General features: G+C 52.0%; 2 protein-coding genes across 5 annotated transcripts in view; both read left to right on the plus strand.

Annotated features, from left to right (window-relative positions):
- Window positions 1-9,603, plus strand: part of MAVS (mitochondrial antiviral signaling protein) — a 9,616-nt gene extending 13 nt beyond the window's left edge. Inside the window, exons 1-7 of the mRNA XM_055131451.1 lie at window positions 1-57; window positions 3,957-4,127; window positions 4,706-4,880; window positions 6,263-6,384; window positions 6,727-6,883; window positions 7,285-7,727; window positions 8,356-9,603. The exon at window positions 1-57 is cut by the window's left edge and continues 13 nt beyond it. Coding sequence (XP_054987426.1) covers window positions 4,011-4,127; window positions 4,706-4,880; window positions 6,263-6,384; window positions 6,727-6,883; window positions 7,285-7,727; window positions 8,356-8,757 — 1,416 coding nt within the window. The 5' untranslated portion in view covers window positions 1-57; window positions 3,957-4,010 and the 3' untranslated portion in view covers window positions 8,758-9,603. The remainder of the gene's footprint in view (window positions 58-3,956; window positions 4,128-4,705; window positions 4,881-6,262; window positions 6,385-6,726; window positions 6,884-7,284; window positions 7,728-8,355) is intronic.
- A 17,289-nt stretch (window positions 9,604-26,892) lies between these two features.
- On the plus strand, window positions 26,893-60,478 carry PANK2 (pantothenate kinase 2). 4 transcript variants are annotated; one of them, XM_055130948.1, is made up of 8 exons: window positions 27,191-27,567; window positions 27,965-28,169; window positions 42,902-43,254; window positions 46,993-47,246; window positions 49,184-49,360; window positions 50,467-50,590; window positions 51,944-52,069; window positions 55,726-60,478. In XM_055130948.1, exons 3-8 carry the CDS (start codon window positions 43,147-43,149, stop codon window positions 55,774-55,776), a joined length of 840 nt encoding a protein of 279 aa, XP_054986923.1. In that variant the 5' UTR covers window positions 27,191-27,567; window positions 27,965-28,169; window positions 42,902-43,146; the 3' UTR covers window positions 55,777-60,478. The 4 variants fall into 4 exon arrangements, 3 of the variants coding, with proteins under 3 accessions (XP_054986924.1, XP_054986923.1, XP_054986922.1); XM_055130949.1 differs by lacking the exons at window positions 27,191-27,567; window positions 27,965-28,169 and adding an exon at window positions 26,893-26,910; XR_008629172.1 differs by lacking the exons at window positions 27,965-28,169; window positions 55,726-60,478 and adding an exon at window positions 51,449-51,587 and having other exon boundaries at window positions 51,944-52,070.
- The last annotated feature ends 470 nt before the right edge of the window (window positions 60,479-60,948 follow it).

The raw sequence follows: 60,948 nt of genomic DNA on the forward strand, positions 1-60,948 counted from the left end.
CCCGCCGCTCCGAGTGCCGCTCGCTGTCCGCAGGTCGCGGGGTCGTGTCCACTGGAGGTAAGATCCCCTTCGCCGGCGCCGGGTCTTCTCGGCTCAGGGGCGCCCGGACTCGTTCCGCCAGGTGAACTCTGCAGGCTGGAGCCGGGGGTGGGGCTCCGAGTCTTGGGGGCGCACGGGGTCTGGGGCGCGCTGGGACGCTCTGGGGGGAACGCGGTGCACGGAGTTCGGAACTCCGAGGGCGCCCCCCTCTGGGTCCAGCCGCCCGAGTTCTGGGCTTAGTGGGGTTGGTTGCAGGGCGTGTCCTCGCGGGTGTGTGTGTGTGAGGGGGGCGCGGAGAGGGGCCGGAAAGAGACGGGGCGCAGGCCTCGCCACCTGCAGGCCCAGGGTGACCCCCGAGCCAGGCTTGGCCAACTTGTTGCAGAGGGGTCGGTGTGACACCTGCTCCCCCTCCGCCGGAACCCGAGCCACGGCTGCAAGTGAGGCCTTGCCCCGCAGGGCAGGTGCCGATTGCTTTCTGGAACCGACGCCGTCTCGGGGGCAGTCGGGTCGGAAACTCCGCGCCAGGCGCGGAACACGCAGCCGCCAACGCCGGAGATGAGAAGGAGGTGCCAGGAAAACACTGGGGGAGGGGTGAAGGAAGGATAAATGATGGTCTACGCTGGGAAGATGCTGGGAAACCTTAGAAACAATCGGGGGCGGGGGGCACTACCTTGCCCTGGAGCCCCCCGGCAGCACCCGGGCAGGCTTATTGCGTCCTGTCCTCAGCCCTGCTCAAAGGATTGCAGTCCCCTCCCCCGGAGGCCAGCGACTGAACGTGGCTGCCTCCCTGGCCGCCTCACCTGCCACCTCCCTCAGCCTGGACCTCTCTAGGATGTGAGTCACGCGCACTTCGGTGCAGTCTGGGCCCTGCGGGGTGACCGCGGAGTTGCAAGCAGGGAATCAGAGTGTGGGGGCTGCTGTCCATGGTGCACTTGGACATCTGCTGTCAGGGACAGTGGAGAGGAGTGGCATAGGGCCCCTCAGGACCTGCAGTGGACCCTCAATAAATTGAACAAACAGGGGCTTGCCCTCTGGAGACATAGCACAGTGCCTTACACGCAGCTGACTCCAGTTTGATCCTCAGCACCCCACATGGTCCCCCAAGCCCCACCAGTGATCCTTGAACATAGAGCCAGGACTAGGCCCCGAGTGCCATGAGGGTGTGGCCCCCAAACCCAAACAACAACAACAACAACAAAAATAGGGTATTGCCACGTTTGGGGCTGAGCCCCCAGAGTTTAGCCTGGAAGGGTGAGGTTGGGATGCAGGGGATCCCCTGGCCTTTGGGTGCTGTGGCAGGAAGAACTTGTGGCAGAGCACTGGCCTCACATGTGGGGGCCCTGGGCCCAGTCCCCTGACGCAGTCAACGAGTACAAATCAATACACTCAATAAAGTGTCAGGCTCCAAAATGAATATATAAAAGTCTGTTGCATTCTTACAATGGGTTACAAGAAAAATGAAAACAATCACATACAGAAGGGTTTAGCTTTTGTGTTCGGGCCATACCTGGCTGTGCCCAGTGACCATTCCGGGCAGGGCTTGGAGGACCATATGTGGTGTCGGGGATTGAACCTGGGCCAGCTGTATGCAAGGCAAGCACCACCCCTGCTCTGTTATTTCACCGACCCTAATGTACCACATTTTTGACATCCAGTCATCTGTTCTTGGTCACTTGGATTGTTTCAGATTTTGGCTATTGTAAACAGTGCTGCAGTGAACATAGGAGTACAAATGTATTTTCCGAATAGACTTTTGGGGTTGTGGAAGTAGGTACGAAGGAGTAAAATTACTGGGTGATGTGGGAGCTTAATTTCTAGACTTTTTGTTTTTTTTTTCTTTTTTTTGAGGTGTGTTCATTTTGTTTTGCAAAAGGGCTGGACCAATGGACATCTCCACCAGGAGTGAATGAGGGGGTTCTTGTCTATGTTTATTTGTTTTATGGAGAGGGTGGCTTGGGCTGTACCTGGCAGTACTCAGGGACTACTCCTGGCTCTGTGCTCAGGGGACCAGGTGGTGCCAGGGATCAGAGTACGCCCTTCATCTCTCTGTGCTGTCTCCCCAGCCCAGGCTTGTAACTTCCATTACAATCTGGAATTCTTGGTTCTGTATCTGGTTCTGAGTGGTTATTTGTCCCACCCCATTAGAATATCAGTAGAATATACACTGGGTGATGACAGAGATACTCCATCTCCTCTCCCCATGAAAGAGTTAAACAAATACACAGACACAGCTTTCAGTGCATACCCGGGGGAGGGCCACGGAAGCCTGTTGTCATTGGACTGGACATACTTTAAAATTTCAGGTGGCAGGAGCACATAATATGCTTTCAGGGGATCCAGGCTTGATCCCCCGCATCGTGTGGTTCCCTGCGCACCCATGGGAGCGACCCCCCCAAACATTGAGCCAGGAGTAGCCCCAGAGCATCCCAGGTGCAGCCTCAAAACCCCAAATAATGTCAAGCTTCTGAGACAGGTGTGGCTCAGCAGTGGAATACTTATCTTGTTTGTGAGAGGTCCTGGGTTTGAAGTTTGATTCCTGGTTTTGCAAAAAAAAAACCAAAAAAAACAAAAACAAAAAACCCAAAACCCAAAATTCTTTTTTTTTGGGGGGGGGCGGGTGTTGGGCCACATCCAACGATACTCAGGAGTTACTTCTGGCTCTTCACTCAAAAATTACTCGTGGCAGTGCTCAGGGGACCCTGTGAGCTGCTGAGGGTCAAACCTGGGTTGGTTATCTTTAAGACAAATTGCCCTCCCCACTGTACTATTGCTCTGGCCCCCCAAATCCCATTTTTTTAAGGAAAAAAAGTAGGCTTCTAAGGCCAAACTGCTGAGTTTTTTTGTTTGTCTGTTTGTTTTTTTTTTTTCTTTTTGGGTCACACCTGGCAATATACAGGGGTTACTCCTGGCTCTGCACTCAGGAATTACTCCTGGTGGTGCTCAGGGGGACCATATGGGATGCTGGGAATTGAACCCGGGTCAGCCGCATGCAAGGCAAACGCCCTACCCACTATGCTATAGCTCCAGCCCCAACTGGTGCATTTTAAAAGAAGCTCTCTGAGCCATTTTAAGATGGACGCCAGACCTAGAGAATGCTGGCAAGTCGCCTGGCCCACAGGAGCCTCCTACCCTAGGAACGTGCTTGCGCCCCTTTCTCGCCAGCAGGGGTGGGGGTGGGGGGTGCACTGCTGCTCTAGAAAGGGCCTGTTCCTGGAGTTGAAGACCTCACTCTTTGCTCTTGCACTAACTAGCACTGTCGCCTTAACTCAGTGTATTTCATTTTCTTTCACCGTGAACTTGGAAGATCCTGTTGTTACCATCAAGTTGAATTTCTTTTCCTTTGCCTCAGTATCCCCAAAAGGAGTGCTTCTTTTCTATGGAGGGGGAAGTGTGGCCATGCGCAGGGGCTTCTCCTAGCTCAGTGCATGGGGGTCGTTCCCAGTGGCAGCCCGGGGGTCCGGACTGTGCCAGAGTGTGTGCTCCATGTGGAAAGAGAGCAAAGCTGTCACTGCGGTCCATCCACCTAGGGTTTTCTTTCTTCCTTCTTTTTTTGATGGGGAGGGGTTTGGTCACACTTGACAGTGCTCAGGGTTGACTCCTGGCTCTGTGCTCAGGGATCACTCAGTAGGTGCTTAGGGGGCCTTATATGGTGCCAGAATTGAATCTGGATTAGCCGCGGGCAAGGCAAGAGCCTTAACCCCTGTATCACTCCTCTGGCCCATATCTGTTCATTCCTATTCACATTTCGTGAGGGCCTCTGGTACTCAACAGAAATAAAATAAGGGAGAAGAAAAAATAAAAAGTCACGATCAAAGAAAACGACCGGAATGCCGAAGCGCTGAGTCTTTTGCCTAACTCTGCACCAGCACCTGCGGCCGTGTGCAATGCGTTTGCTTCGGGTCTTTTTCCCCTCTCAGTCCATCTACCCTGCATGGGCCACGGCTGCCTGACACCTCCGAATCTAGACAGTGATGACATTTGCTGAGGACAAGACTTATGACTATATCCGCCACCATCACAGAAAATTCCTCCACATTCGTGCTCGGGAGATACTGCCTTACCTGGGCTGCCTTACGACCAGTGACCAGGTGAGCCTAGGGCGCACCCGCCGCCTGCTTTCCGAGCTGCACTCCTCTCTTCCCCCACCCCCCACCTCTCTTTTCCTGGATCAGTCTTGCTGATCTGCAGAACTTTTCTAACTTGGGGAATGAGGGCGGGTCCCTGGAGCCTTTTCAGCGTCCCCGAGCGCCCCCTTGTGTCATGTTTGTGTAGTGCTCCAAAACAAGGGCGCTGGCTGCCAGAGATTTAGGGGGCTGGTGGGCCTCTTTTTCTTCACTTTTTTTTTTCTTTTTGGGTCACACCCGGCGATGCACAGGGGTTACTCCTGGCTCAGCACTCAGGAATTACTCCTGGCAGTGCTCGGGGGACCATATGGGATGCTGGGAATCGAACCCAGATCGGCCGCATGCATGGCAAACGCCGTACCCACTGTGCTATCGCTCCAGCCCCATTTGCTGCCTTTAAACCTGGACTCCCCCAGCCCCATCCTGTGCTCCTGCCCACTCTCCCAGGGCTGCCCCCTCCCTGGCTCCCTCCTGCTCGTTCCCCAGCTCGTGCCGCCCCGTGTGATGGTGCCAGAGCAGAGCAGGGTGGCTCTGTCTTCCAGGACCGACTGCGCGCCGAGCTTGATCGCTGGGGAAACGCTGACTCGCTCTGGAAACTCTTCGACAGCCTTCGGCGGCGGAAACACTGGGTGGAGTCCTTCATCCAGGCACTGAGGGACTGTGAGCACAGCGACCTGGCAGAGGAGGTGGCCCGTGTCTACCAGAGCTACCAGCCCAGTGAGCCTCCAGCCCACCGGGCCTCCTGGCCCCCGCTGCCCTGTCCCGCTCCCCCTCCTCTGCCTTTCTGAGGTCTCAGTTTAGCCGTGTAGTAACTGTGTCCTTTCATCTCCCTGAGCCTCGGTCTTCTCTTCTGTAGAATGGGTGGATAGTGGGCTGGCGACTGCTTTGTGCTCAGGGGAGCAGCGGTGCTGGGGTGGCCCAAGCCTCCTGCATGCAAAGCTGTGCTGCAGTCCGTTGAGCATCTCTTGGGCTCCGTTAATGTTAGTGGCTGTAACATTGCCCCTTCCTCTCTCCGCCCTCTCCTCCCACTCTCTTTCCTGCCCACTCTTGTCTTCTGGGCTCCCTTCTTTTTCCCTCATCTCTTCCCCTTTCTCCTAGAACCTTCTAGTCTCCCTCATTACTTCCCCGCAACACAAACACACACGCACATGCACACAAACACACAGACTCACGCACTCGTACACATACATGTGTACGCGTGCACACACACACACACACACACACACACACACACACATGCAGCTCAGTTACTCCTTAGCAGATCTCAGTGCTCCCTGCTGGTCCTCAGAGGTCAGTGTGGGGGCAGAGACGGGAAGATAAAGCCAGCCCTGTTCACAGTCCAGACCAGAGATGATCCAACACTCTGCTCAGATTTAGTCTTAGAGTCTTAGGGTGGCCTCAGTTTACCTCCCTGCTCTCACCACTTTCTCTCTCCCTCCCTCTCACTCCCTTGATCTCTTCCTCCTTTACTTCTCTTCCTCTTTCCTTCCTCCTTCTCTCCTCCCTCCGTCCCTCCCTCCCCCCTCCCCTCCCTTCCTCCCTCCTTCCCTCCCTCCCTCCCTCCCTCCCTCCCTCCCTCCCTCCCTCCCTTCTTTCCTTCCTTCCTTCCTTCCTTCCTTCCTTCCTTCCTTCCTTCCTTCCTTCCTTCCTACCTTCCTTCCTTCCTTCCTTCTTTCCTTCCCTATTCCCTCCACTTGCTGTCCTTCCCCTCCCATGCCCTCCCCTCCCTTCCCTCCCCTCCTTTTCCTTTTCCTCCTCTCTCCTCCCCTCCCCTCCCTTTCCTGTCCCTCCTCTCCTCTCCCCTTCCTCCCGTGAACAGTCCCCTGTGTGGGGACATGATCAGGGACCCTTGCCTGAGGAGGCAGCAGAGGTCAGAGGTCAGCCAGTGGTGGCAGTGCCCACAGGAAGGAGGGGGAGCCTCTAGGGATGCCCGGGGACGGAGGAGCAGAGATGGCTGAGCAGTCAGGTGGCGGGGGGCGGGGGGCACTTCCCTCTGAGCTCTCTCTGAGATGCCCCTCCAAGAAGTCCCTTGGGAGGGGTGGGCGGTGCCAACCGCAGTCCCCCCCCATGTCTGCTTGACTCATGGCCTTTGTCCTCAGACACCCAGGAACCCTCCTCACCTGCTGGGGCCTGTGGAGGCCTCCCCAACGGCTTCCGGGAGGAGGAGGCGAGTTACTCTGCCCCTGTCCAGGACACCCAGACCCCGCAGACCCAGGGACAGGTATGTCCCTGCCATCTCATCGGGACTCGAGCCTCAGGCCTCCACCCGCATGGAGCTGCCGCCCTGTCACAGGCAGTGTGCGGGGAGGTGACCGATACTGGCCCATATGCTGAGTTTACAAGGGTTCCCACCGCCCAGCGGGGAGGGGGGTGGGTGGCTCTTCGGGGGCCGCAGAGCTGGGGATCTTTCTCCAGGGCAGGGACACTGGAGACAAAACCCGGGGCAATGCCCACAGGCCAAAGAAAGGGACACGCTGGTCCCGGGTCCACTTGTGGGCGGAGCCTGTCTGCTGCCGCTGGCCGGCTCCTGGGGAAGTGACGGGCACCTGCTTCTCTGTTGCAGAGTTCAAAGACAGCCACACAGACGCACAGCTCTGGCACTGGCCAGCCAGGGACGGGTGACCAGGAGCCCCCTGCGGCCATGGCGGGCCGCCAGCCTCCCACTACCAGGGGGCAGCCTCGAGAGCAGGACAAACAGCTGGACGGCGCGCACTCAGCCGGTAGGTGTGTGCTCAGGCCCGGGCCTGGCTGGCATCTCAGCGGGCTTAATCCTCAGAGTCACCCCATGGCCGGCGGGGAGGGCTCAGGGGCTGGGGAACACGCTTTGTGGGCAGGAGGCCCAGGTTCAAAGCCTAGCATCTCCAGAATTGACCCCCAAGCACTGCTGTGTGCCCCCCCATCCCCCATAAAGCAAGGGAGAGAGGGCCTGGGTACAGAGACCCTCCCCCTTCTCCAGCCCGCCTATCCCTGGGCGACTGGCACCCCCTGCAGTCAGGGGACCCTGTGGGGACCGGGCACTGCGCCTGGGCCGGCTGTGTACAGGGCCAGCATCCTAGCCCTGTCCAGGCTCCAGCCCCCGGGTTTTGGGCCTTACGGGTTCGCTTCCCCTCTCAATTTGCAGGAGGCAACCCCACACCTCTCCGGGGGCCGGTGTCTCCTACCGTCTCCTTCCAGCCCCTGAGCCGATCTCCCTCCAGGGCCAGCCGCTTGCCTGCACCCCTCTCCCCTGCGTCTCCGGGCCTGACCCCCACGGGGGTTCCTGGGGACCAGGCTGAGTCGACCATCTGGTCAGGGGGCATAGGGTTGCCCTCCAACCCCCTGCCCCCCAGTCCAGTGCCTTCCAAGCTGCCCATCAATCCAAAGTCCCTGGGCACAGTGCCCACCGCGGTGCCCGCTGGCCCAACACCATCCAAGCTGCCGGTCAACTCAGCACGGGCGGGAGCAGGAGCGCCCAGAGTGCCCCCGGGCTCGGCGCCTGACCACCGGATGCCCACCAACGCCTCGCCCAGTAGGGGGCCTGCTGTCACAGTGCCCCGTAGCACTGGTGGCAATAGAGCAGCCGAGGTGAGTGGTCGCCCCTCCCCCAGTGCTGTCTGGCGGGGACAGGGACAGCCTGCCCCGGGTTCCTCTGGGGTCCTCACCAGCCGTCAGAGCCCTCAGTGGGCAGGCCCGGGTGTGGAGGGCTGCCCTGGCACCCTGGGAAGCTCAGCAAATTCTGTTGTCAGAGGAGGGAGCAGTCAGGGGCAGAGCGCATGCGGGGTGGGTGGGGTCGTGCCCATGTGCCAGTCAGCATGCGCGGCCCATTCTCCGAGGCGTGGACTTTACAGATAGCCGCCCCAGCCTGCCCAGTGGCGCTCCCAGCCCCGGCCCCTGGGCACCTTTCACCCTCTGCTGTGGGCAGGCGGGAGCCCCATCCGCGGGGTGGGGTGGGGAAGGCGGGGATATACCGGTAGGCTGCTCTGTGGCCCTCGGACCCAGGCAGAGTGTAAGTGCTGGACGGGGCCGCATGGCACCCCGGATTCCCCGGGAACTGGGCACGTGCGCTCACGTCCATGAGGGAGGACCAAGTCCGCCGGTAGTGCCCCTGGGGCCCCTCCGCGTGCTGAGCCCCCAGCGGGGGTATCCGGGCCCTGAGGGCGGGGAGCGGGGCTGGGCATGCGCAGTTCCCCCCAGGCCCTCTTTCCTTTGCCAGGTGCCTCCGACCCGCGCCGGCGCCCACTGGAACCCCGAGGCGGAGCTGAGCAAGCCGGGGACGCTGGTCTCGCACATCGACAGCCCGTTCTCGGGCTGCCCCGAGGACCTGGCCATCAGCCGCAGCGACTGCCCGGGCACCGTGGGGACCGGGCGTCAGAGTCCCGAGGAGAACGAGTACCCGTCAGGCTCCATCAGGGTGCACGTGGCCGAGAACCCCAGCGTCGACCTCCTGGCCGGCAACCCGGGGCGCAGCGCCTCCGGGCTGCCCCGGGAGGAGGAGCTGCCCGAGAAGCCGCAAAAACCCCAGGGCTCCTGGGCCCCGTGGCTCGTGGTGGCTGTGGCCGGGGGGCTCCTGGCCGTGCTCCTGGGCGTGCTGCGCCAGCGGCACCTGCTGCAGTGACCCCTCCTGGGCCGCCCGCTGCCCACCGGCTCCAGCCTTCTGCCTGGCACGAGGCTCTGACCGGGTGGAGGGGATCCAGGTGTGCCGGCCTCAAGGGAGGCTCCGGTGTGTGTGTGTGGGCGGGGTGGGGGGGCAGCTGCACCAGGAGGCAGCCTTCCTGTCCCAGCCTTGCCCTCCGTGGTGCCCTGCGCTCCCGAGCTGACCCTCGCTACCCTCCGTGCTGGTGGACATGCCCAGTTCCGGGGACTGACAGTGAGTCCCCACACCTGCAGCTGGGAACCCCCCGGAGGCCGACTGCCCCCCACCAAGCCTCCATCCCACCTGGGCCTGGCAGTTTCCCCGGGGACTGCCCATCTCCAGGGCCCCCTGCCCGTGGGTTCGCACAGTGCTCGCCCCCCCCCCCAGCCTGAAACCCCTCCCCAGCCCCACTCCCGCCCCTTTACCTGCTTCTCTTACGTGGCCTGGGGTGGGGAGGGGCCCCAGGCAGGGGCAAGCTTGGGCGAGGTGGCCGTGAGGCCTGGCAGGCCGTTGGTGGTCTCTGGCCTGACGTCCTCACATTGGCCGTCGTGGCCCACCCTTCAGGGACACTGAAGCCCGCAGCTGCTCGGTCAAGCGCCCGGCTCAGCTGATGTTTGCAAAGGGCTTCTCCCGCCTCTGCCCTTTCCCAAGTGAGGGAAGGGGGCAGCTCTGCGGGGGTCGGGGGTCCGCGCCTCCTCCCACGCTGCCTCTCACTGACTCTGCTCTGGAGCACTGCCTTCACCGCCGTGCCTGCGCCGCACCCGTGTGCTGGGGATGCTCCGTGCGCGGACGGGCGCCCCCTAGAGGTGTGAGGATTAAACGCATTGATGCTCCTCCTGGCTGGTTGACTCGGGGGCTGCCTGCCCTTCGCGTGGGGCCCGCCGCTCGCCGATGCTGGTGGGGAGCGTGGGGGAGCCCGCCAGGGTCAGGGTACAGGGGCAGGGCCTGGGGTTCCAGTCTCGTGGGTTCTGCAGGTGACGAGGGACGGTGGGGGCAGGCGGCAGGCCTGGGCTCCACCAAGGGCTGAGACTCACAGTCCAGGGAGGCCTCAGGACTGGGGTGCTGCCCCAGCTGCCCTGCACTGACCACCTGTCAAGTGTCTTCCCTGCCTGCTTTGGATGTTACAGATTTTCTCTCTTATTGGGGGGTGGTTAAGGGTGTTGGGGCCACACCAGGCCGTTCGCAGGGTTTACCCTGATGGGGCTCAGGGGACCATATGTGGTGTCGTGGGTCAAACTGGGGTCAGCCGCACGCAAGTAAGTGCCTTAAGCCGGGTATCCCTCTGGCCCTGCCTCGGACTCTCTTTGCACGACTCTTGGAGATATCCGTGACCTAATGACCCCTGCCTCTGATCTCATCTGCCCTCCCTGTGAGCCCGGCGGGCCGGACCCTGAAGCCCTCCCCTAGCTACCTGCAGCTTCCCCGTCACCGTCCCTTCAGCCGCCCTCTGGGCTTCCTCTGCTTCCCAGGTGCTGGTCCGAATTTGTTACTCTCTCGGGAGAGTTTTGGGGAACCAAGAAACCCAGCTGAAGAGAGCAAGGTCCAGCCACCAGAAGGCTCTGGCCACGGTGGAGCTCCCGGCACTGCGCCCCGCCGCTGTCGGAGGTGCCCGCCCGGAGGTGCACGTGACTGGCACCTTTTTTGCATCGTGCTGCCCGGAAGCCCCGACTTGGCCTGAATCAGCACGAGCCCAGCTGCTGCTGAGGTTTCTGGCGTATCAGTGCAGTCAGGGCGAGGCGCCCGCCAGGGCCTGGAGGCCTGAGCTGGGACGTGGCAGGTCTCGGGAGTCCTGGCCGGGGAGTGAGGGTGAGTGGATTTCAGCCTGAGGGGGTGTGGAGGAGGAGGACTGGGCGGCTGCCCCTGCAGCCCCAGCGGGACCACCGTGACAAAGGGAGGGAGGACCGCTACCCCCACCTGCACCCCACCGTCTATGCTTGCAGACCTGGGAGAGGCTCCCCTCCTTGGAGTAAAGGCTGGGCTGGGGGAGAGAGCGCCGAGGGGAGGGAAGGCGCTTGCCTTCGCGTGGCCCAGCCTGCTCCCATCCCCATGCACCACCAGGGGGCACTCCTGAGCACAGAGGCAGAAACAGCCCCTGAGCACTGGTATGGCCACCCTCAAGGTGGACGTGGGGCCCGGAGGGCCCAGTGGCGTTGGAAGCACCTGAGACAAACTCCTCAGGAGCCTTGGGACCTGCATGTGACACTTTTTCCACCCTCCGTCTCTGCTGCTTCTGCCCCAGGGAGTTCCCTGCACATCCCCTTGAGAACCTGCCAGAGCCAGATGGATACCAACCCCTCTTCCCGGCCCCGCCCCCTTGATAGATGTGGTCAGATTTGATCTAATTTAGGGGAATAGTTAGTGAAAAGGCAGAAAGGTGACCTTTGCTCCGCCAGGCCTTAGGTATCTGGTGGGTTTTTTTTTTTTTTTTTTTTTTTTTTAAGAAACACTTAAACAGAGAGTCTCTTGCCTGCACGCCTGCCTGTCTTCCCTGGGGCCCCTCGGAGGGGGTGGGCTCCAGCTTCCCTCCCCACCCCGAGCAGAGCTCCCGGCGGCCGAAGACCACTGGAACCTAGCCACAGCCATGCTCAAGGCCCCTCTCCACACGTTCGGACAGGCCTCACGCATGAAGATACGGGCAGAGGAACCCAGGTGTGTGTAATCCCATCAACAGCCAACATCCAGAGACTTAAAAGCAAGCTCCCAGAAGTGGCCGTGCAATATCTTGTAGCCTACTTCTCCCTCTGGGAGAAACTGGCAAGCTTCTGAGAGTTTCCTGCCCACATGGGACAGCCTTGCAAGCTTCCCACGGTGTATTCATATGCTAAAGCCAGTAACAAGTTGGATCTCATTCCCCTGACCCTGAAAGAGCCTCCAGTGCAACATCGTTGGGAGGGCTGTTGAGAGAGACTTCTAAGATCTCAGGGATAGGACGAATGGAGAGGTTACTGAGCCTGCTCGAGAAATCCACGATTAACGGGATTTCGTGATTTTGTGATTCATGAAGAAACACTTATTTGTTTGTTTGTTTTGGGCTCACACCCAGTGATGCTCAGGGGTTACTTCTGGCTTTACATTCAGGGATCACTCCTGGCGGTCTCGGGACCATATGGGATACCGGGGATCGATCTCGGGTCAGTTGCATGCCAAGCAAGTGCCTTACCTGCTGACTATCACTCTGGCCCGTAAGAGACTATTTTTTTGGGGGGGTCCACACCTGGGGATGTCAGCAGTTACTCTGTGTGCCCCCCACAGGCAGTGCCTGTGCTCAGCCCGCCCAGCGAGGTCTCCAGCCCAAGAAGCACAATTGTTTGGGGAAGAGGGGCACGGCTGGCAGTGCTCTGGGATTACTCCTGGCTCTGCACTCAGGAATCACTCCTGGTGATGCTCCAAGGGCCCTATGGGATGCCAGGGATTGGACCAAGGTGGCCTGCATGCCAGGCCAGCAGCACCCTGCCCATTGTACTATCTCTCCGGCTCCAAAAAAACTATGGCAAAATTTCATGCAGAATAATGACCAACTTTATGTCTGTTACCCAATTTGTGGGTAACGCTATTGCTGGAGCGATAGTGCAGCGGGTAGGGCGTTTGCCTTGCACTCGGCCGACCCAGGTTCAATTCCTCCGTCCCTCTCGGAGAGTCTGGCAAGCTACCAAGAGTATCCGGCCCACATGGCAGAGCCTGGCAAGCTACCAGTGGTGTATTTGATATGCCAAAAGCAGTAACAACAAGTCTCACAATGGAGATGTTACTGGTGCCCGCTCAAGCATATGCCAAACACAGTAACAAGTCTCACCATGGAGAGGTTACTGGTGCCTGCTCGAGCAAATCGATGAACAACTGGACAACAGTGCTACAGTGCTACCCGATTTCAATAGTGATGAATATGGCTATAGTCTTGTTCATCCCTGCCTAACTCCTGCCCCTTTGCCTCCCCCATATTTTGGACAGTTTCTTTTGAAAGTCAGGCTTTCAGGAAGCCAGGGGCTATTTGTGGCGAAGGTGCTCTCTTTGCTCCCAGGGCAGCACGGGGGAACTCTGAGTCACCTGAGGCTTCCTGGCCTCTGTGCGTTACTCCTTCCCGAACCAAACTGAAGCGTGAACAGCATGTGGTCCTCTGTTAGGAGGAAGGGGCCCGAGGGCTTCCTCCATCAAGATGAGCAGGGCTGGCTGTTGCTTTTGTCCTGGGAAGGTTGGGATGGGTCCCATTCCGGGCCAGATTCAAGCTCCACCAGAGTGTGCTAGGAGTTTCCCGGGAACGGGCGTCCTTCAGGTCTCTGCCTTCTAACCATGCACTGCCAGGAAGCTGGTGGTCAAGGATCACCCGGCCTCTGCAGGAGACAGTACCGGGGCCCCGGCCTCATCTCTGCTGGAAGTGACAGCTCCCTACAAATGAAAAGCATATGCCCTCACGGGCTTCCCTTTCTGCTCTTGCCCCACAGCCCAAGGCCGTGAAATCCACAGCTGGTGGTGGGCATGGTCCCCCCAGCTGTGCCAACCCCGCAGGGCTGCCGCTCACCCTCCCTCGCCGTGTGCCGAGCCGGGCTCAGCACTTGAATCAGAGTCACTCATTGGATCCCCACCAGGGCCCTACCTAAGGGGTGGTGTTATGGCCCAATGTACAACTGTTCTGGTAACCGGAAGGACAAAGACGGGATGATGCAAGGGGAAACTGAGCCCCAGGGCTGATCAGCTCTCTGTGCTCCACCACTGGTTGTGGGTTTGGAGATTTTCACACCGACACACCCCTGGTCAGGGCACCAAGATCACCTTTGCTCTAAGAGTGTGGTAACGTGCCACAGGTACTAAGACTCGGGGGTGTTATAACAAGGCGGCTGTCCGCAGGGTGTGTGCACACCGGCTGAGTGAGGTGGGCATGGAGCCTAGAAAGCCAGGCTTCGGGAGGCCAGTTTGCTTTGCCCGACATTATTGAAGCATTCCCCGAATGGGCCCGAGTGATAGCACGGGGTGAGGCTCTCCCCTTGCACGTGACTGACCCCAGTTGGATTCCTTGTTCCTCAAACACTGCTAGGAGTCACTTCTGAGCTCCTGAGCTCTGCCAGGTGTGGTCCAACCTGCCTACACCCACCTTACAATCAAATCCGGGAAAACAAGTGAAAATTTGCAAAGGCACTCACCAGAGAGGCAAACAGGAATGTGCCTGACAAGATTAAGTGTTGAGGGGCTGGAGAGATGGTTACAGAGGGGAGGGCGCTTGCCTTGCATTCGACCAACCTGGATTCGATCCCCAGCACCATATACGGTCCCCTGAGCCCCGTCAGGAGTGATTCCCTGAGAAACACCAGGTGTGGCCATAAAAATAAAACAAAAGGCTTAAATATTGATGAAAACATTCTCCAAACTCTTTTAAGAGGATTTGGGGAATGTGGCTGACGGTGTATGAGAAACGAGTGGTATTTCTGAGAGCTGAAGGTATGCATGACCGATGACGCAGCGTTTCCAGGGCTGGGTGGGTGCGCATGAGAAACAAGATGTGCGCATGAACCCGGCCGGGGCACTGCTCCTCATGGCCCCAACCGCCATCACCCACATGCCCTTCCACGGTGGCGAGAACGAGCTGCGAAAAGTCACAACGTGAACCACGCAACCACAGGGGTAAGCCACATGGACTCAGATCTCAGTACAAGAAGTCGGCCCGCACAAGCCTCTCATTCTGACTCTGCTCCTATAAAAAGCACAGAAACGAGCAAACTGATCTCTGGCATGGGGGAATGGTTCCCTTGGGTAAGAGAGGTAGGACGGGGACATGGTGCGGTACCTGCTTTGGGTGGTTTTGCTTTTAGAGGGTGGGTAGACTTGGGCTACACCCAGTGGCACTCAGGAGCCATCCCTGGCTCTGCTCAGAAGCGGCCCTGATGGTGCTCACAGCACTATGTGTGGGGCTGAGGGGACAGGACCACTACCTGTAAGGCAAGTGCCTTAATTTCTCTCTCTGGCTCCTGCTTTGGGCATGACTGGGCAGGGCAGAACAGAGGCTGTTTGTTTATCCAGCTCCTGCCGGCACCAGCCACTTTCATCTGGGAAGGATACAGAAGGAGGCAGGGCATGGGAGCCTTTACAGTGAGGAAGGAAAGGCCTGGATGGACCTATAAGATGGACTTAAAAGGCTGGAGCAGGGCCAGAGTGGTAGTGCAACCTTACTTGCAAGCGGCCAGCTTAGGTTGGATTCCTGGTACCCATATGGTCCCCTGAGCCCCCCAGGAGTTGGTCCTGAGCGCAGTCAGTGTGCCCCGAAGATCAACAACCAAACAAAAAGACTGGAACCTGGGTCAGAGTGATAGCACAGAGGGAAGGGCATTTGCCTTGCACACGGCTGACCTGGGTTCAATCCCTGGCATCCCATAAAGTCTCCTGTGCACCGTCAGGAGTAATTCTTGAGTGCAGAGCCAGAAATAACTCCTGAGCATTGCTGGGTGTGACCCCCAAAAGAAAAAAAAACAAAAAATGACCAGAGCCTACGCTTTACATGTGGGAACCTAACCCTGAGCAATGCCAGGAGTGACCCCTGGCCGGAAGGAGCACCCAAGTCCTGCTGTGTGTGCCCATTTCCCACCATCCCCCCCCCCCTCAAACGAGTATAGGGGGGTGATTTGCCCGAGTTGCATGGCCGAGAAGCTAGCCAGGGTAGACGGCTTGGGGAGCACACTGGGCTTTCGACAGGTGGCTGGGAAGACCGCAGGGGCTTGGGAAGCAGCTGGTGGGCCTGACTTAGTCCTGACTGGTCTGGCCTGAACGCTGCAGAGGGGTGACTTGGCTGGTGACTGCAGAGGACAACTACATGTTGTCATATAGTCTAGTCATCTTCCACACTCCCGGGGAGCAGCCCCCCACTGCTGGGACAGGAGGGGGTGAACACACGCACACCTCCTCCACCCTCCCGTGCCTCTCTGGGGGGTCCCTGGTGCCGCCTGGGTGGGGGAGGCCGGTGGGGTCTGCTCCATCTCCGCTTCCTTCTCTGCCCTCTGTGGCTCTTTCCTTTGAGGCCTGGCTTGAAGCCCGGCGCCTAGTGAAAGCCTTTGGTTAGACCCAGCTGATGGCTGTGCTTGAGGAAAAAACCAGGCTTGGGCTGGGGAGACAGCTCAAAGGGGTGGGGTCATGCTTTCAGGGACACAGTCCCTAACCTCCTGCACCACTGGCCCAAGCAACTCCAAACTGTCAGGCCCATGGGGAGAGGCCCCTGTAAAAACACCAACAATGGCCTCTTCTACTAGCTCAATGCTCTTTCTCTGAAAAACAGAAACAGGGGGGCTGGAGCGAGCGATAGCACAGCGGGGAGGGAGTTTGCCTTGCAGGCGGCCAACCCGGGTTCGATTCCCAGCATCCCATATGGTCCCTGAGCACGGCCAGGAGTGATTCCTGAGTGTAGAGCCTGGAGTAGCCCCTGAGCATTGCTGGGTGTGACCAGAAACAGGGGCCTGAAAGGTTGAGGCACTGGCCTGGCACACAGCTGACCTGGATTCCATCCCTGGCACTACATCTGGTCTTCAAAGCACCACCCAGAGTGACCCCTGAGCACAGCCGGGTGTGCAACCCCCGTCCCCCCAAAAAAAAACCCAAAAAACCCAGCAGGGGCCTGAGAGATAGATGGGTTAAGGCATGTAGCTGGCCATGTATGGCACCATGTCCTGAGTACCACCAGGGGATCACTTCTGAGCACAGAGCCCCTGAGCACCTCTGAATATGGCCCCCAACCAAAAAACACCCCCGAAAATTCAGAGACAACACCCCAAACCCACAGCCAACTTTGGGGTACGGGGTTAATTCAGCTGCTATTCCTGGCTCTGTGCTCAGGAGTGCCCCCTAGTGGTGGTGGGGCGCCAACGGTGGTACTGCGGCTCAGAGAAACTTCACCAACCGCCAGTGCCTTACTTCTCTATCCTGCTGCTGGCCCCACAACTTTTTACTGCAGTAAAACAGAAACACTAAGAAGGGTACTCAGAGACGGAGAAAGGAAGGGAAGGTGGGGTTGTGAGGGTGATGAAGGTGATGGCGGGAGCAAATTCTGGGTCTACAACCAACTCCAGGCATCTATCTCCTCCCGCCACAATGGGGCCGGCACCCTGAGTCCAGCTCAGAGTTCAGCTGCGCTAGCCTGAGCGTCCTTGGCACAGACCACCACCCCGCCTGGTGCCACCCCCCCATCCGCAGGTGCCGCTGTTCCCCAGCTGAATTGCTGATTTCTGAGCAATCAGACACCACAGTCTTCTATCTAATCATTTTGCTTGTATTTAACATAAGAAAGAAAAATCCTTTCATTATCCCCTGCAGCTGGAAGCCGGCTTCTCGCAGGAGGCCTAGCCAAAGAGGCTGGGAAAGAAACTGTGGTAATTGCGGCAAGAATTACTTTTCTCCCTACTTGCTGACAGGACGAAGTCCTTAGAATTGCGAGTGTATGGACATTCGGCTGCAGTAGCTCTGCTATTATTACTTCGAGAACTGGATATCTCTAACAGCTCCTTCATTCGGGTCCCAGGGGGAGGGTCTGCACAGCCAGCTGCCTGCCTGCTCAGAGTGAGGCAATTGCAGTGAATAGAAACAACTTTTTATGGGGGGGGGGGGGGTGTCACATCTAGAAATGCTCAGGGCTTACTCCTGACTCTGTGCTCAGGGATGACTCCTGGCAGAGCTTTGGGGACCCTAAGGGGTGCCTGGGAATCAGATTCGGGTTGCCACTCGCAAGACTAGTGCCCTATCTTCTGTACTTTCTCCCCGTGCCCCCAGCCCTGATTTGTTAAAACCCTGCCCTTGGCTCAGCCTGGGCTGCTGAGCTGCCCTCTGCGTGGCGGGCCTTCTCAGCAGCGCCCCGGAGCTCCCGACAGAGTATTCTTGCCCAGTTTAATAGGTCTTTGTTGAGTGGAAGTTAGCTCATAAACCACCCGAACAATTTCCCCATTGTCTCGGTGGGTTAAGGACCCTCTGGGACCGGGCTTTTCCCCTGCCACGTGCAGGCAAGTCACTCAAATCACTGATGAAATGGAGAACAGAGCAAAAGCTAGAGCTCTGGCTGACGATTCATGACACTTGACTTTTGGGGGCCCATTTTTTATTCTGTGTGCTGAAGCTCTGCGATTTCCCCGAAGTGTCTTGTGGGAACTATGGAGCCGTGGCACATCCACAGTTTTGAGCTCCCAGTTAATACCGTGACCAAAAAAGGAACAATAATCACTGGCATTTGTTAAGTTTTTACTGTGTGCCAGAAACAAAGTTGACTGCTTTACTTATCTTACTCTCCCCTACCTGAGAACCCCATTCACTATTTAAATTTTTTTCCTTTCTTTCTTCCTTCCTTCCTTCTCTTCTTTCTCTCCTTTCTTTCTTCCTTCCTTCCTTCCTTCCTTCCTTCCTTCCTTCCTTCCTTCCTTCCTTCCTTCCTTCCTTCCTTCCTTCCTTCCTTCTCTTCTTTCTCTCCTTCCTTCCTTCCTTCCTTCCTTCCTTCCTTCCTTCCTTCCTTCCTTCCTCTCTCTCTCTCTCTCTTTCTTTCTTTCTTTCTTTCTTTCTTTCTTTCTTTCTTTCTTTCTTTCTTTCTTTCTTTCTTTCTTTCTTTCTTTCTTTCTTTCTTTCTTTCTTTCTTTCTTTCTTTCTTTCTTTCTTTCTTTTTCTCTCTCTTCACAATGACATACACGAAGCCGCTTGCACACAGCTGACCCGGATTTGATCCCCAGCATCCCATATGGTCCTCCGAACACTGCCAGAAGTAATTCCTGAGAGCAGAGCTAGGAGTGACCCCTGAGCATCTCTAGGTGTGATCCCAAAAGCCAAAACAAAACAAAACACAAAAAGCTGCACAATCCTGGAACCCTAGTCTCAGAGCTGCTTGTACACTGGATACACGAGGGGAGTGTGCAGCGCCCCCTGCTGACTCCGGGCCTACCTGGGAGTGCCAGCGGCTTAGGCCCTCCACCAGTGCTCTCCCCTGCACAGTCTGGGCTGAGAACAACTGTCCCAGAAGCCTGCTCGTTTCCAGCACCTCCTCCAGCACTAGCCTGGTCTTATCACACCGGCTCCTGGGCAGGAGTAGGTTGGCATCAGGTGACTTCTTATTTAGTGCTGCCTGGTGCCATATTGCTGCCCTGCTCCTTATTCCCTTACCAGAGGTTGCACCTGATGACTGCGTGTGTGTGTGTGTGTGTGTGTGTGTGTGTGTGTGTGTGTGTGTATGGGGGGGCAGGGGAACTGGGAGGTGGAGGCATTCTCTATCGGGCTAGGGGAAGAGTTTATGAGGATTCTTTCAAAGTGATTACAACCCAGTTGTTCTTATCAGGAACGATAAGAATAGAGAGGGTACAGGGCCAAAAATGATAGTACAGCGGGTAGGGCGCTTGCCTGGCACGTGGCTGACCCAGTTTCAATCCCTGGCATTCCATATGGTTCCCCAAGTACTGCTTGGAGTAATTCCTCAGTACTGGGTGTGTCCCCAAAACAAAACCAAAAATAGGGTAGAGATTTACAGAGCCAAAGCAGCACCACATCCCTTTCAATTTCCCAGAAAGAGCAGCCAGTGAGAGATCAAAATAGCATGTTTTAGGGCTGGAGAGACGGTACAGCCAGAAGGGCACTTGTCTTGCATGCAGCTGACCCAGGCTTGATCCTCAGCACCTCAGACGGTGCCTTGAGCAGTGCCAAGAGTGATCCTTGAGCACAGTCAAGAGTGATCCCTTAGAGGGGGCTGGAGCAATAGCACAGCGGGTAGGGCGTTTGCCTTGCACGCAGCCGACCCGGGTTCGATTCCCAGCATCCCATATGGTCCCCTGAGCACCGCCAGGGGTAATTCCTGAGTGCAGAACCAGGAGTAACCCCTGTGCATCGCCAGGTGTGACCCAAAAAGCAAAAAAAAAAAAAAAGGAGTGATCCCTTAGAATGCCCTGCTGCAGAGGCAGGGTGGGGTGGTGGGGGATGGGGTGGGGGTGGTGAGAGGGATATGGGATCATTGGTGGAGGCGAATGGGCACTGGTGGAGGGATGGGTAAACAATCACTGTATGAGTGAAATGCAAACACAAAAGTTCATAAGTTTGTAACTGTACATCACAGTGATTCTCTAATAAAAAATTAAAAAAAAAAGAGTGATCCCTTAGCGCAGAGCCAGGAATAAGCCCTGAGCACCGCCATGTGAGGCTTTAAAATTTGTTAAATTTTGTTTTTATAAAGTAGTTCATAATATTTGATTACATTCAATATGCAAACACTAATCCCACTACCATTACACCTTCCATCACCATATTTTGGGAGTTTCCATCCGAACCCCAGCCCCTGCCTCGAAGCAGAACCAAAATAGTTTATTTTGTATTGTTTGTTATGAAAAAACCGCTGAAAATGATCCAAAAGAGTTTCCTTAGAGGGAAGACACACAAATGAATCTCGGAACCGAGTGGCTCTTGGCAGAAATGCCTCTGGACTTGCATTAGGCCACCTTCGCCGGGCCACCCCAGATGGGAGGGGGTGCTGTCCCTCCGCCTGTTCCCTGTTCCCTGGGCATCTCGTCAGCCACCATCTTCCAGAATTCATTGGAAAATCCAGGCATTCGCTAGCAGTGACCATACACGCCAGGCCTCATCGTAGGGAGGAGCCATTCCTTCTCCTCCCCCGCCCCGACAGGACCACGAACGGCCCCTCCAGCTACTTAGTAAGCTCCTTAATGGCCATGATCCCAGAGACACACAAACACATGTCAAAACAGAGCGACTCTTGGTAGAAATCTCTCCACACCTAATTATTAAAATTTTAGGTTTCCAAGGTTGTGCGGCCACTCTAGAGGCTGCACGACATCATATGCTCTTCATAACCAGCAGCAGAAAATAGTTGGTCTAGTGTTCCCTTTTCAGCAGTCTGAGTATTGGGGGAATCCCAAATATAATAGTGGGACTGGTGTTGAAATATTGACTGTGATCAAAATAGAGAGAGAGTAATGAGGAAATTATCTGCCACACAGGCAGGGGTAGGGGTGAGATGGGGGTATACTGGAGTTTTTGGTGGTGGAAAACGTTCACTGGTGAAAGTATGGGTGTTTGATCATTGTACAACTGAGACTCAAACACGAAAGCTTTGTAACTGTTCTCACAGTCATTCAATAAATAATTTTTTTTTTTTTAAAAAGGAGTTTCCTTAGAGGAAAGTGCGTGGCTTACTGTATTTCACCCAGGGGCCATTAAGCCCTTCTATAAGACATCACTAACATGTTAAATGTTAAGCCTTATGTACATATATATATGTGTGTGTGTGTGTGTGTGTACATATATGTGTGTGTCACTGTCACTGTCATCCCGTTGCTCATCGATTTGTTTGAGCGGGCACCAGTAACATCTCTCATTGAGAGACTTATTGTTACTGCTTTTGGCATATCCAATACGCACGGGTAGCTTGCCAGGCTCTGCCGTGCGGGCTCCATACTCTTGGTAGCTTGCCGGGCTCTCCGAGAGGGGCGGAGGAATTGAACACGTGTAGGCCGCGTAAAGGCAAACGCCCAACCGCTGTGCTATCGCTCCAGCCCTATATGTTGTGTATGTGTAAAAATATATTTCCGTCTAAGATTGGTTGCCTTTTACTTTAAACCCCATCAAATGTGGTGCGGTGCTCTTGGAATATTAGTGGTGTGAGGTGTGAGATGTTGTGCAGCCATGAATGTGGCCGCACAGTTCTGGAGGTTTTCAACTGTCAGGGCTGGTTCCTTGGGGCAGTGGGGAGGATTCACCCTCCCCCCTCCAGGTTGCCTTGAATGAAACAGCCTGGTGTGGGGTCTGGCAGCACGGCTATGGCCAGTCATTTTATGCTCTCTTCTGAGATGTATCATGAGTCTCTGGATCATGGCCGTTGATGAGATTATCTGGCGTCAGTCAGAGGTGGCTTGTGGGTGTGACTGCCGAGTTACCTGAAACAGGGGAAGATGCGGGGAGTTCACCCATTCCTGGTTCTGTTGAACCTGGAGTTTTCAGTCACAGGTCCCACATACCTGGGTTTTCTGTGGATTCACTCTTGGGTGAGGCTTAGCCCCAGAGTGTGGAGAGCGGCCGCGAGCATGGCAGCGGTCGAGTTCTGGAGGTTTTCGGCTACCAGGGCTGGGTCCTTGGAGTGGGAAGGGTCCTCTCTTGCCCCCTCCAGGTTGGATCTGGCGGCACACCATGTGAGGCTTAACCCTTCTTCCTACCCCACTTCCCTCATAAAAAAGTAAACACTTGGGCCAGAGACATAATACAGAGGGCATGGAGTTTGCCTTGCATGTGGCTGGCCTGGATTCGATCCCCGGCATCCCATATGGTCCCCCAAGCACTTCCAGGAGTAATTCCTGAGTGCAGAGCCAGGAGTGACCCCAAACCAAAACCAAAGAATTGGTGCAGGAGTTAGAGCGTCAGAAGGTAAGGCTTGCACGTACCTGATCTGGTTCAATACCCGGCATCAAATATGGTGGGATCCCTCCAGCGCCCACGTGACGTCCCCATTTTCTAGGACTCACAACCCAGAGGTACTTGCTTGCAGTGACGTGGTGCGCAAGAGATCATGGGATGGGGGTGACACTGGCACGCCCTTGGCCCAGATGAGACCCGGAGCAGCCGCACACGACACGGCCCCTCTGCTCCTTAAAGACTATGATCCGGGAGGTCTACTAACCCATTTTGGCACCCAGAGACTTGTAGAAATGCATCTAGACTGTAAACTGAGCTGAAACAACAGAAATCCAAAACTGCGCAATGGAAAACAAACTGTCAAATGATGCCTTTTCAGCAGGTTTGATTGTTGGGGGAAAATTCCAAATAATAATAGTTCTCTGTTGAAATATTGAATGTATCCAAAGTATAGAGAGAATAAAGTGAAGATCATTGGCCATTCAGGTGTGGAGGGTGGGTGGGAGGGGGGTATATTGGGGTTCTTGGTGGGGGAACGGGGCACTGGTGAAGGGATGGGGATTTGATCATTATATGACTGAGACTTAAACCTTAAAACTTTGTAACTTTTGTCACGGTGATTCAATAAAATAAAATTTAAAAAAAAGAAAAATAAATGATAGTTTTATAAACTGAAAAAAAAAATATATGGTGTGATCCCTGGGCACAGAGCCAGAAGCAGTCCTGAGCTGGCAGTAAGCACAGAGCAGGAGTAAGTCCTGAGCACTACTAGTTTGTTCAAAAAACCGTTCTTTGAAACTCCTGCAGTAGGCTGGGGTTTTAGGCCGGTGGCTGGGTGCTCAAACCTCGCATCTGAGTCTTGTCCACAGTGGTCCGGGGTATTTCAGGCCTCTTCCTGACCCTCCCGGGTGGGCCTCTTACTGGCTGGCAGTGACCAGAAAGCACCGGCTCAGTTCCCCACAGCTGGGGCTGGAGTCCTGCCAACTGCCACAGTTCCTTCTTCCACATCTACCAACCCACTCACAGGAAACCCATTCTCCTGGCACGGGAGGGTAGTGCCCTTATCTTGGACCGTGTGGGCAGCTGCCTTCTCTGGCTGAGGCCGGCCCTGGTGCCCGGTGCTGTCCGGTGCTATATGGAACACGGGGCAGGAGCTCAGTGGCTTTCCCAGTCTGCTGGGTTGTCTGGTGGCTTCTGCAGCCGCCCCAGCATCTGGGGGTCTGCAGGAGTTAGGGTGCTGTGCCTAGGTCACTCTCTCTGATGACAGCCCTTTTAGTTTGCTTTGGCTGTTACTGTTTTTGGGTCACATCCAGCAGCACTCAGGGCTGGCTGGGTGCTAAGGATCACTCCTGGTGGGGCTCAGGGAACTGTATCAAATGTTGGGGATCAAACCTGGGCTGGCTGCGTGCAAGGCAGGTGCCTTACCTGCTGTACTCTTGCTCGCCTCTGGGTTTGTTTGGGGGCCATACCCAGCAGTGCTCAGAGCTTAAACTGACTGCTCAGGGATCACTCCCTTTTTTAGGGGGAGGGGGCTTTTTGGGTCACAGCTGCTGATACTTAGGGGTTACTCCTGGCTCTGCACTCAGGAATTACTCCTGGGGAAACTCGGGGGACCATATGGGATGCTGGGGATCAAATCCGGGTCGCTGTGTCCAAGGCAAACGCCCTCCCCTGCTGAGCTACGGCTCTGGCCCTGTGGGGAGATTGCCCTGACAGAGCTCTGGGCCCGGATGTGGTGCCAGGCTCAAACCAGGGTCGGCCACATGCAGCAAAGATGTCTTGACTTCTTTCCTATCTCTTCAGTCCCTCCATTACTGTATTTTATTTATTTATTTATTTTGGTAGTGGGGTGGAGTACTCCTGGCAGTACTAGACCCAGTCGGCAGCTCAGATGGTTTAGTGCTTCCCTGGGAATCCAATCAGGACTCACGTCTGCAAGGCAGGGGCTCCTTTACCACTGAATCAAACCTGGGCCCTAAAGAAATGCATTTTATTTATTAATTTATTTATTATTTATTGCTTTTTTGGGTCACATCCAGCCATGCTCATGGGTTACTCCTGGCTCTGCACTCAGGAATTACTCCTGGCGGTGCTCAGGGGACCATATGGGATGCTGGGAATCGAACCCGGGTCGGCTGCGTGCAAGGCAAACGCCCTACCCGTTGTGCTATAGCTCCAGCCCAAGAAATGCATTTTAGCACTAAGAAGGGACAGAAAGACAGGAGTTTCTTCATCCCAGAAAGAGGTGGGATCAGGACTGGGAGAGCTAAGAAATACTGCCATTTTTGTTCTGCTCCGTCCTTCTGTTCACTGTGCAGATCAGCTTTCTCTGCTCCTCGGCCTGCACAGGGAAGGTGGAATTCGTGGGAGATGGGAAGCGAGGTGTGAAGTAAGGTGGTGAAGTAAGAAGTACTCACAGAGCAATGGGGGCCTAAGCTACAGATGGGCAGAGAGATTTCTTAAGAGGAGAAAGCAGTTGTGAGCCGGGCAAAGAGCCAACAATACCTACTGTAATTTGTTTGCTTGTTTGTTTTGGGGTCACACCTGGTAGAGCTGGGGAAGATCTGGAGGTGGGTGTTTGCTCCCGGTGGTATTCAGGGGACCATGTGGTGCCCAGGGCTGAGCCAGGCCTTATGCAAGCATGAGATCTAGTCTGTTGAGTTATCTTTCAGGCCCAGCCACTGTCACCAATTTCTGTTAACACACTGGGTATGCATTAATCTGTGGAAGGCATGTTGAGGATGATGAAGATGCAAGCTCTTATTCTAACAGCTCTCATAATATAATTGGGATTAGAAAACATCTTCACTAAAAATTTTGTTTTGTTTCTGGGCCACAATGGTGGTGCTCAGGGGCTCCTTCTAGTGTGGGATAGAGATCCTTCAGCATGCAAAGTAAGCACACCAGCCCATGAGCTAACTCCTTTGCCCTCTAAAAATCATTATTTTGGATTCTAGGCAACACCTGGCAGTGCCCAGGACTTACTCCTGACCTTCTAATAATAAGCACTGTATCACTGTCATCCCGTTGTTTGTCGATTTACTTGAGTGGGCACCAGTAACATCTCTAATACACTCAGCCCTGAGATTTTTTTTTCTTTTTTTTGGGGTCACCTGGCGATGCATAGGGATTACTTCTGGATGTGTACTCAGGAACCACCCCTGGCAGTGCTCAGGGGACCATATGGGATGCTGGGATTCAAACCCGGGTCGGCCGCGTGCAAGGCAAATGCCCTACCCGCTGTGCTATCACTCCAGCCCCTCAGCCCTGAGATTTTAGCAGCCTTTCCTTACTCGTGTTTCCCAATGATTGGAGGCTCTTTTAGGGTCAGGGGAATGAGACCTATCGTTACTGTTTTTGGCATATCGAATACGCCACGGGTAGCTTGCCAGGCTCTGCCATGCGGTGGGATACTCTCCGTAGCTTGTCGGTCTCTCTGAGAGGAGTGGAGGAATCAAACCCAGGTCAGCCGGGTTTCTGACCTAGCCGCTGCACTATTGCTCCAGCGGGGAGTACTGAGTGATATGTGAGCTCTGGACACGAAACACCCTGCACCCATTTCAGTATTGTTTGCCTGCTGGGGTTCATCTTGGCAGCCTCTGAGGATGGTACATTCTGACCTCAGCATAACCTTCAAAGTTCACAGACTTGGACAGAAGGGTGCCTCTGGTGGACCGTATTTATGGTGGTCATGTGGGAGAAAGCAGGATGGCAGGTACCCAGGTTTAGGGGCATAGCTTACAGGTTTATCTGTCCCTATCCACCTGGGCTGGCTTCCTGTAAGAGGTGGGATTTGCAGAGTTAGGAAATAGAGATTCTGAATTGCTCCTGCCGGGGAGAAGGAGAGAACAAGCTCAGAGGTAGCATGAGCAGCTCAGTGCCCAGCCATCTGGTCGGGCACTAGCAGTCTTTACTGCAAAAGGGCAGGAAAGGGAGGCTCTCGCCCCAGGGGCGTTAGTTTCCTAGTGGAGGCACTTGGGAAATGATCAGTGTGGTAAACCCACAGCTCTGTTGCACTTGACCGCGTGAGGGAGAGCCTTGAAGGTCGAGTGGGACAGGCTTGGGGTTCCTTTGGGAGAGGGTAGCCTGGCAGGGACTCAGGCAGATGTAAAAGGTCTGGGGCTAAGTGCACAAAATCTAGTGATGGCTGGAACAGACCATTTCCTTCCTCCAAAAAAGGGCGTCAGCTGATTAGAAAAATAAAAAAACTACCTCCCAGGCTTCCAGCCGGTCGACAAACCCATCCATGTTCCCCAGTGCACCTACAGATTTTGTGTGCGTGTGCGCGCGTGCTGGGGTGGGGGCATCCTAGACTCTCCTTCAAAAAGCCAATCCCACCTCGTGGCTCCTTCACCCCCTCCTCCGCTCCTTTCGCTCAGGAGGGTGGCGAAAGCTCCAAAACCCACCTCTTTCTCCCGGTTGCCATGGAGACCGGCCCCAGTCCTTTCATTCCTTCTGGTGCAGGGAACATTTCTCCAACGCAAGCGGAACGGAGGGGGCTTAGGCCAGTGGCAGTGCAGGGGGAGGGGAGCGCTTGCAAAAACAGCGCCAGGGAGACTGCAAACACCGACCCAGGCCGGGGGACAAAGCCTCGGGTCCCCGCGGTCTATCTATGACCCAGCCTAGAGGTCCACGGCCGCGGGGGAGGGGGCGCTAGGCCGGAGGCGGGCTCCTGCAGGGCCAAGACCGGACGGAGCAGCCGGGCGCGACTCGGGGGCACGAGGCGCCGTCCCGGGAGACTTCTGGGGCCCCGGGACGCCTCCAGGTCCAGCCGGGGCGGAGGTGGGTGCGGAGGGACCACGGTTTTCTCCACCCACACGTCCATTGGGCGGCGTCGCCATCACTCTCACAGCAACACCTTTTCCACCTCCGCCTCGCTCGGCTCCCTTCCCCCCGCCACCCCCCGCCTCTCCAGGTCCCCGGAGCCTCTCATTGGGCACGGGTGCGGTCACTCCGCCTGGCGTGGAGAAGCCAATTGGACACGAGGCCTTGGCGCCGCCCCCCGCTTGCTCGGATTGGCTCGCTGCGCGTTGGCGCAACGGAAGAGGCGGCGGGCCGAGGGTGCGCCTCTGCTCCGGCTGGACCGCCGCGGAGGAGGCTCCTAGCGTCCGGCGCTGGGGGGCTGGCTCGCGAGGCAGCGGTGGCTGCTGCGGATGGGATCGGGCCGGTTCGGCGCGCCCATGGAGCGCCACGGCAGGGCCGCCGCCTCCGCGTCCGCGCCCGCCTCGTCGGCCCAGGAGCCGGCGCCCGGCGGCCCCGAAGGGCGGCGGCGGGAGTCGCTGCAGCGCCCGGCGAGCAGCGCGTCGGCGCCTGCGGTCGGGGGCTCGGCCCCCGCGGCGGCCGAGGGCGGGAGGCGGGACGCGCCCGGGGCCGGCGGCGGCGGCGGCGCCACCTCGCTCACCCGCCAGCGCGTCGAAGGCCTCCGGAAGAAGCGGCCGCGTAAGTGCCCGGCGGGGCGCCCCTGGCCTCGCCGCCCTGCCCCCTCCGGCCCGGCCGCCGTTTCCCCGCCCGCCCCGCGCGGGGGTCTCCGTCCGGGCGGCGCGGGGGCTGGCGTCCGGCTGCGGGGGGCTTCGGGCCCGCGGGCTCGGATCGTGGCAGCGGACGGGCCTCGCTCGCTCTGCTCCTCTCGGACATCCCCCTCCCCCCGCTTTTGGCCCGAAAGTCACGTGACCAGATTCCCTAGTTTTCACGACCGCTTTTTGACTCATTTCCACTTCCTCATCTCAGCCTCCACCCCCAGCGCCTCTGAGCTGGGCCCCCGGGAGTGGCCCCTGTCGGTCTCCGAAGAGCCACTCGCCTGCCTAGACCTTGAGGCTATTTTTTTTTTAATCTGTAGATTTCGGGCTCACTGGAAAGGGTTAAACTGCCCCCAAGACCCCCGGGTTGCTGCGGCGTTTTCAAACCGGCTTCCAGGCTTGTGTGCATCCGAGCGTTTAGTGGCCGTTCTCGCCGCCAGATTCGGGCCTCGCGCACCCGGGCTCTTACTGACTTGCTTCGCCGTGCTGACCCGCCCGGGACGGTCGGCGTGCCGGGTTGGCAGGGTAAGCATCCTCCAGGCTCCACCGCGGGCACCCACCGCACACGCTCCTCCTTACCAGGTTTCTCCTGCACTGTGATCTAGGCCAAATATTCCCCCCTCTCCTTTACAGATCTTTCAACTCCGATCTCTCTCTAGCGGGCCCTGGTAGAATCCACTGACTTGATAATCCGATGGAGGCATTACCCGACAGTGACATTTATACTGAGTTAGACTTTTTTTTTTTGCTTACCAAGTTTGTATTTCAGGAAATAATATATTCTAAAGGCAGATTCTGAGAGAGAGGAAAGAGAGACCGAAATAGTGTGAGGCCTTAATTGGATAGTTTTTTTTTTTTTTTGTCACACCCAGCAATGCTCAGGGCTGACTCCTGGCTCTACACTCAGGAATCATTCCTGGCGGTGCTCGGGGGACAATATGGGATGCTGGGAGTCGAACCCGGGTCGGCCGCATGCAAGGCAAACGCCCTACCCGCTGTACTATATCGCTCCAGCCCCTTAATTGGATAGTTTTGAACCTTCCTCCAATCACCAAAAAAGTTAGGTTGCTTTTTTTCTTTGATTTGGGTGATAATATGTTAAACATCGTGTTTTGCTGTGAAAAGCCTAAGAGTTTTAAATTCCTTTGTTTTTTAACCTATAGAAAAAGAGCTTTTTGGAAGACGGTTTGTACGTTTTCAGTCTACTTCTAGAGCCTGGTTTTAATATGGAGAAACACCCAATTTATAAGTGATGAGCTCTTTCATGGCTTTGTTACTGCATCATTAGAAAGGGATGTAGATCCCAGAGACTGAGCAAACAAGAATCATAGCCTGGTAATAGGCCTGATGTTTGTGGCCCTTAACTAAATACGTATTGTATTCTAAATTCGTATTGTATTCTGGGTGTTTGCATGGGACAGGCTAATTCACTCAACCCTTCCCCCCACCCCCTCCATGGTCAGTGCTTTACAGTTGAAGGAACTGGGGCTCACTCGTCTGTTGTCAAATGGCTAGTGAAGGGTGGAAGAAAAATGTAAACTCAGGTGTTCTGGCTTCTTCCTGTCTGCTCCTAGCCACTCTGCTCTCAGAATTATTGGTGCGTGATTGGCTGTTTCTTCATTGCTCTCAGATCAAGTTTGCGCAGGACCATGACCTTTTGTGTTCAAGGCTGTCTTGGGATGAAAATCGTTATCTGCTGTGGAAATACTCCCAAATCATGAGCATAAACATGACTGGGGAATTAAAAAGGCATTTTCCCTGGGTCCAGATCTTCTGAATCAGAATCTGGAGAATGTTTTTAGCTGCCTTCATGTCATTCAGTTACTGGTGACTCAAAGACCACTGAAAGAAATACTGGTTTAGACATTTTAGAAGAGTTTCAAAACTACCTTTAAGATGCTATAGACAGGGGGGCCGGAGGATAGCACAGCGGGTAGGGCGTTTGCCTTGTACGCGGCCAACCCGGGTTTGATCCCCGGCGTCCCATATGGTTCCCCAAGCACCGCCAGGAGTAATTCCTGAGTGCAAAGCCAGGAGTAACCCCTGAGCATCGCTGGGTGTGACGCAAAAAAAAAAAAAAAAGATGCTATAGACAAATGTTCACATCTAGCATTGCATCATTTTTGTTGTGCCTGCCCTTGCTCCCTTCAGAGCTTTCTCTGATAAGTCATGAAAAGCTGCCTCTCGTTAAGGTGTTCTGGTGAAGAATCAAGGCGTTCTTCCATTTCCTCTCTGTCCTTCCCCGCAGCATCTGTTAGGTGGTGAGGCAGTGTGGTGAACCCGGCAAGAATCTGCTCTGGTTTTAACTTGGAGACAAATCTCCAAGGCTAAGTCTTCTTGGACTTTTTAAAATTTTTTTATTTTAAGAGAGTTGTGTGTGGGGTAATGCCACCATTCCTTTGTGGTTACAAAACCTCCACTGACATCCATTTTATATTTCATAAAGGACTGTCATGTAGATCTAGAAAGAACAGTTCTGTTTTCATAAGAACTCTTGTGGGCCTTGAGATTGGTCATGCTAGAACCACACATGTCTTTAGAGTTGTGTGATTCCCAAATCATTCCCATTTCAGATGAGGAATTTGTGTGTCCAAGAAATTCTATTTATTTTTTGGGGTTTGTTTTCTGTTTCTGGGTCACACTCATGGCTTCCTCCTGACTCTGTGCTGAGTGGACCATAAGTGGTGCTGGGATTGAACTTGGGTCAGTTGTATGCAAGGCAAGTAGCCCTGGTCTTAGCTCTCTGCCCTCCAAGAAGTTCTTCTAAAATTTTAGATCAGGTGGGGTGTATTTCATAGACGAGAAAAATACCAAATAAAAATTGGTTTGAAGTGATGGACCCCAGGATGCTAATTATGCTAGCAGAAATTGACAAAAACTTCATAAACATCTCTCTCTCTCTCTCTCTCTTTTGGGGAGGGTGCGATTGGGCCGCAGTTGGTGTTTAGGGGTCACTCCCTGCTCTTACTGGCAGTGCTCAGGGGAGTATGAACCGAGACTACCTGCTTGCAAAGCATGGGTTTCCCCCCTTTGAGCTGGCTCTCTGGCCATTTCCTTTAATTATCGTGATTATCCAGAGGCAGGCTTATTTTTATTTTATTGTTTTCCAGTGTGAGGAGGGATTGAACCCAGTTCTTGTGCATGCGCTTTAGTACAGAGCCATATACTCTTTGTCTGAAGACTTGCTGTGAGCTAGTTACAGAGCTTTGTTTATTTCAGTTGTCTGACGTCAGGCAGGCTCGGTGTTCTATTTTTTTTTTTGCTTTTTGGGTCACACCCAGTGATGCTAAGGGTTACTCCTGGCTCTGTGCTCAAGAATTACTCCTGGCGGTGCTGGGGAGACCATATGGGATGCCTGGGATTGAACCCGGGTCAGCCGCATGCAAGGCAAAGGCCCTCCTTGCTGTACTATCGCTCCAGCCCCCAGACTCGGTGTTCTTGACTTGGGGAGTGGGGGAAGGCACATGTAATCTAACCCTGTGTTCTTCGACCTTTTCATACCTGTGGACCAGCATTTGCCTGCATACCGATCTACACACTGGCAGTTAAGACTAAACATTGGCTTTCTACTCTGCAGACCAGCACCAATCCACAAGCTGGTAACGATTGAGGACCACTGACCTATCCGAGGATCGGCACTGAGTCCTCAGGTCTGTAAGGGGGTCAAAGAACTCGTAACTTAAAAAAAAAAAGTTAGGGGCTGGAGTGATAGCACTGCGGGTAGGGCATTTGCCTTGCACGCGGCCGACCCGGGTTCGATTCCCAGCATCCCATATGGTCCCCTGAGCACCGCCAGGGGTAATTCCTGAGTGCAGAGCCAGGAGTGACCCCTATGCATCGCTGGGTGTGACCCAAAAAGCAAAAAAAAAAAAAAAAAATTTAAACCTTATTGAAGCACCAAAATATTAAAACCTTATTGAAGCACCTACTATACAAGGTTGTGTATGGTAGGGTACACAATTTTGATGCACACATACACTGAAAGGAAGAGTGTTTCTTAATCAGGGGTTCCAGATGTGCAGGAGGTATGAGGGGCTGGAGAGATAGTACGGTGGGTAGGACGCTTGCCTGTCTTTCATGGGTCTTTCATGCGTCTGACTCAGGTTCACTCTGCGGCATGCCATATGGTTCCCCCACGAAACACCAGGAGTAACTCCTGAGCGTGCAGCCAGGAGTAAGCCCTGAGCATTGCTGGTGTGGCCCAAAATCCAAAAAATGGGGAAAAAAAAAAGAAAGTTGTGCCCTGGGGCTAGCTAGCATCCTCTGATAGTGTGGGGGCTAAGCTGACCCTTGAGTAGACCATTTGTTTTCTTTTTCAACTTTCATTTTTATATAAATATCCACTAGTCATATTACAGAATAAGCCCCACCAGGGCAAAAAGCCAATGCTTTGTTTTTGTTAAACTGACCTCTGACTTCTAGATGGGGCTCGAGCCCACAGGCAGAGCAGGGCTCGCTGATGGGGAATGGTGCCTGCCTCTCTTTGTCTCTGGGAAATAGAACCAGTGAAGTCCTGGGCTGGACAGTAAGGACAGAGACCGCTGAGAAGATGGGCTGCTCCTCCTTGGCTCTGGGAGGAGAATCTGTTGGCAGAATGGAGCGTGCTGGAGCTCTGTGGAACAACCTCTAACTGCGGTCGGTCGGGTTTGGTCTTCAGCTGGGGAATCGGGAATGGCGCTGAGTGGGAGCTCAAGAAAAAGACAGATTTCTGGGGCCTCGTTATCATTTTTAAGAGTGTTTTTAAACCTGTCTTGCTAACTTTATTTATTGGTGTTGGACAATGAACCCAGGGCCGCATACGTGTGAGGCAAATACATCACTGGACCGCATTGCTCTATCCCATTTTATCACATTAAATTTAAATGAAATCCTTATCTGACAAGAATCTGTGTCTTAAATGTATAACAAATATGAAGCATTAAGTAGGACCTAAAAATAAACTAGCTTCACAGCTGTGTAAAAGGTTACAATATATTTTAGAGGCTATATGTATGAGTCATGCATTTAGTTAATGTAATTATTCAGTGTTGGTATTCCTGCCATATGCCTGGGGGAACAATGTGAGCAAGGTATGTATGCTATTAAAAATATTTTGCTTGGAGATGAGAGAGATCCTCAGTAGGCTGAGCTCGTGATTTTCACGTGGGAGGCCTGGGATTCTTCCTGGGCCCACATGATTCCCCATGCACCCCCAGGAATGACCCCCAGCACTGTAGATTATTGGAGACGACTTTATTAGGCAGTGAAATACTGGAGTAGTGGGTTTGATTGATCCTTTGAAAGGATAATGATATTTCTTGTGATTAAGTTTATAACCTACCGAGCACTTTTCCTGGCTTGGGTATCTTTATGTTCTGATAATGTTTTTGATACCAATAAGATTGGCTGGGGTACAAAAAAGACTTTCTCAGTGTTTTGAAGTTTGTTTTCTGAAAGTGAAATATGTTTTACAGTATTATAGTAGTTAATTGCAATTAATTTTTTCAGCCATTTTTTACCCCTGAGGAAAATAGAAATATCTTTCAGATTGCTAAGATATAAACCATTTTTTTTCGGGGGGGGGCAACACACTGGCAATGTTCAGGGGTTACTCCTGGCTCTACACTCAGGAATTATTCGTGGTGGTGCTTAGAGGACCGTAAGGGATGCTGGGGATTGAATCCAGGCTGGCCTTATGCAAGGCAAGTTTGCCTGAACCTGCCGTTCTAGCTCTCTGGTCTTTACATAAACCATTCTTTATGATTGCATTCTGTGTATTTTAAAAACTAATACTGTAAAATGAATTTTTCATTGTTGTTGTTCTTACTATACCCAGTGGTATTCAGGAACTATTTCTGATTTAGTGTTTGGAGGACCATGAGGTACTGGAACTTGAACCCTAGCCCCTCATACATCCAAAACATGTGCTCCTACTTTGAGCTACCTCAGAGACCTAAAATAAAATTTTAGTCTGTGCATTCCTGTTCTAGAATCACCCACATCTCCACTTGGGATACCTAATTCCTTCCTTTTTTCTTTTCTGCCACACCCGGTGATGATCAGGGCTTATTCATGGTTTTGTGCTCAGGGTTCACTCCTGGACGGGCTCAGGGGACTATATGAGGTGCCAGGTGTCAAACCCAGGTCAGCCTCGTTCACTGGTACCCACTCTGCTATTCGCCCTGCCCTTGATTTTACCTTTTGTAGTACTTGTCATCCTCTTCCCTCTGGAAAAGCCAGTTTTCTTCCTTAAACATGCTTCTCTCTTTCTCTCTCCTCACCCCCTGCATATTCCCTAAGTAAAATGATTTTCCTTAGGTAAGTTTGGTCCAGATGTGGGCCCAGGTGTTAAGACAGGAGGAAATCCAGGGATGGTGCTGGTCAGAAGACTGATTCCTGGAAAACCCTGATCTCTTTTGTGTTTATTTGAGTTTGTTGAGTGTCGTTATTTTTGTTGAGGCTTCTATTATAAATAAAACTATAGTGTTGAAAGAATAATATTTTATAAGTAGTCGCTGATTAAAACCTTTGGAATAAAAATAAACATTATGATGTATTTGTAAAATTTTATTTTCATGGTGATGGCAGGTATGGAATCCAGGGACTTACATGTGAATCCTGCATTCAAGCCCTGATCTATAACCTCAGCTTTAAGGGATATCCTTTCTTTTCTTTTGGTCTTTGGCCAACACCCAGTGATGCTCAGGGATCACTCCTGGTGGACTTGGGCCTGTTTGTGGTTTGAACCAGAGTTGGCCGTGGGCAAGGCAAGCGCCTTAACACTGCATTTATTCTCTTGCCTGAAAGGGCACCAGCTCACGTGAGCCAAGTATTGCTGCCTGTACCACTGCTCTAAGGATTTGCATTTGCTGTTTTTTCTTTTTTCTTTTCAGTATTTTTTTGGGGGATACCCAGCAATACTTAGGGTCTACTCCCAGCTGTGTGTGTGGGCTGGAGGTGGGTGGTGGACTTGAGCAGGCAGTTCTGGGAATTGAACCTGCATGGGAAGCGTGTGCCCATCCTGCTGAGTTATCTCTCGACCCAGTTTGCAGTATTAACCACATGTGGTCTAGGAAGGACGTGGTTCTTTTGTTGGGAAATGGAGCACACTTTTAGACTGTATCCGAATGGAAAGCGGTTCAGCTATTGAGACCTAGGGTGAGACAGACATCAAGGTAAAGACGTAATCTGTGAGGGAGACTTTAAATTCTTGTTTGTTTGTTTTGTTTGTTTTTGTTTTTTGGGCTGTTCCTGACTGCTCAGCTCAGGACTGTGCTGGGGTCAGACTGCAGTTAGCTTTGAAGGTGATTGTGATTGTCCCCTATACTGTTGCGTACTAATGAACCGTTAATATACTGTCTAACGCATCTGATGTCAGATATATCTCACACATCTAGTATTGTAGTATTTTGTGCTGTTTAATTTGTACTGAAATTACAATTGCCCCCGGTCCTATCTCTGGCCCCCAAAGGTAAGAAGCCCTCCCCTCCCCTCCCCTCCCCTCCCCTCCCCTCCCCTCCCCCTCCCATCTCCCCCCCTCCCCTCTCCCCCCTCCCCTCCCCTCCCCTTTCCTTTCCTTTTTCTCTTCTTCCCTCCCTTCCCCTCCTCTCTTCTCCCCTTCCCTTTCCTTTTTTCTCTTCTCCCCTCCCCTCCCCTCCCCTCTTCTCTTCTCTTTTCCTTTCTTTCCTTTGGTGGGGGTTGCACCAGGGTGCTGGGGAGCTACCCTGTAGGCTCTGCTTACCCGTGGTCCCCACTGGTGCTTGGGGAGCCATACGTAGGTCAGGGATTGCACCCAGAGTTGGCCACAGCAAGCCAAGCACCTTACTCCTATACTTTTTCTGATCTAAATTATTTATTTAGGCTCTTTGGGTCCTACCCAGTGATGCTCAGGAGTTGCTCCTGGCTCTGTACTCAGAAATTACTCCTGGTGGTGCTTGGGATACCTTGTGGGATGCTGGGGTGCTTTGTGTAAGGCGAATGTCCTCCCCAATGGACTGTTGTTCCGGCCCCATCTGATCTAAATTTTTTTTTTTTTTGCTTTTTGGGTCACACCCAGCAATGCACAGGGGTCAATCCTGGCTCATGCACTCAGGAATCACCCCTGGCAGTGCTCAGGGGACCATATGGGATGCTGGGGATCGAACCCGGGTCGGCCGCATGCAAGGCAAACGCCCTACCCGCTGTGCTATCACTCCAGCCCCCATCTGATCTAAATTATTTAAAAAACATTTGTATTTTATTCCTCCCTCTCTTCCCTGTGGGGATGTTTGATTTGGTAGTTATTGCTGGGGCTGCACACATGCCTGATTGTGATGCTTGCACGGTTCTAGTTGTGGTTCTTGCTGGTCCTTGCACACTTGTCCCTGTGCTTCCTGGTTCTCGTGTTCACGAACCCCCTTGGTTGTGGAGCTCTGCGTGTGGAGTGGAGCTGGCCGCATCCCTTTTGAGCTTATACACATCTGACTGTGGCACGGTTGCAGATTGCTTGTGGCATCAGGAACGACCGTGCTGCATCCTCCTGAGGTCGGTGGCTCGCCAGTGCTGTTCCTTTACTGCTGGAGAAAATGGGAATTGGGGCCTGCCCGTGTGGGATATCAGAGATTGGGATTACGTGTGTAAATTTTCAGCTCGGGCTCAAAACCCTTGCACTATTCCTCCAGGCCCGAGAGTTTAAATTCTTTCTAGAGATGTGTCCTAAGTCAAGAATAAATTGTCTAGACTAGGGATATAGTTAGGCAGTAGAGCACTTGTCCTGCAAGTGTGAGACCCTGGGTTTGATCCCCAGCTCTGAAAGAAGAAAAAAACAACATGTTCAGAGAACAGAGATTCCAAAACTTAATTGGCCTATCAGCCCCTTTACTGAACAAAATTACTGATTTTCCCCCTCCCATCTCACTTCTTAGAGGGAACAAGTAAGCACCCCTCTCCTCCTCTACCCCCCAGCCCCCCCCCCACGTCTCCCCCTTTCACACACACAGTTTGGCACCTTCCCAAATAAGGAGGCTGCTGTTTACTCCCAGAGAGAATTCCAGGACCTACTTTGGGAAACGCAGATCTAGACTGAAGTTCCTTGGGGATCTTAGTGTCAGGAAGTGTGCCAAGGGATGCAAACAGACAAAAATAACCTGGAATTTACAGAAGGGCTCACCAGAAGTGTTAAGCAGGCATGTTCTGTATTGGTAAGATGATGAACTATGGTGATGGCAAGAATCATTTTTGTAACTTCTCTGTAACTTCTCTCTAGAAAGGTTTTTTTTTCCTTTAACTTTATTTATTTAGGCTTTTTGGGTCACACCCAGCGGTGCTCAGAGGTTACTCCTGGCTCTGCACTCAGGAATTACTCCTGGCGGTGCCTGGGGGACCATATGGGGTGCTGGGGATCGAACCCGGGTTGGTCACGTGCAAGGCAAATGCCCTACCCGCTGTGCTATGGCTGTGCTATCGCTCCGGCCCCGGGTTTTTTTTTTTTTTTTTTTGGTTAGTTTTTAGGTCTCAGTGATCAGGAATCCTGATTGTGCACCTAGGGATCACTCCTGTGGGGTCTGGGCATTGAACCTGGGTTTACTACATGCAAGGCAAGTACCCTACCCACTGTACTATTGCCCCTGCCCCTAGAAGCAGTTTTTTTTTTTTTTTATGTTTAAAGTTTTACTTTTTTTTTTTTTTATTTTAAATTTATTTATTTTTAATTAGAGAATCACCGTGAGGGTACAGTTACAGATTTATACACTTTTGTGCTTATACTTCCCTCATACAAAGTTTGGAACCCATCCCTTCACCAGTGCCCATTCTCCACCACCCGTAAACCCAGTGTCCCTCCCACCCTCCCCAATCCCATCTCCCCCCCTCCCCACCCTGCCACTGTGGCAAGGCATTCCCTTCTGTTTTCTCTCTCTAATTAGCTGTTGTGGTTTGCAATAAAGGTGTTGAGTGGCCGCTGTGCTCAGTCTCTAGCCCTCATTCAGCCCGCAACTCCCTTCCCCCACATGGCCTTCGACTACAATGTAGTTGGTGATCGCTTCTCTGAGTTGACCTTTCCCCGGAACGTGAGGCCAGCCTCGAAGCCATGGAGTCAACCTCCTGGTACTTATTTCTACAGTTCTTGGGTGTTAGTCTCCCACTCTGTTATTCTATATACCATAGATGAGTGCAGTCTTTCTATGTCTGTCTCTCTCTTTCTGACTCATTTCACTCAGCATGAAACTTTTCATGCCCATCCACTTGACTACAAAATTCTTGACCTCCTTTTTTCTAACAGCTGCATAGTATTCCATTGTATAGATGTACCAAAGTTTCCTCAACCAGTCATCCGCCTAGAAGCAGTTTTTGAGGAACAATGGGAAGGCTTATTCCAATATTCATTACAGTGTGTGGGGCAGCCTTACAGTTCAGAACAGGAGTCTAAGAGTTTCAGACATGACGAATGTTTAGAAATGATTGTCTTACCTGGGGCAATTTTGTCAGCCATTCTCAAAGCATATGCATCTTAAGCCGTGCCTCTCAGTTCTCAGATACGTGCATAGCATAGTGGAAAATCCAGGATACAAACTGTTTGAAGGGTATATGCCTACCAAGATATGACCCGAGCTACAGTTCCTTATCTTTCCTATGTGTTGTTGCTTCCCATTTTGCTTACTGGCTTGAGTCCTGCCTCTGTCTTCTTGGCTCTGGGCTCTTGTATATCAATTTTGTAATCTTTGGTTTTCTTTTTGGCTTTGATTTTCGGTCATGTCTGGCGTTTCTCAGGGTTTGGCCCCAGCATGGTGCTCACTCCTAGGGTGGAAACCAGGCACGCTGGGGATCTGACTGGGCCTGGAGGGCAGAGGGTGCACTGCTCATTTGGCTGAGCGGTCTTCCCAGCCCAGTTTCCTCCTCTAAATGATGATGAAATCCTAATCACCAAAGATTATAGGGGATGATAGTTTCTTGTATGATTATAAACAGGTAAGTTTATACAGAGAAGTCCCTATTACGGTGTTTACTATTAATAGATGATTGTTTAAAATGGTGTTTTAAATTATACAGCTGTCCAGTGCCTGTGAATGCTTTAATTTTGTAGTCTGAAGAAATGAGAATTTAGGCTTAATATGTTTTTAAGCATGACAAGAGTCTTCTATTGGTTTTAGATATGTCCAAATCTTGCTATTCCAGTTTTTATTCCAGGATTGCACAAATGGTTGAATATAAGCAAATCAACTAAATGTGAAGCCAGGGCTCTCCTTTCCCAGGGACTGAGGTGGGATGATGGGTGGGGGTGGTCAGCCAGTTTTCTCTTTAGAATCACATTAACATTGTTAGGTTAATTGGTGAGGTCTGACATTTATGTTTAATTTTAGTATTTAATATTTAATTTTCCTGCCTTGAGCAAGGTGCATCTTCCTACTTATGTTTATCTTTCAGTACACCATTTTAATAGTGAACATACACATTAGTGGTAGATTGATTCTTTCATTTTTGGACCAACCCCCCAGCAGTGCTAGGGGTCTTTTTATGGATCATTGCTACTTGGGGGTCACTTCCACTGGTGTTTGGAGGAAAAAAGGTAGTGTTGGGGCTCAAACTGGGGACTCTTGCATGCAAATCTTGCACTCCCCTTTTGAGCCACTTCCCCAGACCTTATACCTTTTGTGTTTGGGGCCCATACCTAACCCTGCTCAGGGCTTCTGTGATCAGGGCTCACTATCCTGGTGGTCTTAGGGGTAGACCATATGGGGTGACAGGGATCAAAAGGCAAGCACCCTACTTGTTGTACTATTGCCCTGGCCTTCCTTGTACATTTTTAATGCATTTCAGCCATGCTTTTATTTTCTTAAGTTTTCATTGAAATACTGTGAGATGCACAGTTAAAAAGTTGCTTATGATTGGGTTTCCCTCATACAGCCTCCTAGCACCCACCCCTTCACCAGTGAGGGTGTCTCAGCACCACTGCCCCTCCGCTCCTTCTCGCCCACACTGGGGTCTGGCACTGGCTCTGCAAAAGAAGAATAAACCATAACTTCTCATTTCTGGTTTGGAATTAACCAGAATTTGTCCCTTCTTTTTGCCGACACCATTTACTTTTGCATCTCTCTCCTTTCTCTTCCCTCTTTTACTTCCTGTGTTGAAATCATGCAAATATTTTGGTTTCAGATTGCCTATTTTTCTATAAGTAAGCATTTATTGCTTCCTTTGTTTGCTGTTTCTTACAGCTCTTAGCTTAGATAATTGTAAAAGTCAGTTGTAGAGTGCATCGACTACTGCCTCAGAGGTCTTTGTGAGCAAGCAACAAACTCTGTGTCTGTGGATGTTGCTTTGGCACTCCTAGAATCTCACAGTTCTGTCTGGATATGAGTGTCAAAAGCCTGTCTAACTTTGAAGTCAGTGTTTCATGTTTTCTAGCATCTGTTGCTGATAAAAAGTCTCAAGTTACCTTTATGTGATTTACCTCTCTTTGCAGGAATTCACTTATTCTGGGTCCCCTTCCCTTTTTGCCCTTTCTGTTGTAGTGGCTTTGTGCAACATATATACTCTGCCACAAGTGCTCTTGGGGCCAGCACATTTTGCTGTGGCGCAGGGCTGTGGAGGCCGTGCTTGGTACATGAACCGTTCTTGTACCGTGTGTGTGTGTGTGTGTGTGTGTGTGTGTGTGTGTGTGAGAGAGAGAGAGAGAGAGAGAGAGAGAGAGAGAGAGAGAGAGAGAGACAGACAGACAGACAGACAGACAGACAGACAGAGAGATGTTATTAGAATATTTAGAGAGTTCAGTTGAATGTATCTTAACTGGTTCCTTTTCCCATTAATTTAACAGTAGATTCTACTTATCACTTGCTTTCAACTGATAATGATTCATGTTCTCTTTTCCATCTCAAGAAAATTTCTAGAACTCGAAGGAGATTTGACATTTGACTTGTGGTTCTGTGTATATCAACCTTCACTTCATACTTGAAAGACCTTTTGTGAGATTTTCTTGATTTTGCTTTTCATTTGTTTCTGTGCTCATTTGATACTGAATGTCTCTGTTGATGTTTATTTGGGGGCTTAGGTTTTCTTTTTTTCTGTTACTTTTTTTTTTTCTGTTACGTTTCTTGAATGAAGAGTTGGACTAGTAGTAGCCCAAGGCGGTGGAGGTCTTGGGCACCTTAGTAGCAAAGTGAGGTCACTGTCCATTAAAATCATAAACACTAGGGGCCAGAGAGATGGTGCAGCAGGCAGAGCTCTGCCTTGCACATGGGCAGCCTGGGTTCGATACCTGGCATCCTTTATGGACTCCTGAGCATTGTCAGATTGTCAGAAGTAATTCTTGATTACAGAGCCAGGAGTAATTGCCAAGTGTGGCCCCCCCAAAAAAAAAGTTAACATTACTGCCATCCTATGACCTGAACTATAGTCATTTTTCAAAAATCTAAAAGTAAAGGAGGTTTTTGAGTTTCTGTTTTTTGGGCCACACCTGGTGGTATAGGTCACTGGGGTTGGCAGAGTGCAAGGTAGGCATTGTACTCCCTGTACTGTCTCTCTGCCCCCCCCCACTCCCCCATCCACTTTCATGGGTAGAGTCTCACTCTGTCTTTGAGAATACTGATTACTAATAATCAAAAAGGTTTTGGGGGCCTCCCAGCCATTGGGACCATGCCCGGGTGAGAGGGTCAGTGCTGGGCCTGAGGAGGGGAGTTGGTGCTCAGTCCTTGTGCCGTGGGTGACCCTGGCCACCCTGGTAGTGAGGGGTCCTCTCGGGCTGCACCTGGTGATGCTAGGGGGACCACTTGGTTTTTGGGATCAAACCAGAATCAGCCACACACAAGGCATGTGTCTTAACCCTTACTGCATCTTTCTGGCTGCTCCCCTGTTTTTCCTTTTTATTCGTTTTGGGGCCACACATGGCGGTACTGGTGGGGGGTGGGTGTGGGGCTTCCTGCATGGGCTTTTGCCCTTGATGGGCATCTGCTCATCTTGAAGAGGTGTTTTGTGTGTGTGTTTTGTTGACCACACCTGACAGTGTTGGAGAGCGTGTCTTCTACGGGTGGGGTGGGTGATTTGGGTGTGTGCGAGTGTGTCCTTTTGGTTTCTGCAACCCTCTCTATCTGTCATTCTTGGTGCTGATTTCCCTGTTCTTGGTTCTGGCTTGTGAATGATCATATTTGATTTGTGGGTGCAGCTTTTGTCAGGCTGGATTGTATGGCAATCCCAGGTGGCCCGTATGGCCAGGTGCAGGGGTCTCTGTTCTGGGAAGTAGCTGCGGAGGTGCCATTTTGCTTCTTGGACCCAGGTGCCTGTCCTCAGGGGAGACTCGAGGTGTGGTTCTCAGGGGAAGTGCTGGCTGTGTAGTTGCCCCAAATGCACGTCACTGTGAGATCACTGTGCTGACTTTCACTTCGATGGCGCCCATCCCTGTTACAGCTGGAATGGACAGTCCCTTCCTTTCTTTGTTGGTGTTCCAGCTTTTGATCATTCCCCTGTGGTGGGTTCTGGACTGTGTCACTGTCGTTAGCACCTAATTCTGCCGATGATGTCACTTGTTTCCCAGGTTGATTTTTGAAAATTATTACTGATCTATTGATCAGTAGCTTTAGCTCTAATCATCTTCAGAATTACAGTGTCATAAGGCGTGTGTGTTGCTGCAGTGTGAAGTAGTAACCACCTGCTGGCGATGGGAGGACAGGTGAGGTTGGTGAGAGGTTCAGAGGGTGTTATTTGCAGGGCCAGGGGCCAGGGGTCATGGATGGCCCTCAGGGCTTCACAGATGGCAGCCATGTAGCCCTGAGCCACATCCTTGGCTGTGTAGACCATCTTAGTTCAGTCTTCCGAAGTCAACAGAAGGAACAGACAGTAAACTCCCGAAGGAACATGTAATAAATTCTTTCTTGTTCTTTTAAAATTTTACCCCCATTCCTCCTGTGTGTGCAGGCCCGGTGCTGCCTGCCCTCCAATCTTCTGTCCCATTGAAGTCCATTGAAACTTTTGTATTTGAGATGTAAGGTGTTTTTAGAGAAATTTATCATTGGCGCTCCTATGTCACAAGAGGTTGGGAATTTCCTCTTTCCCTAGTTGGAGTACTAAGCCGGAGCCTGTTAATCAGAATCACACACCCCCAGCCCCCACCCCAGCCTTTTGTTTTCAGGCACAAGGTATGAAATTGTCACGGATTTGGGGGTTGGTGCTGCCTCTGGTACCAAGGGCTACAAAAGCTTATACTCTGCCTGTTGAGCTATTTCTGTGGCCCTGAAGTTGCTAATTTGTTAAATGTAACTTTAGTTTTCAGAAAGAAGCTGCTTGCTCTGACACTTTTTCCCTTCTTTGTTTAGTTTTTCCGTGGTTTGGCTTGGATATTGGCGGGACCCTGGTCAAGCTGGTTTATTTTGAACCGAAGGACATCACAACTGAAGAAGAGGAGGAAGAAGTGGAAAGTCTTAAAAGCATTCGGAAGTACTTGACCTCCCACGTGGCCTATGGGTCCACGGGCATCCGGGACGTGCACCTGGAGCTGAAGGACCTGACTCTGTGTGGACGCAAAGGCAATCTGCACTTTATACGCTTTCCCACTCATGACATGCCTGCTTTTATTCAGATGGGCAGAGATAAAAACTTCTCGAGTCTCCACACTGTCTTTTGTGCCACTGGAGGTGGAGCGTACAAATTTGAGCAGGATTTCCTCACAGTATGCATTTTTTAGCTTATATACAATTTATGGTATATCTGATTGTTAAAAATAATACAGCAGTTGGTGGGGTGTATTTCCCATCTGTAAGAGAACTTGAAACTTTTTGAGTCAAATTAAGACCGAATATAAATTAGTGATTGTCAGGGGCTGCTTGTTAGGAGAATTGGACCCACTAGAAGCAGAGCCTTTTTGTCTTCTTAGCATGTGACAGTAGAGGAAGGAACTTCATGAGTGCCAACATCATTAAGCCTTGAACAGTGACACCGAAAAATAATTTTTAAAGAAGCCCTTATCAGATTGTTCTCTGGTTCATCTCACTCCATCAGCATATCTCTTGTTTCCCTCGATTGTTTCTTGACGTGTTTACTACTTCAAACCAAGAGGAAGTCTGGGTAGAGCAGTGATTTTTCAGACCTCAGAGCTGGTGGAGGTGGCTGACGGCAAAGCTGCCCAGGGCGCTGTGTTCCGCTGCACACTTAGGAAGGGCAGTGTCTGGGTGTGGCTGGCTTCGAGGGGAGAGTGCTAGCTGGCGCTGGATTTTATTTCCATTCCTTGATCCTTGAGGGTGAACAGGAAGTGGGTAGAGGTAAATGGGAGACTTGACAAGGGAATTGACGAAGACTGACCTTCAGCACCCTGAAGGTCGTAACCATAGCATAGACTTGACAAGAATTGTTTAACAAGATTCCATGTTCTTGGATTTCTCTTGTTGGTTTTGTGGTATCTTTTCCATCTGAGTAAAGAAGGGAGCAGAAGACGTTTCCCTTTATTGTGGAAGTCTCAGAGTAGACTTTGGATTGTAACGGGCAGGTTAAGGAGAAGACCTTTGAATTTCCAGGACCCCGTTGAGGTGCTGTTTGGAACTTAACTTGAAAACTATCTAGAACGTTTCTGGAGGTCCATTGTTGCTTAGTGATCCAGATTAGGTGTGAGTTTATTTTGTACCTTAGGAGTTGGTCTGTAGCCAGTTGGCATTTCTCATATGTATGTATCCTCATAACTGAAAATGCAGTGTCTGTCAACTGCCTTTTATGCATTAGGAGAAATATTTAATCAGCCACAGTGAAGTGGGTTTTTTTTTTTTTTTTTTCCTTTTTGGGTCACACCTGGCGATGCACAGAGGTTACTCCTGTCTCTGTCTGTACTCAAGAATTACTCCTGGCGGTGCTCAGGGGACCATATGGAATGCTGGGAATTGAACCTGGGTTGGCAGCGTGCAAGGCAACCGCCCTACCCGCTGTGCTATCACTCCAGCCCCGAAATGTTTTTTTTTTTTTTTAAATAAATAAAGAATTTATCTTTTTTTTAGGGTAAGGGCACACCAGTTAGTGCTTGGGGCTTACTCCTGGCTCTGTGCTTAGGAATCAGTCCTGGTGGGCTCGGGAGACCATATGCGGTGGCCAGGGATTGAACCTGGGTCTGCCCGAGTGCAAGCAGACGCCCTACCTGCTGTACTGTTGCTCTGGCTCCACCCTGTTTCTTTTTAATGTGATTTGTAACTTAATATTTAGACTGGGATTCAAGCTAATACTTCAGGGTACTGTGAACTCTGGGGAGGATAAAAGGATGTCCTGGTTTGACCTACAATGACAAGACTGCTTGGACTCCCAGAGGCCACCAGTGTGAAAGGATTTTGCTTGGAAATGAAAATACTGGCACTCGAGACTCAAGTGTCAGGACGTTGGTATTTTTTTGAAATGATATTGGCAGGGAGAGCATGACAGATGAAACCTAAAACTAGCTTCCAGGGTTTGGATTTGGTCAGGGAAGTAAATTAATACGCTTTTTTGTTTGGGGGCCACACCCAGTGGTATTGGAGGTTACTTCTGGCCCTGTTTTTGGAGGTCACTCCTGGTCATACTGATGGTACGGAAGATGGAGCTTGGGACCCCCCACCCCCGCCGACAGAGTGCACTCAGCCTGTGGCGCTCTCTCCCTCCGGCTCCAGTAACTTAGTATGCTTTTTTTGTTTTTTTTTTGCCAGTTAGTGATTACTTTATTATTTTTACCTTGTAAACAAGAAAATTAAAAAGTTTAATACAATATAATAATATGCCTATTCTCATATATGTATATATATATGTGAGTGTATATAACTTAGTATTCTTCAGGCATTATTCAGGATTAAGATGAAGTCACTAATAACGTGTTATTAGTAACATGGCTTGGGATAAATGGAAGGTGGATGTGACCAAGTGGGAATTGACTTAGCGGGGAGCTTGTCGGGCCACACTTGGTGAGCTAGGTGCTGGGGGGGGAGCTGAGGCATCTTTACACACGTTGTGTGTACGTGGGTTCATAAAGTAGAACATGGATCTTATTTTGTACCTCCCAAAGTCATTTTTTTTGAGGAGATATTAGGCCCGGGAGTGCCCTGGGGCGCCTCCCCACTCGGTGCTCCGGAGCAGTGCTAGGGACCGGGTGGTTCCCAGTGTCGAACCTTGGCCTCCCCATGTGCAAGGCGTGTTGCTCAGCCCTTTGGATGGTCTCCTTGACCTCTTTCTGATTTTCCTGTTAGGCTACATGTAGCACAAGCAATGTGTATGTAAACTTGGTGTTGTCTGTTTATTTTGGTTTGGGGCCATACCTGATGGGGCTCAGGAATCACTCCTGGAGTTGCTTTGGGGACCACATGTTGTGCTGGGATTGAACCCGGGTCAGCCCAGGCAAGGGAAGTGCTTTGACCTTTCTTAACCCCTCACGTTGGTTTTAAAGATAGGGGAATTGGGGGGGCTAGAGAGGGAGTATTTCGGGTGAAGCACTTGCCTCTCATGCAGCCGACTTGGGTTTGATCCCTGATGACCCGTGTGGTTCCCTGAGCACTGCTGGGTGTGGCTGCAAAACAGAACAAAAGTTGGGGCTGGGCAGATAATACAGCGGTAGGGTGCTAGTCTTGCATGCAGCTGGCCCGGAGACCTTGGCACCTCACAGGGTCCCCCTTGGAGTGATTGCACAAAGCTAGGAATAAGCCCCAAACCCGAGCACCACAAAGTGTGGCCAGACTCCCTCCACCCTCCTTCAGAAAAGGGAAAATTAAGCATCTTATTAAGTGTTTCTCAAGTTCCCCTCCACCCCCCTTAAAAAAAACTATCGAACGTTGGAGTTCAGTTCAGTTCCTTTTTATTGTTGGTTCTGGGGATCAGGAGTTGTCATGCCTATTGTGTTTGGGGCTCCTGTGGTGCTGGGGTTGAGGCGGGGCCTTCCACACGCGAAGCATCTGCAGAGCCCATTGGGCCTTCCCTCGGGTGTGAGAGAGCTCAAGTTCCTCCCTCCAGAGAGTCCTCATGAATCTAGCGAGTGAGAAATCTAACTGGTCACTTTCAGACCTTGGCCATCAGGTTACTGACCAGGGAAGCGTGGCTTACTTTGCTCCTCTTCCTGGCAGCCTCTGCTGTGTGTCACCGGGTGCCTGCCCCCCTGGGCCGCCTGCTCGGATAGGCCCATCGCCATCGCTGTGCTCCTGACTCAGTCTCTGAGCAGATGCCTGGTGTTTTGCTTGAATGTAGGCCCATTTTCCTAACGGCTGGTGTGTGGGCTGTGTGGGGGCAGGGGCACATTGTGTCAGCGGTGCCTGTGTGTTTGGTTTCCAGGCCGTCCTGGGTGTAAGGCATGCACGGATGATGCACATTTGTGAGCATTGTCGTGGTTGGTTTCAGTGTAGAGGGAATGCCTTGTTAAATGGAGTTTTCTGTGTGAATTATTATTAAAAAGCCTGAATGTGTATTTATTTCACAGATAGGTGATCTTCAGCTTCGTAAACTTGATGAATTAGATTGCTTAATAAAAGGAATTTTGTACATTGACTCAGTTGGATTCAATGGACGGTCACAGTGCTACTACTTTGAAAACCCTGCTGATTCTGAGAAGTGTCAGAAGTTACCGTTTGATTTGAAAAACCCGTATCCTCTGCTTCTGGTGAACATCGGCTCTGGGGTTAGCATCTTGGCAGTCTATTCCAAAGACAATTACAAGCGCGTCACGGGTACCAGGTAGGTGTAAAGGTCATTGTTTGTTTGTTTGTTTGTTTATTTATTTATTTATTTATTGCTTTTTGGGTCACACCCGGCGATGCACAGGGGTCACTCCTGGCTCTGCATTCAGGAATTACCCCTGGCGGTGCTCAGGGGACCATATGCGATGCTGGGAATCGACCCCGGGTCTGCCGCGTGCGAGGCAAACGCTCTACCCTACCCGCTGTGCTATCACTCCAGCCCAAGTCATTGTTTATTTTTGATGTGTAGTGGGTAAAACAAATCTTCAGGTAGAAAATAGAAGTCTGGTTTTAAGGACCTGTTACTGCGATGGTGAAGGAGGGACCAGAATGGTGGTATAAGTGGTAGAGCTCACCAGGCAGTTGTGAGGCCCTGGCTCGGACCCCTGGAGCCCGTCACTGCCGGGGGTGGTTCCTGCCATACCACTGGTAGCGCCAAAAAACTGTGAAAAATGAAATTTATTTATTTTTCCTGACGTTATGAAAACGTATCTGTTACAAAAGTCTGATTTTTGTGACCTAATTCTCTTTGCTATTGTTCAAAATTTCATAAAAAATTCTTAGTTTTATAAAATACCTTCTCAGTGGACGACTCATTGTGCCCATTGTCTCATCTCAGAGTGTGGGACAGTGTGCAATAAAGTGATCAGATTTCCTTGGTAGTACCTGTGTGGAGAAAGCAAGAGGCCAGTTTTGAAACCAGTGTAGATCTCAGATCTTCTGCATGCACATTCACGCCACACACAGAGCCAGGGGACAGTGTCATGGGGTGTTTTTTTTATTTTATGATTTTTTTTTTATTGAATCACTGTGAATTAGTTATTCACGATCAAGTTTTTAGAGTTTCAAGCATATAGTGTTTCAACACCGGCTCCTTCCCCAGCGTCCTGAATTTCCCTCCCACCCCCAGCTTGCCTCTGTGGCGGGCACTTTTTCCTCCACGGCTGTCCTTCCCTTCTCTACCCCCCACTCCTACCCCCACCCTAGTGGCAGTCTTCTTTCTGAAGACCGGTCCTTCTGCTCTTCGTTTCTGTTGCCTTTGGGCATTTGGCATTCCCCAACTACGTTTCTTTATATCCTGCATATGATATCATTCTGTGTCGGTCCTCCCTCTAACTTCACTTGACATGATACTCCCCAGATTTGTCCACGCAGCAGTAAATTGCGCGACTTCATCTTTTCTTATGGCTGAATAGTATTCCATTGTGTAGATGTACCATGGTTTCTTTACCTATTCATCTGTTCCTGGGTACTAGGCGGTTCTGGATTTTGGCTGTTGTGACTAGTTCTGCAATGAACACAGGGTGCAGACATCTCTTCTGCATTACGCCCTAGGGCCCTTAGGGTACGATGTGATCGTCTGTTTCATATAGGAGAAGGAGGAAAAGGATGGGGGAGGGTACTCGTACACGGGAGGGTTAGGTGGCAGTTGAGAATGTGTATGTTTGGATTTCAGAATCAGAGATCACCTGAGGAAAAACAAGAAGTTTTAATAAAATGAAGGGGATGCTTTTGATCTATTTTGTGGTTTGGGGCACACGTGTATATTGGGGGGTGGGGGTCACTCCAGGCGATGCTTGGGGGAGACCATGTTGTGTGAGGGATGGACCCCGGGCCTCCTTGCATGCACAGTGTGTGCTCTGCTCCAGTGCTCTGGCTTGGAAGGAAAGGTTTGGTGTGAGGGGAAAACACTTGCATGAAGAAATTTAGTTGCGCATGGGATGACTTGGGGCAAAGATTTGGAGAGGTCAGAGGTGGTAGGGCCTCATGAATGCATGTTTTTGTCATGTACATGGGCTCCTTGTTGTTCCCACAAAATTGTTTCCTTTTGGTATGACGGGTTTAAGGCCAGAGCAGATCAAGAATATGGCTTTGAATTTGTAAATATTCCCTTCCTGCTTTTAACGCCATTACAATATCTTGTTTTTACTGCAGTCTTGGAGGAGGGACGTTTTTTGGTCTCTGCTGTCTTCTTACTGGCTGTACCACTTTTGAAGAGGCTCTTGAAATGGCGGCTCGTGGAGATAGCACCAAAGTGGATAAGCTAGTGCGAGACATTTATGGAGGGGACTACGAAAGGTTCGGACTCCCGGGCTGGGCTGTGGCTTCAAGGTAAGGTGGGGGCACGTGTCTAAGAAATTGAAAAATAAGATTGGAATTTGACTTCCACTTATTTTAAACATTACATACTATAAGGTCACCTTGTAGAGTTTGAGACTTCTTAGATTCTAGAATATTTAAGAATTGTGCTACCATCACTAACATAATCCAGTTTCAGAACAATTGTAACATCTTAGAAGCTACTTTGCATCTCTTTGCTATCACTTTACTTCCCCACTCTCTGATCCCTGCTAAGCTCTCACCTGTTCTATCTCTGTAGATACATAGGCCTATTCTGAACACTTTCTACAAGTGCACATATATAGGTGACTTACTCTTGGTATTTTTTATTTTGGTTTTACTTATTTGGGTTTTGGTGATCTCTGAGCACTGTGCTCAGGGATCACTCCTGGTGGTGCTTGGGGTACCTTATGGGGTGCTGGGAATCAAGCCCCAGTAGGCCACGTGCAAGGCAGACACCCTACTCGCTGTACTAGTGCTCTGGCTCCAGGGGCACTCAATTTTTAATAATAGGAAATGTACTAATTATACGGATATTTATTAATATTGGACACTTAGTGCTGTAGATTTTATTTCCTATGTTTGCTACATTTTCATTGGTAATCACTGGGTGTGTGCTCCGGTCACTATTATGAACGTAGTCTTGCCGTCAAGTGTTTTGAGGTACTTTATCTTCTTGGAAAGTCTGAAACACTCAGTTCTTGACAGTCAACTCTGCAGTTTGTGTTTCTCCCATGAAGCATTTTACCAGCTTGCGAGTGGACCCATTCAGCCGAGCAGCTGTGCTGTCAGAGACAGATGCCAGTGGAGGGGCTTTCTGGAGCTGTCTGTTGCCCAGGGGGTGGTGTTGCCTCTCACTGGATTTGGTTAGGAGCCCAGAGTTAGATATCAAAGTTAGATTTCTTGAAAATGATAGGGAAAGTTAGCTGTTTGCTCACTCTGCGTCCTCAAGGCTCTGTTAAGAACTTTTGTCTCTGAGCTGGTGCTGGAAAATTTAGAGTGTTGCCTGAAAAGTTGTCGTTATAAAGTTACACTCAAGTTGTCCTGCCTTTGTGTCCTGACTTCAAGCAATGAGATTTTTTTCCTCTCCATCACAGCTTTGGAAACATGATGAGCAAAGAGAAGCGGGAGGCGGTCAGCAAAGAGGACCTGGCCAGAGCTACTCTGATCACCATCACCAACAACATTGGCTCCATAGCCAGAATGTGTGCCCTTAACGAAGTAAGGGCATTCGGGTTTCTCGGGCTGCGCGACCCCGCTGTGCGCTTCGTGGTCTCCTGCCTGTGCGCAGCTGGTCTTCGCCGGTACTGGTGGAGCCGTGGGGTTTCTTTCTCCTGCTGAGGACAAACGCTGCTGAGGTCCAGTAGGGAAGTAGAGGCAGGGAGGCAGGTTTAGGGTCTCTTGTGTGGTGGTAACAGGTGATGAACCATGCTGGATCGTACCTGGGCTCTGAGCCGAGTCCCCAGTCCCTGGGAAGGGGTCCAGAGGAAGTCACTGAGGCTGGGAGCAGACCGAGTGGCCGAGGAAGGTCGCCTGCTCCCCTCCACTGCAGCCGAGCTGTCTTGGTGCTTTCAGCTTCTTTACAGTGCTGCCTTGTAGCATTCAGGTCAAGCAGCATTGTACAGGGCTATGAAAGAACCAAGAGTGGCCTTCCCGTGGGCAGCCAGTGCGGGCAGCTCTAGAAACTTGTCCCTGTTGACGCAGTGTGGGTTAAAGTTGTTGTCTTAGAGAGGAGCGTAGGCATGGGCCTCAGAAGGTACAAAGGATTTGTTACAGTTTTAATGAAAAAGAACCTGTGTTAGCATCCAATAATTAGATTTAGAGAAGAGAGTATCTTAATATTGCTGTTTTCTTTTTTTGCATGCTTCCTTTCTTACCTTATATGTCCAAAGACATTTTATTTGGTGTACATAAAATTTCTAACATTTAAGTAGTAGTATCTTCATGACTGTATATTTTAATTATTATTTTTTTAATCTTTATCAGAAGTAGTTCATATAGAGCTAGCATTTGGCTGTTTACTGATGGTTGCTTCAAAGCGGAGCATTTAAATGCTATTTTCTGAATTTTATTGTTAAGGGGCTTACCAAGGAGTGCGATTTCTCACCTAGAGAGTATGGCTATAAATATTGATATATATCGCCACAATCCAAAAGCAGCGAATGATTGAGTGAATGTTTTTCCAATTGAGTGACTGTTTTTCCACACCTTGACTAATGTGAGTGAAGTTTCAGTTGTTTTACTAACTTTAAAGAGATCTAAGTTCTTTGATTAGTGAGGTTTAATTTTTTATACATATTTAAATAATTTGCCTCGTTGTGTCATTTGTTTTAAATTGGATTTTTATCATACAAGTTTTTACTTAATGGTAATTGTCATATTGAACACAAGTATTTTTATCTCATTTGTTTTCTCATGATATTTTCTGATGTTCTTTGTGCTGGGTCTGATATCAGTAGCTTTGGCTCAGCCAGGCAGCTGCTGCAGGGCTGTGACCTGTACGCTGTGGGGACAACTCTTAGGAGGGAACAGAAATTACGATGAAAACTAATTTCCTTTTTCTAATGTGCTCAGAACATTAACCAGGTGGTATTTGTTGGAAATTTCTTGAGAATCAATACGATCGCCATGCGACTTTTGGCATACGCTTTGGATTACTGGTCCAAGGGCCAGTTGAAAGCACTTTTTTCGGAACATGAGGTAAGCAGATTTCTTTCTTGTGCTGTGTCATACTCGTATAGGCCTTAACCATTCACGCTGCTTTGGAACTTGACAAAGGTGAATGGATGCAGGCCTTCTCATTTATGTAGATGCATAATCAAGGGCTGAATGGTAATGTTTAAAAGGTGTGTGTGTGTGTGTGTGTGTGTGTGTAAAAGCTGTGTGTGTGTGTGTGTGTGTGTGTGTGTGTGTCCAAGGCATCTCCTGGGTCTGTGCTCAGAGTGGGTTGCTCTGGGGACCAGGAATTGAACGCACGTCACCTGTGTACATGGCAGGTGCCCTGCCTGCTGAACTGTCTCTCCAGCTCCACAAGTTTTTTTTTTCTTTTCTTTTTTTTGTTTTTGGGTCACACCAGCAACGCTCAGGGCCTACTCCTGGCTCTGCACTCAGAAATTACTCCTGAAGTGTCTGGGGAGCCATATGTGGTGCTGGGGACCAAACCTGGGTCAGCCGTGTGCAAAGCAAGCACCTTCCTTACCCACTGTACTATTGCTTCAGTCCCCTCGCTCCTCTTTCTTTTTTAAGTGTGGGGCAGGGATCAAATCCGGTTCACACATAAGAGCCTTGTACTGCAGTCAATTCAGTTTGTGTCTAGAGCATGTGGTTTACACGTTGAGAATGATTGCATAGTCAGTTCAGCTAAGAAGCGTCTTCCCATAAAGGAGACAGTAAAACAGAAAGGAAGACGGATGTCTTCTGTGATAGAACTGTGGACCTTCCCTTGTGCTTGCCTGTGTGTCACATGGCAGCGTCAGCTGGAGTTACACAGCGATGGTGTCTGGACCTTCTCAGTACTTCCTTGCCTTTTAACTGCAAGTTTGTGCCTTGGACCACCTTCCTTGTTTTTACAGTTTGTCCTTTGTTGCTCACACTTGACTTTCCCCTTTGGCTAGCGTTGCTGGTCTGTTTGTGCTATTGCTGCATGGTGGAAGTTTATTTTAGGTTCTGGGTTTTGAAATACTCTCCTGCCTACACACTGAGAACGGCTGCAGAGATAGTACATCGGCTACATTCGATTTGGGGCACTGAGTATGGTCCCCTGAGCACCACTAGAGCACAGAGCCCAGGGGTAAGCCCTGAGCACAGCCAGGTGTGGTTCTAAAACCAAGCGACCAACCTCTCCTCTCAAAGCGATTGCAAAAGCCGCTCAAGGGTTGTTCTCAATCTTTTCTTTCTCTCTTATTTCGGAGGCTTGTGGGGGTGTGGTGGGCCACAGCCGCGGTTCTCCGGGCTGCTCCGGGTGGTGCTTTGGGAGCCATGCTGTGGTGAGGATCGGTTCTTGGCCTCCAAAATACAGAGGAAGTTCAAGGCTGAGCCCTCTGCCTTGGCCCTCTGGTTCTTCACTGTTCTCATACTTAGAACAGCCTCTCTCTGTCTTTTACTCAGTAGTAAATTCTGTGTCTTCAGTGGAATTCATGAGAACAGTTAATTTCTTTTTTTTTTTTTTTTTTGCTTTTTGGGTCACACCCAGCGATGCTCAGGGGTTACTCCTGGCTCTGCACTCAGGAATTACTCCTGGCAGTGCTCAGGGGACCATATGGGATGCCGGGGATCGAACCTGGGTCAGCCGCGTGCAAGGCAAACGCCCTACCCGCTGTGCTATCGCTCCGGCCCCAACAGTTAATTTCTTTTGCTAGGAAATAAAGCATGGATCCAGAAAGCCACAGTGTGTATTTCATGAACACCTTGAGTTCATCCTCTGACTGTGTGGGGACTCAGAGCTTTGCTGAGCCTTGTGGGGCTGTCACTCACCCTTCAGTTTCAGGCCCTACAGCTGGTATGTTCACTTTTGAAAACCAAGACATGGGGTGGAAGGGGAGACTGAGGATCAGTCTCTGTTCAGTGTGCTTGGAGTAGTCTTGACTAGGAAATCGACTGGACCTTAGTTATGAATGATACTCAAAGCCTTTTTTTTTTTAAGTTAAAAACATTTCTGATGAATGAGGGCTAGAGACTGAGCACAGCGGCCACTCAACACCTTTATTGCAAACCACAACAGCTAATTAGAGAGAGAAAACAGAAGGGAATGCCTTGCCACAGTGGCAGGGTGGGGTGGGGGGGAGATGGGATTGGGGAGGGTGGGAGGGACACTGGGTCTACGGGTGGTGGAGAATGGGCACTGGTGAAGGGATGGGTTCCCAAACTTTGTATGAGGGAAGTATAAGCACAAAAGTGTATAAATCTGTAACTGTACCCTCACGGTGATTCTCTAATTAAAAATAAATAAATTAAAAAAAAAAAAACATTTCTGAGCCATCCAGGTGGTCCTCAGATGGCCCAGAGGCCCCTCCTGGCCATTTTCCAACCACGGGCCAGCAGTTCAGTGTTTGGGCCCTGTGGAGTGCTGGGGACCCAACCATGTCTGTGGCTGTGCTGTCTCCCCAGCCCTGTTGAGAGACTCCTGAGCACTGGAGGGAGGGCACAGGGGTTACGGCTGTTGCTCTGCACAGAGCCAGGCCAGGTTCAGTCTCTGGCACTCGGTCACCCCTGAGCATAGCCAGGGGTGACCCCAAACACAAAAGAGTTAAAAAAAGGACTTAGTACATGCTTCTGAGTTCGTAAGCAAGTATTGGACGATTTCCAGTACCATATACTTTCTCCTGAAGTATCTTGTTCCTGATTTCATCCTTTGGGCCCGATGGGGGAGCCTTGCGGGCCCTGGCGCTCTCTGTGCCAGTGTGGGCTTCGTCATGTTGCCCTTTACACTTAACATTTAAGAAGCTTTATTTTGGGGGGCCCAGACAGATATAGTACAGTGTGTAGGGTGCTTGCCTTGCACACCACCAACCTGGGTTTGATCCCTGGCATCTTATGGTCCTGCCTGATTCACCACCAGGTCCTTGAGCACAGAGCCAGGAGTAAGCTTTGAGCACAGTCAGGTGTGGCTCAGAAACAAACAAGAGTTGTATTTTGGTTACTGCCGACCGTGTCTTGGTTCTTGGTCATGATTTCTTGAGCTGGCGCGGTGCTTGTCCTCTTTTACTCCAGCTTTTGTGTGCCCCTCAGGCACGTCTGGTGTGGGCCCCCGTCCCATGTTGCCTGAGGACACTCCTGTCCCCCACCTTGGCCACTGTGCTCCAGGCCAGCATCCTTGTGCTTCTGGTGTGTGCTGCGTGTGGCACCTGGGCCTCGCATGTATGCGGGAAGCCCCCCTCCTCGCTCCCGTGTCTGGTGGGGCTTAAGGATTGGCTCAGAGCCTACCAGTTCTTAGGGGTGGTCTCGCCGGACCCCCCTCTGCTACCTGCTTTCACTTCTGGGGTGGACTCTTGGGTCTGTCCCAGCCTGGCCCAGGAGACCTTCGAGAGCTCCTGTGGTCGCCCCAGCTTGTCCTGCTTCACTGCACTCGGTACCGATCCCGAGTGCTCCAGGCCTCACCTCCCAGTGCCCAGGGCACAGCCCAGGTGCCTTCTCTTGCAGGTCATTGAGTCGGACCCTCACGAGGGCCTGGTGACTGCGCTGCCACCTCTTCCCACCCCCTTCTTCCTCGGAGCCGCTCCCGGGCAGGCCTTGGACTCGGCAGCACAGGGCTTGGGAAGTGGGACTGAGGAACCCAGGCCAGCGGCTGGAGCCGAGGAAACTGCGCACAGTACTGAATCCATGGGAAGTTGCTAACTGCAGTGTTTGTTTCCCCCCAGGGTTATTTTGGAGCTGTTGGAGCACTTCTTGAACTGCTGAAGATGCCCTGAGCATTACTGGGCAGGCCTCCTGGAACCTTCCACACTGGGATCTGTGGACTTCTTCTTTTTTTTTTTTTAATTTTTTTTAAGAGACTTTTCACTTTTTTGATTGTGAGCTACCCGAATCAAAGCAAGAAAGGACAAGTGTATTTTTCTAAGTCATCAAGATAAATTCTTTTAAAAAAAATTCAGTCTAAAGTAGTAATCCAGCAAGGGAAGATAAGGAAAAAGAACAAAACAAAAACCCCAGTGGCCCCGCCATGGCAGTGGGGATTTGCCCTGTGTGGGTCGCCCCTGAGTGTGGCCTTCTTAAAGCTGCTGCTTCCTGAAATTCGGCATCCCTCACCCTTCAGGGGAGCTGTTCTGTGTTGGCTGATGGTTTTGTGTCGCGTTTGAACTTGCTCTGTGTAAAGCAAGCCGCTCTGTGTTCTAATCTAACTCGCGATGTTGTCAGTGTGGCCTTGGAGAGCCTCTGTGCACTCACGCTGCTGTGTGTAGTCTTGCTATACCATGGAAACTGGTTTTATTTCAAGGTTCTGCAGACGTCACCAGGCAGGCTAAGTTTCTGCCATTGAACTCCGGCGAGGAACTGGCAGGCGGGTGGTCAACTCTGGATGCCTTTGCCCAGTAAATGTGGGGAGGGAGAGGTCTGAGAAATGCAGCTGCCTCCAGGGGGCAGGATCTGAGGGAAGTGAGTCCAGTTTGTTCGTCAAGAAAACCAGCAGAGGGGCTGGTTGATGGCACAGTGGGTAGGGCATTTACCTTACACGTGGCCGACCCGGGTTCAATTCCCAGCATCCCATATGGTCCCCAAGCACTGCCAGGAGTAATTCCTGTGCATCGCCGGTGTGACCCAAAAGGCAAAAAAAAAAAAAAAAAAAGCCAGCCGACTAAGCCAGACGGCACATGGCCTGGAGTCCATATCTTTACAGGAAAGATCTGGATATTAATTCAGATCCGGATGGCGGGGATGGAAGACTTGGATCGCCCGCTGACTAGGCCTTGGGAGCTAAGGGTTCCTTCTCGATCTGGTTTCCGGCCACCTGCTGGGCTGGCTCTGGGCGAGTTGCCATCAGGCTCAGAAGGTGGCTTGAGAGAGGTTTTGATAGTGATTGACAGTTAAGACTAAAAATATTGTGGGGGCCCCTCAAGGCTGTGACCTGGCCTGGTGGTGCTGGGAGGGGGCATCGGGGTCACACCCTGAAGTGCTGGAGAGGGGCGCCGTGCAGTGGGACCCAGACCTACGCTCCGCTGCCTGAGCGCCGTCCCAGGCTCTGGCTTGGAACATTCTGTTTCTGCTATGCAGATAATTTAGAAAGCCCTGAGGATGGAGCAAACTTTGTATCTATTTTGTATGTTTGGTTTCTGCACCTGTTGAAGGCAATAAAGGGCCTGCATAACTCAGCGTTTGAACGGAAAGGAACCCCGGTGGGCCCGCGGTGGAGTGGAGCTGGGCGACCAGGCAGGAAGGTGGGCTGCACCAGGAGTCCCCCATCCTGTGCTCGGTGCAGTCCAGCGTCTGCCCCCGGGGGGCAGCAGAGAGCCATGCCCACTGTGGGGCGAAGCGAAGGAACAACCGCACAACCCGCTGCAGCCCTGGGTTGTGGGTGTTCCCGACCTACCCCGACTGCAGAGCTGGAGGGGGCTGGGGGCACGGGGATGGTGACTCACTGCCACATACCCTGACGCTGCTTCCGTCGGACGCAGAGTGGCCCCACTTTCAGCCTCACGTCCACGAAAGATTGTGCCAACACTCCCTGGTGCCATAGTCGTGCTTCTCAGGCCTCCCTCGTGCCATCTCTGGGCAGAGGCCTCGGGGAATGCAGAGCAGGGGCGCCAGCTGCTTCCTGTGGCGACCCAGCCGGATGCCGGCTGTGCACATGGAGCTGTGCCTGCCGTGCTCTCCTGGGTCATGCCGGCTTCTGGCCACTGAAAAGGCGGGGCTTTCCCCATCAGCTGCCTCCAGGTCTTCGTGCCCACCCGTTTCTGGTGGGTCGCGTCCAGTCATCTTACTCGGTGCCGTGGCCATGGCATGTGGCTTGCAGTATGGCCGAGCCCTCACTTCCAGCCTTCACTCCCAGTACTGCAGAGCTCTGCCTCTGCCTCTGCCTCTGCCTCCCCAGCCCTGGGCTCTGCCGCCGATTCCTCTCCAGCGACTGTCAGACCTCGCCAGCTCCCAGGCTCTGCCCGAATTCCCCCTCCGCTGCTCTCGCTTGGGATTGATTTCCAGTGCAGCACGCCGGGCCCAGCTCTTGCCTCAGCTCCAGCCCCAAGGCAGCATCTGCCTTCCCTTCTCCACCTGTGCGGGGAGCGTGTGGTCCAAACTGTCCGCTTCCTGGCCTGAGGATCTCCTGCCACTTTGAAGCTTCCCGCCACTCACCCAGCTTGGGCACTGCTTTGCTGACTCTGCAGTCACCGCTAAGCCCTGTCCGTGTCAGGCAGTGGGGCGGGGGGTGGTGACCTCCCTAACATGGTCAGTGGCGAGGTGAGGCGTGGTAGGCGGGCGTGGTCCTGTGAAGTCTGGGCTTGTTGGGGAGGTGGCATTTTGGATGCTCTATGTGCCCTGTGGCAGGTATGCGGGTTCTAGGTGAAAGGTCACAGGTGGTGTGCATGTAGCTGAGTGAGGGTGGTGCAGCCAGCGCCAGGGCAGAGGGGGAGGTGGGCAGGCAAGGAATCATCGGCTGGGAAACCGTTGAGAGGGACAAAAGGGAGTGGCGAGGGCTTTGCAGGTCCTCGTGTCAGAGTTGGTTTAAGTGGCCCAGGCGGCTGCGTGAGCACGGGTGTGTGTGGGGGAGAAGCCGCTTCCCCAAGCCCACGGGCTGCAAAGGGGCGTGGCGGGGGTGGTGAGGAAAGTGGCTGTGGGCCGACTGGGGACCATGGTGCTTTCTCACGGCTGGAAAGCTGGTGTTTCCAGGCCTGGGAATGGTCAGAGGGTTAGGGCTCCTGTCCCCTCGTCCCCTCTGAACACCAGGCCAGGATGGTGGTGGACACCCTGCTCGCCATTTGCACTCTTACCACAGCAGGGACAGCTTGCCGCGCCTCCATCAACCCCCTCAGACCAGCCCTGCCTGACCAAGGCCACACCTTGATGGCCAACATCTGCAGGGGTCGGGGGCCCACCGGCCCCTAAACTGGAGGGTCCATGTGCCACACGAAGTTTTCAAAATCTGCCTTTTATTTACAGTTGTTTAAGTCAATTACATGCATGTTTTGTTCTTAAAACGAGTAATTAGCCAAAAATGCATTACAATTTTAAAATAGCAATTAAATATACAAAAATATAGCTTACAAAACTGCGAATGTTTAAAAATATTCTGCTGCAGAATTCTTAGTGTACAAACACGTCTATGAAACCCGAGGCAGGCTCAGCGTCTCATAAACCTTTTGAGGGAAATTACACAATAGTACTCGTGACTAGGCCGCAGTGGGCTAAAAACACCAAGATTAAACTACCCTTCCTGGCAATGATGTCCTGATACGGGGGGACCCGCAGCCCTCGGCGCCCGTGTCGGGCCTGTGGCCGCGGAGGTGAGCACTGGCGTCGGTCGAAACTGAAATGTACTGCAATGTACTGCACAAGCACCCCCTCCCGCTTTGTTCAGTGCCCGAATGGAAGCACACACGGGTGCACTCAGTCATCTGTTCTATAGGAGAACCAGTTTTCCAGTGACCAGCCCCTCTGAACTCCCTTACAGCTCACGTGAAAGACCAACTCAGGGTCAGCAACTCATCATCTGATGGGAGGCTGAAGATTCACACAGTTTCTTTTCCAGTCTTGGGTCATAGAGTCAAGTTGCATTATTTTGTTTAGGCTTTTTGGGTCACATCCGGTAATGCTCAGGGCTTACTCCTAAATTACTTAAGGAATTACTCCTGGTTGTGCATGGAGGGACCATACGGGATGCCGGGAATTGAACCCGGGCTGGCTGCCTGCAAGGCAAACACACTCTCCACTAGCCTATCACTGGCCCACCTCTCGTTGCATTTTTATCCGGGAGAGTTCTTGGGCTGCTCTGGGCGCTGGATGTTAGGGAGGTGGGTGAGGATAAGGTAAAAGTCTACATCCTCCTCCCAGGCTGTCTGGTGGATGCAGATTAAATTTGACTCTTCTGCAGGGGTGGGAAAAAAAAAAACACCTGAAAAGGTTGGGGTAATGGCTAAGAATGTCCAGTGAGGAGAGACTTCTGTGGGAAGCATGTGCTCAGCATGAAGAGATTCAGGAACTTGGGCGTTCAGGTGTAGTTACGGTTAGTTCTGAGATGGCACCTGAGGTCTCTTCCCACTCCTTGCACATGCACGCACAGGCACGAGCACAAAAACACCTGGAAACCATGCGCCCGCCTCAAGCACCTGGGAGGCCACGACAGCTGGAGATGGCACCGCTGTGCTTGGGTCAAGAGAGCGGGAGGGACTGACCAGACTCCAGCCAAAGTCTGCCCTTAAATGACCCCAGTCGGGGAGGGGCTGCAGCTGCTAACTTGTATTAGAAGAAGCCAAAACAACTCAAGAATTCCAGTATGCTGCAATCACCAAAATGTATTCAGAAGGAATGTGAAGCCGGGGCGGGAGATGGCACAGCGGGTAGGGTCCTCGCACGCGGCCAGCCGCCAGCACCCCACCTGGTTCCCCAAGCCTGCCAGGAGTGAGCTCTGAGCTCAGTGCCAGTGCCAGGAGAAAATCCTGAGCACAGCCGACGTGCACCCCCCCCCCCCCCCAAAACGCAACAATTGAAGGCAGAAAATAGTTCCACCATTTGGGGCGCTCTGTTGATGTGGTTCCCCAGGGGTTCTTGTATCACATAAATAAAACCCTTGTGTGTGCTCTTACTTGTCTAAGTAGAAGGGAAAGGGGTGTGACGCTGGCTCTGCTGGAGATGAGGTGCAGGTCAGAGGGACTTGTGAAGAACGTTGAGAGGATCATCAAGAATATTCGTGACAGCCACTGAGTCAGGGAGCCCCGTGGGCAGGTGGAGGCTGGACAAGCAAACTCAAGGGGGCAAGGTGCCGGTGAGCCCGGGGCTGGGGGTCTGGCTCTCTCCAGGATGCCCGGCCTGGGGCTCTGAACATGGCTTTGAGAGGCTTAACGTGCCAGGACCACCAGTCAACAAGGGGCGACTCCAATGAGCACTTTCTCTGCTAGAGCCCTGGGCGTGCTTCCGGGGCGTTTCATAAGCCCCAGAAG

This window comes from Sorex araneus, chromosome 3, assembly GCF_027595985.1.
Source record: "Sorex araneus isolate mSorAra2 chromosome 3, mSorAra2.pri, whole genome shotgun sequence".
Lineage (NCBI taxonomy): Eukaryota > Metazoa > Chordata > Mammalia > Eulipotyphla > Soricidae > Sorex > Sorex araneus.

Excerpts from the sequence above, each read along its gene's own strand:
- PANK2 (XM_055130947.1), top strand. The coding sequence starts at position 27,282 with ATGGGATCGGGCCGGTTCGGCGCGCCCATGGAGCGCCACGGCAGGGCC. Across the intron at positions 49,361-50,466 it reads GGCTGGGCTGTGGCTTCAAG|CTTTGGAAACATGATGAGCA; the intron begins GTAAGGTGGGGG and ends TCTCCATCACAG. Across the intron at positions 50,591-51,943 it reads GAATGTGTGCCCTTAACGAA|AACATTAACCAGGTGGTATT; the intron begins GTAAGGGCATTC and ends TAATGTGCTCAG.